Source organism: Benincasa hispida, chromosome 1 (genome assembly GCF_027475165.1).
Source record: "Benincasa hispida cultivar pf3 chromosome 1, pf3_genome.v1.1, whole genome shotgun sequence".
Taxonomy (NCBI): domain Eukaryota; kingdom Viridiplantae; phylum Streptophyta; class Magnoliopsida; order Cucurbitales; family Cucurbitaceae; genus Benincasa; species Benincasa hispida.
The window spans coordinates 32,968,240-33,040,328 of record NC_143478.1 but is presented as its reverse complement, the minus strand read 5'-3'; the positions used below and the strand labels follow the sequence as shown (position 1 = coordinate 33,040,328).

The following is a 72,089-nucleotide window of genomic DNA, read 5'->3' as shown; positions in this document are numbered from 1 at the left end:
ACGCTTTTTGGTATTGCAAAAAACTCTTCCCTTTGAAGGTTACTGAACCCTCTTCTCGACGCTTCTTGTTAATGTCATTGGCAGAGTCTCCCAACGATGACTTTTTTCATTGGAAGAACCTTTGTCAATAATTTTAACCTTTTCATACACTTTTTGGTATTGCAAAAAGTCCTAATTTCTTATAGTGAGTCTCTAATTTGTTTGAAAAAGATTATCACAAATTTTGATGTTATCATAAAGATTGGATCACTCGGTGCTGAGTTTCTCAGTTGTACTCGAACGTAGTGCAGCAACTTACCCTTTGTAAGGTTTGTTTCCAACAATCATGGATTTTGACACCCCAAAAAAAAAAAAACCAATTTTGCTTACTTTTTCCTGCCATTAATGTTACGCCTCAAATAATTCATAAGAAATATGCTACCAAAATAATCTGCAATACTCAAGAACTATGCTCAAAGTACATACGAATGAAGTGTTTTTCATAAATAAAGACTTCAAGAATGAAGAAAAGATAACACCATTGAAACGGCATGCAGAGAGCCAGTTACTACGACAAGACCTTGCCGCCCTTCCGTTCTCTGCTTGAGAATCTCAGCAGCGACTTTTATGGCATGTAATAACGAGGTCTCGGTAGTTAATACTGGTCTGTTTTCGAGTTTGCTTGTGAAGGAAACCGGTGCATCTTTAGTTTCTAAAGAAATAGGGATCCCCAATTCATTGGATGCTTGGATCCAGCAGTCTCTTAGAAAAACAGCTGAAGTTGTCCTTGATTTGCCTCCACCAATATGGGCTTCAGTTAAGACAATGGACTCCAATTTTCCACCTGAAAATTCAGTTAACAGCTGACTGTCAGCATTTCATATTGTCACATCTCACAACATCAGAGAAGACAGATGAACAACAAGATTACATGACATTGCATAACATATGTAAAGTTATACAGAATCTCTACAAAAAGTAATCATTTCGATAAATTGCAATCATTTCTGAAATTTTATTAGAGCGTGATCAAATGACTTTCGAGAATAAGTGAACAGTGTAGCCTAAAGCGATTTGATATTTCCAAATTAAAAGCTTATCTATGATATGCTTTTCGTTCATTGATTTCGCTTCTCAGGATATCTGTATTGGGGTGCTTACTAGGCTCACTTTATTTATATGTTTTCTCTTTGCTTTTTTGACTCCCTTTGGAAGTTAATTTGTTTCTTTTCATTCCTTCAATTGAAGGTCTCATTTTTGTTTTCTTTCTTTTTTTTTTTTTTTTTAAAAAAAAAAAAAAAAAAAAAAAAAAGAGCAAAGGTAGAATGGGAGGCATGTAATTTAATGGAGTCCATACCTCACACTTTAGGCCTCCTATTTGATAAATAAAGATCATTTTGTTTCCGTTTTCATTTGTTTAGCTTCTTTTAACTAAAATTTGGAACTTAAACTAATATTTAAGAACTAAAATGAAATTTTTAGAATCTATCATAAATTCACTAGACAAAACTGTCGTTAACAGTTTTAGTTTATCCACACTATTTAAACATATTTTTTCTTACCAACTTTTGTTAACACACTTTCTTCCAGTCGTTTATTTTGATCTATACACACTTTAGCTAATCTATCTCTGTACACATTCTCATATGATTCAAAATAAACATTCTCATATGATCCAAAAGAAACATGGTTATTCGAACCAGATGAGGCCTAATCCAAAAGCTTCACGAGTATCAAAGAATTTATAATCAAGAAAAAACTTCTGTGGTGAAGAAAATACGAGACCAACTCTTTGCAGGGGAAGGTTATACCTTGAAGGAACTCTCTGGCAAAACCAATGTGATCCTTATCACTGGCCATTGCAACCACAAGAGCCAATCGAGCTTCAGGAAAAGCCATTTGAATGGTATCCACTAATGCTTTAGCAGAGTCTTTGGTGTGGGCTGAGAAAACATTCAAGAACCAATTAGAAAGGCCGTCTAAAAGAATGCAAGATGACACCAACATCGAGAACAACGAAACTCCAATATATATCAGTTGATGCGGGTTGAAATTTTAACATCAAGTGGATCTACAATATTCTGCAAAACTTTAAGCGGTCAGCAGACCAACTATAAACATTTACCACTAACAGCTAAAAGAGTGCCCATGTCCTGAACATCAAATTACCAAAAGTCTTTAAGTACAATACGATAGACAAGATGCAGCACAAGCACAATGATCAGGTCCCAACAGACCAAACTTGACATTAGTAGACAGAAATGTGAATGCACCTCCGTCAAGCAATATTGTTGCTCCAGGCAGTCCAAGAACCCCAGCTTCCTTGGCTGGTAAGAAATGACTTCTACCGACCAGGAATGTTTGCTCTAGTCCACTCCTGACAGATGCATCCGAAATTCTCCAACCTGAGTTATTTATCACGATAGGAGAAGATTAAAAGAAAGTATTCAGTGAAATAAACTACAATCTATCATCTAAAAGCAAGAAATTATAAGTATCTTTTCCCTACGACTTTAGCAGAATTGTCTCTAAAGTATCCTATCTGCACAGGTCTCACATGCAAAGGGCACAAACTATTCAGAAACTTCAAAAAGAAAAGTGTAGATGCAACAGACTCCAGCTATTATCTTCAGTAAACGTGTCAGGGAAATCATTACACATCACATGTTTATTCTCTACATGAAGGTATGGATATCAAATCAAATATACAAAATGATATTATACCTAAATTGCGGAGAGCAAGAATAACACAAGTTGCAGTTGCTGCATTCTGAAGTTGATGATGTCCAAGCATGCGGAGGTTGACATCCAATAACTCGATGAACTGCATGATAGAAACCAAATCGTTAAGAAGAATTTTATTGATAAGTTGTTGAGTTACACGATCATCTATGCGATCCGCTAAACGATTTAATACACGACTATTTGACAATGAGATTGAGAAACTCTTGCTTGAAATTCAAGGAGTGAAATTTGTATTTGTTTAAGAATACATGAGCCATACTTCATCGTCTATTTGAATTACTACGTCACAGCATTGGCAAATTCCTCCATTGAGCAGGCTTACACCTTTTATGGTACTTCTATTTCCAGGACCTGAGGCTGAAATTACTGGCGAAGACATGGACAATGCTTTATCACGAAGAATGCGCTCAATACTTGGAAGGAATGGGCCACCCAGAATGGCCTGACATCAAATTAAGGAGTCCATTAGGAATAAATTTCAGAAGAGAAGAGAGATAGAATGAAACAGGATAAATTATCACAATTGGAGTTGGAGAATAAGCTTCTCTCTCACACACAGACACAGACAAACAAATACATAGACTTACATCAACTTCAGTTTACAGCAACAGACTAATTTGATACCTTCCTATATGGCAATAATTTGAAAGATGGGCAGGAATTCAGTTTTCTTGTGTTGTGCTTAAAGTTCATTGTGACAAAAACCTTCAGTTTAGTCTTTCAACCAAATTATTATTTCAAACAATAAGTATGGCTTATTAGAGAGCACTTTCATGATCTCCATAGTCTTATGTAAGTTCAGGCTGACTTTAAGTCCCCTCTTCACTTCTAGTAGGTCATGTCAACTCATTAGAAAAGGAAAAACTAATAATGCGTGGATAATGAATATCAAAGGCTGAACAAAATCAAACAGCATCAAAATTACATCAAGAAAACAACCTAACTGGACAACCACGTTTAATTATTCCAGCCTTTGCTGTTGCAATGCTTTCCAAGGAGCCACCCAGGGCAGCCATGTGTTCCTCTCCAATTGAAGTTATGACTGCAGCAGCAAGTCCAGAGCTACAAATTATGTTTGTTGCATCTCGTGCACCACCAAGTCCAGCCTGTTTCAGTTAAAATAAGAACATGTTGTCAATGGCCTTATAAGCTTCTTTTGGAGAAATAAAAGATACTTGACAGAAAAGATTAGTCTAAAAGAAAGTGAACCTCAATGACTGCAAGATCAACATTCTCTTGAGCAAAGAGCAAGAATGCCATAGCAGTAAGGACCTGGGAGAATTTCATCAGCTTGTCTAAAAGATTGAAGAAACATTAATGACTGCATAGGCCAATGAACTTTTAGGGGTTCAAAGGTTTATCATTGACACGAACAATTTATATCTTACTAGATGAAACCAAGCCCAAAATGATGCAGGATACAGAACATCATTTTGCTTAATTAAATCATGTAGAAGAATCAGAAGCAGCAAATAAGCCATTTGGATTCTTAGAGAATTTTCAATCACAACAACAGACAGCATGAATTAGTACCTCAAAGTGACTTATGCGTCCATTTTCAAGCTCTACTGACTGGTCAAAAAACTCTTTGTTCCTTTTGAAAAGAGAGTTTAGAGCCTTCCCAGAGACCATCTCTCCAGATCTTCCGAGCGAAATACGTTCCCTTATAGTTTCAATATGAGGACTACACATGAAAAAGTTCACAAGCAGAAAGTTATACCTTCTCAAATCACTCCCAAGTATGAGTATACAGAAAATTTGATCACAGTTGGCAATTAGGCTGTACCTAGTATAACAACCAAAGGAGTATCCCTCTGCTCGTAAAATGTTAGAAAGGAAAGCCGCAGTCGACCCTTTTCCTTTCGTTCCCGCAATGTGAATTGCCTACAATTGTCCTACAATTAGTCACTATGAGCTTAAACTTTTCATGTGCCATTTTCAAACGATGGTAATGTCATTTACCATCACAAGTGAGGAGAGTATAAATATGAATAAAAGATTAAATCTGCAAGCTTTAAGGCTTAACAGTGATCGAATAAATACTTTTAAGTCTAATTTAACTCAGTTGAGTTGCAGAAAATATGGGTCAGTCCAGGATTGCAAAAAATAGTTAGACTAAGAAAAGTAAGAGGCAACCTTAAACTTCGACTGTGGATTACCCAGGCGCTCCATCAGCCTTCTCATCCTTCCGAGATCGAACCCATCATCAGAATCAGTGCCAGCGCCTTTGGGCACACCCAATTTCTCGTAGTTCTTCAGGGAATCTAAATATTCCATGAATTCGGTCATGTGTTGATCTTCTGGGTGAGTGCTAAAGCATTGTTTGGACCCTATGCGGACACTGATAGAAGGGCATTCACCACGGAAATGATTTAGAAGAAGGGTTCCGAGAATCTGAGGTCGACAATGGTGATGATATTTGAAGATCTTCATTCTGAAATGGGCATTGTTTCTTTTGGGAAAAAGGATTGAAGGAGATGCGACTTGTGATCTTGAAGAATGGCTGATAGAGCAAGTGTTCGAAACTCTTGGATTGGAAGGTTTAGGAGTTGAATTTAAGAAAACTGTGTTTAAAGTGTAAGGTTTGGAAATTTGGATTTGGTGTGCAGATTTAAGTAGCTTGAGGATAAAGTGTAGATTTATAAATACTTAATTTATGAAATATTTTTTTGTATTTAATCACTTATTAGATTTTAAATTAGTTTAAATTTGTTATATTAATTATTTTAATATAATTAAGTTTAAAATAAATTTAAAAAAATTATAAGAATATTTTTTTAAAAAAAATGAAATAGAGGTTTTGACTAAAATTATAATTTTATTTAATCTATTGTTTTAATAAATTTATATTTTAACCTTACTAGATTTTAAAATAAAATTTCATAGACTTTGATCACTTTAGCTAATTTGAAAATGATCAATTTTTTTACCATAATACGTTAACTTAAAATTGAAATAAACTAATATTTTAATATTAAATTCAATTATTGAAAACTATACTTTTTTTTTTTTATCAAATTACATTTGAAGAATAAAAAAATTATAAATTTTGAGTTTTAGTTTTTATTTGGTCACTAAATTGTTTTAAACATTTTAAATCGTTATGTTTAGAAAATGATTCTAAATCAAATCAAAATGCTATTAAATTAAATTAAGCTTTCAAACATATATAGTTCTACACATATAACCTAAATAAATATAACTACACAATTGCAGTCTATGGCGTGCTTGGAATGACTTAGAAAAAAAATATCTTTCAAAAATGCATTTTTAATTAAACACTTTTGATAAAAACTCATTAAAATAATAATAAAAAAATGTACATATATTGCAAATCTTTCGTAAAAGTGTTTTTATATACAAATTTGTCTAGTTTGTTATATACTAAGAGTATTTTTATTAATATTTTTCAAGGTTAGTTGGTGGTCGTCGGCGGTGGTAGCAGAGTTGGTGGCCAGAATTTTGCCAGCATAGGGGAAGGGTTACCAGAGATTGGTTGATGGTGGTCAGAGTTGGCCAATGGCAACTAGTGATTGGCCGACGACAGTCACCAAGGTGGTGGCTAGAGTTGGCTGGTGGCAGTCGTAAGAGGTGGCGATCAAAGTTGGTCGGTGGCAGTCGTAGGAGGTGACGATCGAAGTTGGTCGTGGCGTCCGTCGGAGGTGGTTACCAGAGTTGGCCGATGACATTCGCCGAAGTTGGCCGAATGTGGATGCCGAAGTTGGCCGTCGGCGGTTGCCAGAAGGTGGCGGTTGGAGTTGATCGACGACGGTCGGGCGACTAGAGTTGGTCGGCGACGGAGGGAGGCGACCAGGGTTGGCTGCGATGATTGCCAAAGGTGATGTCTGGAGGTTGGCCGACGTACTTCCTATATTAAATTAGAAAAAAAAAAAAAAAAAAGTCACCCATAGATTTGAATAGTTTGAATAGTAGACACTATTCAAACCCATGGGAAAATGATGGGATTCCTAAATCCATGCCTTAAACAAGGGTTAGGCTTAGGATGCCTAACCTATCCAATCCTAGCTTAGGATGCCTAACCTATCCAATCCTAACCCTTGAAATAAACATCCCCTAAGAATCTCCATGGTTCTCCATAGGAGAAGCCCTCGTCCACTTGGAACAACAAATAAACATCTCAAATCGAATATTAAGTCTAAGCACCGAATATCCAAACTCGCGACAATACTACTCGACTAACAATTACATAGAGATTTTGTTTTTGTAAGCTATATATAGCGCAAAAAATATCTTGTCCGGCAATTTTTTTTTCTTTACAATAGTTGTTTGAGATCAACTTCCAATCACTTGAGAGGAAGGTCATGTTAATTGAAGTAAAATATTCTGGTTGTCCGTGCATACTTATTCCAGTTGAATTAAACTCATTTTGGCAATTGTGCTAATCAATTAATAGCCAAGTGAGCACAATTCTACTGACATAAAAGAGATCTTAACAATTAAGAGATCAATGATTCAAATCTTATAAAATTAAACCCTTAGTTTCTTTTGTCCATGGTGGCCTATCTAGGATTTAATATCCCACAGATTTCTTTGACACTCAAATGTTGTAGGGTTAGACAAGTTGTCCCATGAAATTAGGTGAGGTGCGCGTAAGCTGATCCAGACATTCACAGATATAAAAGAAAAAAAATCCTTAATTTCTTTTGTGCCAAGATCCTTAATTTCTTTTGTGCCTCCTCAAATACTTGATTAATGTTGTCTCACACACACGGGACAGTTGCATCAATGGAAAAAAGGAAAATGGAAATTACAAGCATGTCTCCAAGATTTTTCCTTTTGCAATTCTAGCAACATAATGCCACCTGAAAAATTAAAAAGCTAAAAGTATAAAATACCCTTAGACTATTAATATACTTCATATTAAGTTAAGATTAAGTAATCATCTTAATGATATGCTATCAATATGTTAATAATATATTTGAGATTTTATTTTTAACGAGTAATCATATATTTGAATATTGATTGATGTTAAATATAATATCGATATACTTATATCTATCTTCAAATAATGATTTTATATTAGATATACTAGTAATGCACTTGGATATCTGCTTATAAAACGAAACACACATATTTTATTTTAAAAAAAATTATTAATTGAATGTTGATAGTAGTTAGATATACTGTCGATGCACTCATGTCTTACTTCAAGTTCTGATTGATGTTTGATACACTTATATCTTATATCTGATATATTGTTGATACACTTGAAATATCAAGCTTATAAAACGAAACACATATTTTACTTCAAAATAAGTTACCGATTGAGTTTCTTCTTCAGCAAGATTTGTTTTTGGTACCAAAGATGAAGAACACTTCTCCAAACCAAAATCCAGAAAAATCCACTTTGCATGTCCCTTTCTCAGTTATTTCCATTTCCTTTTTATTCAATTCCATTAGGCAAAGGAATTTTACGTGGAAATGACACCAAGAAGTCAAAATGGAAGTGGAATAATGGGTGTTTAAAGTGGGATAATCCCACTAAATGAAAATTTGATTTAAAATCAATTTTCTTCAAAAAATAAATTTTTTAATTTTAATTTTAATTTTCAAAACTTAAATTAAAACAAAAAATAATTTTTAATTATTTGAATTTTCTCAAAATTAAAATATTCAATTTTAAATAAATAAACTTGATTCGAACTATTAATTTTTAAATAAATTTAATTAAATGACTTAATTTAATATCAAATATTAGATTAATTAAACACCCATTCCCAACATAAATCTCTATTCATGTAATTAATATTCAAATCATATTTAAATATTATCTAATTCTCTAATTTCATTTAATTCGATAATTAAATGTGTAATTATATCGTAGATAATTACTGATTCTCTTAATTCAAATTTGAAAGTTTCAAATTCTCTCATCACGCTAGTCTAAGGTATAATCTGTTTGTGAGCTAATAGGGGATCTAATGGACCTACATATCATGGGCTCCAACGATTCGAGATTAATCGGCTAAACTCTTTAACCCAAATTAACCAACATTTATTAATTATCGAGTCACTCCATTAAAGCCTAATAGTTGCACTCATCTCACTGTAAATATATTTCTCTCCACTTGATTTAACTGTGATCAGTAATTAAGTCGACCCTTCACAGATTGTTCATAATAATGGTTGAGTCAAATATTGTTTTACCCCCAAAATTACATCTTACTCCTTAAGTCTCACCGATCCTCTAATGAACAATTGGTTTGTGATCAATCACCAAATCAAGTCCTTCTCAGGCCAATGAGATGGTGGGCCCCTTGTTCAAGACCTGAAATCAGTATTTAAGAGAACAACCTCTCTACTATCCCTAAAAGTGGGTAGGAGTGAATTCTATCTTGCATCCTATATCCCTAGCTATCTACCCAGTCTTACCCTTGAAATAGGAGGCTTATTGACTCGATGCTGTTAAGCCAACTCTCACCTATGCAAATCTAAGGGTAATCTCGAATAAACAGGAGTTCATAGTTAGCTCAGGATTTAAGTCGAGTTACCTAGGTCATTGCTTTGAAATAGCCAGTCTTTAAACAATAAATAGCATTATAAAGCAAGTGTGACTTATTTCTTGGTCTGGTCTTATACAAACTCTTTGCATAAGACGCCCCCACTCGCATGTCTACACATGAACGACTTAAGATCACATCATTTGTACTAAATACAAAGTGGGTCACATCCGATAGTGTTACCAAAATAAGGTACCCAACCTTAATCGTATATTATAGACTATTTTGACTATTTACTTAAACTTTCATTCTTATGTCTCCACATAAAGTCCAAGTATTCATGTAATAGCCATGAAACTTAGTTTATTGGATTTAGGCTTTTACAAGTGCAATTTACATATTTAATAACATACTTATTGAATAAACTTCAATAAAATTTTTTATATCAAATAGAATATGTTTAGATTTACAAACTGCGAGTTTTATGACATAGGACCTAACAATTTGTGATGGGGTTGATGCCTTAAATCTCATGGATTTTGTTGTTATAATTGTATTATACAAACAATTTATTTATCTAATAAAATAAAGAGGTATTTTATTTATCATTTAGTTGCATTTATCTACAAAAGCCAATAAACTAAGATCTAGTGTTATTTTTTGAAACTTAAACATGTATATAGAGACATACAAGTTGATCATGTTTAAGTGGTAACCTAAACAATCTATAGTAGATGGATAAGACTGGGTACCTTATTCTTGTGACACTATGAATATGGTCTACTTTGTAGTTGTTACAATTGTTAAAGTGCTACAAATAATCTGATCCTGTTCATTCATGTGTAGACATGTGATTAGGGGTGTTCTATGTAAAGAGTTTGTATAAGACCAAACCACGAAATATATAGTCTCTTTATATAATACTGTTGATAGATGAGACTTGTATTTCATCAAGATGATCATAAGTGACTTGACTTGAATCCTGAGTGAGTTGTGAACTTCTTCCTATGAAGGCGGTCCTTTGATTTGTATAGGAAAGTGGCCAGTTTTGCTAACTCAATTTTGGGGATTCGTCTCATTAGAGAGCTGGGAACACAGCTACACAAGAAGAAATTCACTTCTTCTCTATAGTTAAAGACTGTAGATAAATTACTCCCTTAAGAGTTGATTCCGGGGTTTGAACAATGTGGCGTTACACCCTCTCTTGGCCCGAGAGGGGTTTGGTCATAATTGAACTATAACTTATTGTTAATTAGAGAGATCAGTGGTACTTAAGGAGTTAGATGTAACTACAGAGGCAAAACGGTAATTTTGGCCTAGCTATATTTACGAGCAATTTGTGGAGAGTCAACACATCGTTAATTGGTTATATCCAATAGACACATAAATATATTTGTAGTGCGAAGAATGCATCTATCAATCTTTAGTGGAGTGACTGATAATTAATGAAAGTTGATTAATTTAATCAAATAGTTTGATTAATTAATCGAGTACCATTTGAGCATCAAACTATAGGTCCATAAGGTCCCCTCGTTAGCTCAGTTGGGATAAAATGAAAATTGAATTAATTCGGATTAATTTGAATTGTTCAAATTAATAAAAGGATTATTTATATAAACTTGTATGAGATATCATTTGAGGGAAAAAAAAGAGCAACCTTAATATGAATTTGATTTATATTAAATATTTGAGAGAATTTGTTTTTATATATTTATACATAATATTAAATTAAAGTATATATATAAATTAAATAAAAATTAGTTTTATTTAATTACATGTATGTTTTTTAATTATATAAAATAAGTTGTTGATTAAAGTACATATTAATAAATGAAAATTAGTTTTATTTAATTATATGTATAAACCTTTCATTTTCTTCCATAAGTTCTCTCATTATTATTTGGAAGATGAAAAAGAAAGATTCTTTTGTCTTCCACTTACTATTATAAATACACCAAAATGTGTTGGAGTTATAAGGTGTTGAAAATATTGAAGTTATTGAAGGTTTTGTAAAAGTATTTTTCTCTTGAAACAAAATCATTCCCTCTCCAAATTATTTAAAGAAGCCCACAAACTCTCTATAGTTTTCTATCCCGAGAATAGCGAGGTCTCCACGTGGTAGTGTCTGTTGTTTTTGAACACTTGTTGCTGTGTTTTTTTATTATTCGTGTTTGAAGTTTTTGGAGAGGAAAACGTGAAGAGACTAATTTTAAAGGGTATGTTTTTCAATCTTTTCTTCTTCTTAATTGGTATGCATGTATGTATGTATGTATGCATGCTTAATTGATCATGTGTATTCTTTTTCCATCACATATAATCCTTGCGCGTTATGTAAAATTAAAATTAGGACGCGAACTTTTTCGACATTTTATGGACCAACCTGAAAGTTCGGGTTGTCTTTAAATGAACCCTATAGGTTCATTTTTTAAGGGTCAAACCAACCCAATATTTCTGGGTTGGGTCGGATTGGGTAACTATTTTTTTTAAGAATTGTTTTCCTTCCTTCATTTTGACATTTTCCATTCCATTGAAGAATTTGATTTTTGCACATAAATAATTAAAAATTTCATAATCAAACAACATGCATTCTGTGCAAAAGTTTTAGCATTTACCTAAAATACAATCACCATAAGTTCAATATAAACTTCAAAAGAAACTAATTCAAATAATTCAAAATGTTTAAGTTCAAAGTTCACATTCAAATATTCAAAGTCTACATTCAAAATAGAAATAGAAAAGTCCAACTTCAATAATAACTATTAGCCTATTACATAAAAGTTCAAGTTCAATAATAACTATTAGTATATTACAAAAAAAAAAAAAAAAAAAAAAAAAAAGAAGAAAGAAAGAAAGAAAAAAACCAAGAAGCATCACGACGAATGAGTGAATTTTTTTCTTCATTTTTGGTTGTCCATTTCTTAATGCTTGAAAAAAAATAAATACATTAAACCAAAAGGATCATTTATAACATAAGTAACAATATATTATGTTGTGGTAGTAAAACTTAAATTTAAAACCATCAATATGCTCCAAATCAAATTCATTATTTCAAAACAACAGAGGATGATAGGTTCCGAGTCCCTACAAAATAAATCAGATAAAATTAAATATATTAATTATTTGAGCATAATACACGTTAGAAATCTACAATAAAAAAGTTAATTAATTACCTGACTTAATATTTTCACAAATCTCTAACTCTTCAAGTTGTGGAGGGAGATCTAGTAACATTAAGCCGCCACGAATCCAATTTTGTATACATATCAAGACATCCACTATTTTAGGAGTTAAAGAATTTCGAAATGAATCAAGAATCTTCCCTCTGGTAATAAATACAGATTCAGAAGCCTTCCTCTAGTAATAAATACAAATTCAGAAGCCACTATAGATCGAAACTGCCAAAACATCTCAAACTGTTTTTTTATAAAATGAAATATTTATAGCCATTCATTTCCACCAGTACAAAATATCAAAATCATATCAAAATCATCTTTATCTTCTATATCATTGTTAGACAAATAAGAACTCAAATCATTCTCCACTTCCAACAAACTTTCTTCTTCTCTTAATCTCTTAAAAGTTATCCACGGATCATCTATTTCATCGTCCATACCAACCATGATCATTCATTTATGTGACTTTGTTTGATTTTTTAGAATCACTGCTATTATGACTACCTCGAGTGTAAGTGTTATGTGATTTGTAAAATTCATATACGATACAAATATACCTTCATACTCTCAACCATATCTTTAACAACATCATTCTCATAAAACATCAATTTATTCATCTTTTCAAGTGAACCCCAATGCTTATCAAATTTTATCTTCATCTTCATAGCCATCATATTGAATTTTATTAATTTTCTTATAACTAACATTAGAAATCACATATGAAGATCCACCTATTTTTGTCGTAGTTTCATAAAACCTTTTAAAAAACTTAATAAACAAACCTATGGTCAACCAATCAGATACACTTGGGGGCCCAATCTTTTATTTCCACGGTCATCTTCCTCAAAGTAATCAACAAAATCTAAGTTTTTTTCTCTTCCTGTAACATTCTAAAAGCTTTCTCAAATTTTATTACATGCTCAAGCATTAAATAAGTAGAATTCTACCTAGTTGCCACATCTAAACAAACAAGAGCCGTACACTGAATTTTTTCTTGTTCACACAAGCTATAAAATTTTCCATTCTCTTAGGTGATCGAACAAATCTCACAGCATTACGAACACTAGCAATAGAATCATGCATATCTTTCAGGCCATCATTTACAATAAGATTAATAATGTGGGCAGAACACTTCATGTGTAATAGTTCCATCTAAAACAACATATTTCCAACTTTTGAGTCTTCCATTAATATACTAAATAACTATATTGTTGGAAGTTGCATTATCAATAGTGATGGAAAATTTTTTGTCAATCCCTCATTCCAACAAACAACTCTCAATCACCTTCCCAATAATCTCCCTCTTATGATTAGCAACTTGACAAAAATTCAAAATCTTTTTATGCAAAACCCACTCAGAATCAATAAAATATGTTGTGATGACCATGTAGTTCACATTTTGTAGCGAAGTCCAAGTGTCGATAGTAAGACAAACTCTTTGAGAGCTTTTAACCAGAAATGGTTTCAACTTTTTTTTTCTCTTCAAGATAAAGTTGATATACATCTCTAGCAATGGTTACTCTAGATGGGACATCAAACTTAGGACATGAAACACTACAAAAGTGTCTAGAACCCCCTGTTTCAACAAATTTGAATGACAACTCATTCATAATTGTCATCTTAACACTTGCTAGTCCACATGCTTGTTTATAACAATGCAGTCACAAAATTACTAGCATTGACTCATTTTCCATCATTTTAAGGTACTTTTTAAATTTATTTCTTAAGTTCTTCCATAAAGTACTAGTTCTACAAGTATTACTGTCACATGTGTAATCTTTACCATAATAGTTATATTTGCACCTAGCTCCATTATTAGTACTCGCTTCCATTTTTGTGAAATGATCTCACACAAAAAAAGTTGATTTATTAGGTCTCTTTCGGTTGGACTTGGGAGGTAAGGGTGATATATCTTTAGAAGTTTGGCTAACATTAGGAGGGGGAGGAGGAGGAGGCGATATTTCATTATTACCGATTCCACTTGCATTACCACTATTGTCGTCTATCTATAAAATAAATGAAACTAGTAAACAACAACTAATTTATACCTAACTATAAAATAAAAAAAATTAAACAACAACTACTCAAGATCAACCACACGCAAACAACCCATGTATACAATAAAAATTAAATTATTTAACTCACAAAAGTTAGAAAATGGTGATTCTGCTGTATCTGATTCCGAATCCGTCGTGACGACTTTGGAAAATCTAACTATTCTTGAGACACTGTGAGGTTGAAAAAAATTAATTCAATTTAAACAAAAAAAATTAAACACAAAGTCCCAACGTAGTTTAAATAAACACGAGTATGTGATTTGAATTATCATTAGGCAAACATGTTATATTCATTTAAGTAAAGTAATTTAGTGAGCAAGCCAAAATGGCATTCACAATACAAAATACCAATATATTGCTCTGAATATCAGTCCTCTTTTAAGTCAGTGGCATGTGAGTGTTCAATTCTTCAAACCACATTCATATAAGAAATGAAAGAAACAGGTATAACTAATAAATCCTAACACTGTTTTCTGAAGATATTTATCTCAAACCACATTCATATGAAAAGTAAAAGAAGAATAATAATATCATAAAATAAAAACCAAGCACAAGCAGCATCTCCAACCAAAATTGCAAACTTAAGGAAAAACAGATTAAGAAGACCTAAGGGCTGAGAGATTGAGTGAGACTAAGACTGAGAGATTGTGATTTGGAGTGGGACAAGATTGACGGAGGACGGAAGCCGAAAGGAGGCTGATTTCAACGACAGACGGAAGTTGAACGGACGATCAGAGGATGGACGGAGGAGCGATGTCGGATGATTGGGGATGAAGCAACGTCAGACGATTGAGGACTGAAGCCAAATGGATGGATGGAGGAACAATGAGGAGGATGGACGGAGGCGTGCAAGGAACGACGCCGGAGGTCGAAGGGGGCATGCGAGGATGTGCAACTACATAGGGTTTGAGATTGGAGGTGACGAGGTGTGCGACTTTCGGGGAGCTAGGGCACGAACGCAACAAGTCTAATGATTGATGAAATCTGAATATATATATATATATATATTTGGGTCGGGTCGAGTTGACCTGACCAATAAATTGGGTAACCCGAGACCTGAACCAGAAATCTATTTTTAAAAACTTTTCAACCCAACGCAACCCAAACTAAAATCTAACCTAACCCAACCCTTACGGTTTCGGTTGGGTAGTCTGGATTGAATCGGGTTACCAGGTTTTTCGAACATCCCTACACTCGTATCCTTTCAATTGGTATCAGGGCGTGCGTTTCTATCCTAATTTTAATTTTCAAATGTATATAGAATAATGGTGGGATTATTATTTTTGCATAATTGTATGTTGAATGAGGTTTGCTCATTTGGATGTTTTTGGGATTGGTTTTAAATTTTTACTATTTGTTAAAGATCCCATTGTTTTGGATAATTTTTTTTTATAAGTTATTGAGTCTGTATTTAATGTCTGTGTCGATGGTGATCAAGTTTCGACTTTGATTTGGTGGAAAATGAAGCAGGGATGGAGTATTACGGATGAATGGGCAAAGAAGCTGTGTGGAGCTTCGCAACGCTGCGAACAACATTGCAACGCTACACGGTTTGACAGTTCGACTTTTAATGGTTTGGATTCCGGCTGTTTTTTTTTTCATTATTAATTGTAATAATTTAGTTTTAATTATTTTAGTTTAATTTAATTAATATTTTTATATTAATTTAATTAAAAGTTTAGGAAACCAATCCTGGTCTAAATTCGAGCTTTTATTTTATGCATTTCATGTATGATATTTTTTGTTGTATGTCATAATATATGTCGTATAGGATAATCCCACCATAGGATATACATATGTTTATACATATTTTTTTAATGTAAATGGTATATCATAAAATTGCATGATAAATTAATCATGTTCATGCATCATTTATATTATAATTGTACACACACACATTCATAAAACGCTTTCCTAATAAAACCTCGTTTAATTCGATTAGAAATAGTTTAATATTTTATTTTGGTTTAATAGGATTAAATTGCAAAAGATTAAATGTATAACAATTGTATCTATTTGAGATCTTTGTCTAAGGATAGTTATGTAACAGAACACTCTACCTGGGAACTGACCTAGAAGGTGAATAGATAGATCTGTTACATGTATACAATGAGTGACACACACACACACATATTCATTACTTTAAATATATAAGTGTTATGTATGTAATGGAAAAGGAATTGCATGCTTTCCTAATAAAACCTACGTTTAATTCGATTAGAAATAGTTTAATATTTTATTTTGGTTTAATAGGATTAAATTGCAAAAGATTAAATATGTAACAAATGTATCTATTTGAGATCTTTGTCTAAGGATAGTTATGTCTAGGCTAGGGTATTTAAGCCGACGAAAACAGAACACTCTACCTGGGAACTGATCTAGAAGGTGAATAGATAGATCTGTTACATGTATACAATGAGTGATTCATATTTATTAAAGTGTTTAATAAACATAAATTAGTGCACGAACTTTCTGGTGGGCGAAAATTTGAAAACGGACCCAGGGGTTCAGAACGATGAGAAAAGTCGTGCGCACAGACGATTTTGGGAACGGAACTCGTTTGGTGCCCCAAACGGTTATCAAGCTCAGCGAGGTGCCCCGAGGCTCAATTTTAGTGCGCGAACTTTCCGGCGGGCGAAAATTTGAAAACGAACCCAGGAGTTCAGAACGATGAGAAAAAACTGTGCGCGCAGACGTTTTTAGGAACGGAGCTCGTTTGGTGCCCCAAACGGCTATCGGGCCCGGCGGGGGTGCCCTCCATAAATAAATAAGATTGCTTTAGTTTTTACCCCAATCAGTTATTTTCTACGGTTGACTCATTAGGGTGGAACTCTATAATTTAAAATGAAGGGTTACACTTAAGAAAATGTTAAGCAAGTTAATATTTTTTGGACCAAACAATGATGATTAATAATTATAGGGACAAGAGTTGTTCTGGTGTAATTATTGGTTGAGATTTTCTCAATTTAGTGGAGGGGTATCTGATCACCCTACAATGGTTTTTACCGTGCTCCACTGAAGCCGCATTGCAAAATAGATGTCACATAGGATCCATTAGATTTTTGCTAAATTGATTGGTTGATTAATTGGGTAAAGTATTTAATAAATAATATAAATAAATTGTATGGTTTCAGCAATTCCATAATGATGAACGCTACTCTAAGCATGTTTTTCGTTGATAAGTTAAATGGTGATAACTATATAAGCTGAAAAAATACTATTAATACAGTTCTAATTATCGATGGCCTACGATTCGTCCTAGTTGAGGATCGTCCTCAAGCCCCAGTCGTTAATGCATCCTGTATTGGATTGTATGTCTTAAAACCCGCAGTTTGTAAATTTAAACTTATTCTATTTGAAGTAAATATGTTATTGAGGTTTATTTAATGCATATGTTATTGAATATGTAAATTTCACTTGTAAAAGTCTAAATCCAATAAACTCAGATCCATGGCTATTACATGAATACTTGGACTTTATGTGGAAACATAAGAATGAATCAAGTTCAAGTAAATAGCCAAAACGGTCTATAGTATACTAATAAGGTTGGGTACTTTATTCTTGTTACACTATCGGATGCGGTCCACTACAAGCAATGTGATCTTGCATCATTCATGGGGAGACATGCGAGGGGGGAAGTCCTATGCAATGAGTTTGTGTAAAGACTAGACCAAGAAACAAGTAACTTTTACTTTATAAACGTTGTTTACTATTTAAGACTGACTATTTCAAAGCGATGACCTAGGTAACTTGACCTTAATCCTGAGCTAACTATGAACTCCTGTTTATTCGGGATTATTCTTAGATTTGCATGGGTGAGGGTTGGCTCAATAACGTTGGCTTAATAAGCCTCCCATTTCAGGGGTAAGATCGAGTAGATAGTTGGGGACGTAGGGTGCAAGATGAAATTCACTCCTACCCACTTTTAGGGATAGTAGAGAGGTTATTCACTTAAGTGTTGACTTCAAGTCTTGAACAAGGGGCCCTACCCTTTCATTGACTCGAGAGGGATTCAGTTTGGTGATTGGATTATAAACCAATTGTTCATTAGAGGATTAGTGGGACTTAAGAAGCAATATGTAATCTCGAGGGTAAAACAACCTTTGACCCAATCATTATTACAAACAACTGGTGAATGGTTGACTTACTAATTACAATTAAATCAAGTGGACAGAAATATATCTATAGTGAGAGGAGTGTAACTATTGGACTCTAGTGGAGTGATCCAGTAGTTAACGAATGTTGATTAATTCGGTTTAAAGAGTTTAGCCAATTAATCTCGAATCGTTGGAACCCTTGATCTATAGGTCCATTAGGTTCCCTACTAGCTCACAAACAAATTAAATCTCATAATAGAGTGATGAGTAAATTTAAAGTGTTCAAATTCGAATTAAAGGAATTAGTTATTATATATGATATAATTATATGTTTAATTATTGAATTAAATGAAATTGAAAAATTGGATAATATTTAAATTTGATCTAAATATTAGTTACATGAATATGGATTCGTATATTAGGAATGGTGGTTGAATAATCTTTGATATCAAATTTCAAATTAATTAAATAGTTTAATTAAAATTAATTTTATTCAAAATTAATTATTAGAATTAATTTTGGTTAAAATTAATGATTTAAATTGAATCAATTAAATTTTAGAATTTAAAATTTAATTTCAAATCAAATTGGTATTTAATTATTATTCAATTTAATTAAAAAATGGGAGAAAGTGGGATTTCTCCATTATTGCATTCCATCTTCTTCTTGCTTCCAATTTGTGCAATTTGAGGTGTCAAATTCAGAAGCAAAAGAGATGCATGCTGAATCTGATCAAAACCAACTAGATTGAGCTGAGAGAGAGGCCATGCAATTAAATCTATAGCTGAGATTTGCTGGTTTGGAGAATAAAGGTTCTTCACCTAATACCTAAAAAACAATCTTCTCCTTTTACAAAATTTCCTCTATTCAAGCTCATTTTGGATCTCACAGTCCAATATAAGGTCCAAGAGAATACTAGGAAAGATCAAGTGATGGTCTACAAGTGGTTGTTGAGAAGATTCAAGCTGATTTCGTGAATTGAAGAAGTTCTTCAAAGGTAACTTCTGAAACTCTCTTTTTATCTTATGAGCATGCTGTCTTTTTTGCTAAAATTATTGAATTATAGTGCTTAATGATCCTAATTTCTTCCACTAATTGTATGCTAACTCCATCATCCCGAAATTTTCAGGAGGTATATGAACAATGGGTAAAGGCGAATGAAAAGGCCCGAGCATATATCTTGGCTAGCTTGTCTGAAGTTTTAGCCAAGAAGCATGAGTCCATGCTCATTGCTCATTAGATCATGGAGTCCCCGAGGGGAATGTTTGGACAACTGTCCTCACAGCTTAAACATGACGCTCTCAAGTATATCTTTAATGCCTGGATGAAAGAAGGAACATTTATTCGTGAACATGTTCTAAACTTGATGGTCCACTTTAACGTGGCGGAGATGAAAGGGTTTTCTGTTGATGAGTTCATTCAGGTTAGCTTCATCCTGAAAACTTTACCTGGAAGTTTCCTACAGTTCTGTAGTAACGCTATTATGAACAAGCTTAACTACAATCTGTCCACCCTGCTCGATGAGCTGTAGACATATTAGTCCTTGATTATCAAGGAACAGAAGGGTGAAGTAAATGTTGTCTCGTCCTCTAAAAAGTTTCATAGAGGTTTGACCTCTGGAACAAAGTCTGCACAAGGACACCACTACTCCTCATGTCCAACATGAACGAATTAGGATCACTTCATTTGTAGCACTTTATAACTCCTTGTAACACCTACAGAGTAGGCCGTATCCAATAGTGTTACCAGAATAAGGTACTCAACCTTATCCATGTACTATAGATCATTTTGACTATTTACTCGAACCTGATCCACCTTTATGTCTCTACATAAAGTTCAAGTACTCATCCAATAGTCAAGGGACTTTTAGGTTTATTGGATTTCTATTCAAGCAATAGATCTATTCAATAACACATTTATTGAATTTTCAGAATAAGCTCCATTGTTTACATACCACGAGTTTTAGGACATAAAACTCAACAAACTATCACTTGGACTAAAACTCCAGTGGTAACTTATACATCCTATATATAAGACTGAGTTTCTGAGTTTTATAGAGAAATACAATAAACTAAGGCATCCCATACCCATCTTTTACCACTTCCAGTGTAACTTATACTCTATATATAAGACTGAGTTTCTGAGTTTTATAGAGAAATACAATAAACTAAGATATACCCATCTTTTACCATTCGGTATCTCATACCCGATATGCCCTAGGTTATCTGGTATTCGTAATCCTACTAGGTAATTCTCAAATACTTTAGTCGAGAGAATTATGGTAAACATTTTAGTATACAATAGGCTTTAGATAAAACTATAAGGTGATTCCATCTTAATCTCAATAATGGCCAGGAAGCACACTTTCCTCCCACTACATTGAGGTACCCTCAACTCTTTGAGCAAGTTGCATCTGACCTGACTCAACAACTCTTTGTTAACAGTCAGATCTAGAAATCTTTAAACTTTCTATACTTTGATCTAGCCATTTAGATATCTGAATATCTACAAATGGCTTTTAACAATTTGATTCTCAACAAAGGTTACTAGAACAAACATAATTTTTGAAAATGAACATTTCATTTATCACAAAAATATATACAATTTGTTCTATACAAGTTTTAACAATTAAAACCAAGTAGCAACTTCTCCCACTGGATGAGCTGAGCAAATGGTCCCAGGGTCAAGTTAACCTAGTTACCTTTTCTCTGCTCTCTTCTCGACAAGAAATTGAGGGTAGTGTCTCCTTCAGTGCCCTTCATCGTTGCAATGGAAACATTTCTCTTTGCAACACTATCCTTGCCTTTCAATCCAGTAAGGTTTTTTCTTCCCTTTCCCTTTGCCTTTCTTCATAAGAATATTCTTACTCTTTGAAGAGGAAGCAACTTCAGGCTTGAAGGACATTCTTCACTTCTCAGTAGTAGTACCATTTACTTCTGACACTAGACCCTTTGTTCTCAACATTGTCTAGTAAGCCCGTAGCTCATTGAGTAGAGTAGTCAAATTTTATTCATTAATACATTCAAAATTGCAGAAAACTCTTCAGAAGAGATTCTAGAATAAAACCAACTTGACTTCTCTCGTTCATGACAGCACCATTTACTTCTGCCATATTAAAGTGGACTATCATGTCTAGGACATGTTCACAAACATAGGTCCCCACTTTGATGCGACTGTTGTAAGCGTTCTTAATGGCATCCCTCACAGAGATTCCATAATCTCTTTGGCAGTACTCATATCCTCATGCTTCTTTTGTCAACACATCAGATAAGCTAGCGAGAATCTAAGCACAAGCTATATCATTAGCCTTGACCTATCTGTCATATACATCCCAAACATTTTAGTTTGTGTTAGAGCTAGGAATGGGAGAACAGTCCTCAGTTAAGACAAGCCGTAAATTGTCTATCACAAGTATCGTGTTCAAATTTGATTTCTAATTCACATAATTATCCCTAATAAATTTATTTGTTGCCAACACTTGTATTAATGAACTTTTCATTCTGAAATTAAGTATCCAATCAAGTTTGAGTAATTTTAATAATTTACCCAAAATTATTTTTTTGCAACAATACTACATCAAAACATTCTTAACTAAATACTACCTCCGAATAACTCATATTCCGATAGTCATTTAGGTACCACTTTTGGTCAGACATTATTAACAATTAATAATTCTGTAAGTGTAGACCCGCCATTTTCGGATCTTATAGAACAGATGAGTATCGCTCTGAAAATAGAAAACAATACCCAAGACATAACTATAAAACCTTATTCATGTTACTGAAGCCTGGATTGTTCAGAATCCTATGTTACAACCCTCCGTGGGGATAGCCGTCGTTAAATGACTAGCAAAGGGCCGCTTAAAGCTAACCAGCAGACGCAATATAAGAATCTCACGGTTCAGACTAATGGAGGAGAATATAGGATATGTTGACACATTTCCTTCACCTACTTACTATGAACTACTTCCTCCGTCCACCTTGGTATTAACGCATACATCTGCTCTCCGTAGGGAGGTCACTTCCAGGGTGACACGAAGTGTCATATGAATCTCACGGTGTGAACTATGTGGAGATTTGGCAGTTGAAATCATACACTTGATTTCTGTTTGAATAACTTCCTCTTATTCACCAAAGTCTAAATTTAAGCTAAAAATACTCTCCGTAGGGAGGTCACTTCCAGGGTGACACGAAGTACCGCTTAAATCCAGACTGTGAACTCTTAGGGACGCGAGAGCTAGGAATAACATACCGTATAGGTTATTAATCTCCCGCTGAAGTTTTCTAATAACTTTATCATATATAAGTTATTCACTACCACTGAAGTGTTCTATTGTTTGGGTAACTACATACTTAGGTTCTTTTCCGGCTAAATAAAAATAACCCTAAGTCTATGTGGTTTATCTATGTATAACTCTTATAAATGGACTTAAACCTATGATGTCTAGGTGATAAACCCTTTTATTACCTCACATCGCTCATGGATACTCATAAAACTGGTTACCAACACTCAATTATTCAGCTATACTCCCCAGGTAGGAGGTGTTCCATAGACCGTCAACTTAAATACCCCCAACCTTCGACATGATTATATACCAGTTATGTTTGTAACCCTAGTTTTACAAGTTTAACGACATATTTAACTAATTAAAACAAGTAGTTAACCTACGTAAGCATGCAACTGTTCTTCGTTATGGATTTTAAATGTCTAACCTAATTTTATAACAATTTATAAAACTTTAGACATGCTAAACATCCACAACACACAAGCATTCAATATCTAATATAACACTTATATTAAATACAAGAAACCCTAACATGCATACTATATATTATAACAAATTATAACATACTTTCAATGCATGTTGCATACTTCCTATGGTGGGATTTTAAATCTAAATGGCATACTATATGCACATACAAGATTTATTTAATTATAACATACATCCAATGCATAAATAATTAAACACGTAATGATATGGTTTTAGTTTTGGCAAAAACAAGCAAGCAAAAGCCTAACTATTATAAAAAGAGCTTCAACACTGCTCGAACCGCTCCAAAACGCTTGAACAGGACCGGAACCGTTTAAATCGGACTAGCAGAAACTGAACTGGACCAACCACAAACCATTTGAAGTTGACCTGGACCAAAAGTCAAGAGAACCGGTCGAACCGGCTTCTCTTGCTCTCGCTCAAAATCTCGTTAAGTCAGATCGTTTAGCATTGACGACCATCGTCATGCAATTGGCTTGATTGTTTAGTGTTTGTTTGATCGTTTAGCAACCAACGCCTATCATTTAACAAAGCTACACAATTGTATAGTGTTTGCCTTCTATCGTATAGTGTCATCGTCTAGCGCCGGAGGATGCTACACGATCACTTAGTGTCAAACACTATCGTATAACTCCATCATTTAGTACCACGTCTTGATCATTTAGCGCGCACCCGAGGTAAGCGATTGCCTAGTGCTATCACATAGCAATCGACGCATCGCTCAACTACTGCTCATAGGTAAACAATCGTGTAAGCGATCGCTCAGCGCTATCACATAGCTCTTCGTCACATTGCTTAGCTTCAGATCAAAGGTAACCGATTGTGTAAGCGATCGCTCAGCACCATCACATAGCTCTTCGCCTTATCGCTTAGCTCCCACCCGAAGCTACATGATCATGTAGTGCCATCGCATAGCAAAACAATGCATCACTTAGCTCCAGAGGTAGACGATCGTCTAGCACACAACACCTAAATGATTAACGCCTAAAGCTAGACGATCGTTTAGCTTTTCCTTCATATCGTCTAACGTATGAAGCTAAACGATCGTTTAGCTACTGAAGCTCAACGTCGATATAAACAGAGGCTAATCGTCTAGAATCTGCAACTCGGCCCCTTTGCTTGTTTCTTCGAATTACAGCTTAATTTCAACTTTAATGACTCCAAATAAATTACAGAGTCTTGGGAAGACATTAAAGCTCATCAAACAAGAGCCAATTACAAATTTAAACAGAAAATCAAAGAGAAATTAAAGGCCAAATCTCAAAAAATCATATCATTACAACAGTTTCATATTTTCATACAAAACACCCACCAAACTAGAATTAATCCGAACTGAATGCTTATAAGATGCTCTGATACCAATTGTTGGATCTACACTAGCTCGCAACAGAAGAAATCAGGATCCATAAGCATTCTAATTCATTAATTTTGGTTGAAAAGAAACATGCTAAAAATAGAGTATAATGGGTTTCATGAACATATCTTGGCTAAACCAACGAATTCTCCATTTCTAGTTGCAAAATCCTTCGAATCCTTGTGTAGACCGCCACAAGATGTTCCCTACTATCCTCTTGGTGCTCTAGATTGAGTTGTGGGACTCAAAATAAGTTGGAATCAAAGGGAATATGGAGAAAACTCACTGAACAGAACCCATTTGAAGAACACCTTCTTCATTCGAATTTTTCAGCAAAAATTCAGTCGGTTCTACTGCCTTTCTTCACTCCAATCTCTTCAATATATTGCAGACTATCATGCAAAGAGATGTGTTACATGGGATGCAGCTCATGCTTGGAGTAAAGCAAAGGAAAAAGTGGGTTCCAAGTAAGCCAGTTGAAGATGAAAACCCATTTTTTCAAAATTGTGTAATTTTTCCATTTTTCAAAAATCCAAAATTGATTTTAAAATAATATTTTATTTCTAAAATCAACATTTATTAATTTTACAAATTAATTTCAAAAATTATAATAAAATTAATAAATAATTATTTAACAATTTAAATAACTCTAATTAATTTAATATCTAATATTAAATTAATTTTTACACAAATTCATCTTTATATATATTTAAATCATATTTAAATATATTTTCTCCAATTCCATTTGATTCTAATTTGAACGTTTCAAATTAACTTATCACGCTACTTTAGAGCTATCCATTTCCGAGCTAGTAGGGGAACCTCATAGATCTACAGATCATGGACTCCAACGATCCGAGATTAATCGGCTAAACTCATTAGACCAATCTAACCCCCATTCGTTAACTAATGAGTCACTCCACTAAAGCCCATAGTTGAACTCCCTTCACTAGATATATTATGTTCACTTGATATAACCATGATTAGTAAGTTAACCCTTCACAAGTTGTTCGTAATAACGGGTGGGTCAAATCTCTGTTTTATCCCCGAAATTACCTCTTGTTCCTTAAGTCCCACTGATCCCCTAATGAATAATTGTTTTGTGATCCAATCATAAAACCGAGTCCCTCTCATGCCAAATGGGAGGGCGAGATCCCTTGTTCAAGCCCCATAATCAGCACTTAAGGGAACAACATCTCTACTATCCCTAAAGCGGGTAGGAGTGAATTCCCTCTTGCACCCTATGTCTCCAGTTATCTATCAAGTCTTACCCCTGAAATGGCAGTCATATTGGGCCGGTGCTGTTGAGCCAACCCTCACCTATGCAAATCTAAGGGCAATCCCGAATAAACAAGAGTTCATAGTTAGCTCAGGATTAAGGTCAAGTTACCTAGGTCATCGCTTTGAAATAGTCAGTCTTAAACAGTAAACAACGTTATAAAGTAAGAGTGACTCATTTCATGGTTCGATCTTGTCAAACTCTTTTGCACAAGGACACACACATTCCTCATGTCCAACATGAACGAATTAGGATCACTTCGTTTGTAGCACTTTACAACTCCTTGTAACAACTACATAGCAGGTCGTATCCAATAGTGTTACCAGAATAAGGTATCCAATCTTATCCATGTACTATAGATCATTTTGACTATTTACTCGAACTTGATCCACCTCTATGTCTTCACATAAAGTTCAAGTACTCATCCAATAGTCAAGGGACTTTTAGGTTTATTGAATTTCTATTCAAGCAATAGATTTATTCAATAACACCTTTATTGAATTTTCAGAATAAGCTCCATTGTTTACATACCACGAGTTTTAGGACATAAAACACAACACTGGTCACTCTGACCCATACAAATTAAAGGACCACCCTCATAGGTAGACGTCACAACTCACTCAGGATTCAAGTCATGTTACCTATGGTCATCCTGGTGAAATGTAAGTCTCTATTATAAATAGTGTTATATAATGAGACTAAACATTTCGTGGTCCGGTTTTATACAAACTTCTTTATATAGAATATCCCCGCTCACATGTTTATACATGAATGATCAAGATCAGATAATTTTTAGCACTTTACAACAATTGTAACACCTAAAAAACAGGCCATACTCGTAGTGTTACCAGGATAAGGTACCCAACCTTATCCATATACTACAAACCATTTAGATTATCACTTAAACGTGATCCACCCGTATGTCTCTATATATATGTTTAAATTACAAAGTAACCTTGGATGTTAATTTATTGGTTTATGGTTAATACAACTAAAATATAAATAAAATATCATATACTTTATTAAATAGACAATGAGTTTGAATAAAATATCAAATATTTTATTAAATAAACAATAAGTTTGTTCAAATCTTATGAAAAATGTAATGTGTACATAGTTTTTGTGGTGGGATGGGGTTAGCAAGCCAGAAAAGGAAGGAAGAAAAGAAGATAAGGTTGGTTCTATCATTGACAGAAATTTAAAATAGAATTTAAAAAAAATGACATATATGCAAAATATAAAAAGTGTAGTAACATGTTTATAATATTATATTTCTAAATTGCCACCCAATTTTCTTAAATTTATATATTTTTAATTAAAAGTAAAAAATAAGTTATAACCCAACAATCTAACCCTTAAAATTCAGGTTAGGTTGGATTGGGTTAAAGACTTTATTTGGGTCTTTTAGGTTGCCGACCTAACCATCCCGAATTTTCGGGTTTGTCCAAAAAATACCCTCAATCCAACCCAAACCTAACTCATGTACACTCCTAAAAAAATTAAAACTTGGTCACCAACATAGTGACTATATTTTTGTGGGAAGAAATTATATATAAGATATAAATACACTAACAAACTAATTGCAGTTCAACTAGATATCATAATTATAGTACATACTGTATACAATAATAATGTTCAAAAGTTAGCAAAGACTATAAGCTGAAATAACCCCAAACTTATAACCCCTCCCCCCCCCCCCCCCCCCCCCCCCCCCCATATGTTGTGGAAAGATTAACAGGTAGCTAGTCAAGCACGCTTCTTATTAGTGTTGTCCTGAAAACAATTGTTAGCTATGTAGGGGCTGTAAGCAGATACAATAATTGTCTCATCATAATACAACGAATAATTTTTGTAGAACTGCAACTTTGAACTACTCGAATCTAGTAAAGTTCTTGGACACTTGCTCTTTAACTCAACTCAAGATCAAATGGAAAGAAAGAAAGAAGATAACTCTTAAAATTGGAATAAGATCATACAAATGAATAAACAAGTTACTATTTATAGACTAACAACTGAGTAACTCTCCAAATTTTTTTTTAAAATCAAATAAATACACAATTAAAATATTTGTCAAATTTGACTTAATTGAGTTGTTATTTGACAAAAATCAAACATAACTCATTCAAATTAAATAAACTACATATTTAACTTTTTTATATGTTACATTTGACATTGAAACATATCTGATTTGATGGTTTCAATTTAATTTAAAGTTTTTAACTATGAATTTAATCTTTATAATTTAATCTATTTTTTTTTAATGTTTCAATAATAAAAATATGTTTCACTTTCTTTCATCACACTTTAAATATCCAAATTATTTGTAACTTATATGGCTTGTTTTGATTTGTGCTCATCCTATAACAATTTGTGAGTAAATTTTGTATGGATGCCCGTTATAGAGGAAAAAGAATGAAAAATAGTCCTTTACTTACATCAACATCAACCAATGTGAAAGTACTTATTTGATCCAAAAAGGTACATGAGGGCTTGACACTCCCATGATGTCTTGTTTCTTCTTCTTTGCTCTTCATTCCTTTTTATCGCTTATTCCTTTTATTCCTTATTAGACAACAATAATTCTTTTTTGGCGATTTTTTCTTTCATTTAGATTCTCGCTTTCGCTCCTTTGTCTCACTCTCACTTTTTCCTCTCGCTTCTTGGTCTGGAGAAGAAGAATAAGTGAACATAAATTGAAATATAAAAATAATTGAAATGATCATTTACTTTGTTCACATAACTAAAAGGTGTTCGGCCCCTAAATTCAAGTGGGTGGAGTAGCCCTCTCCATATCACGGGCTTCAGTTATTATCTAATTATTATAACATACAATTAACTATACTATTACTATTTCAAATCTCTCTTTATTATAGTGTTGCATCCAAAACACAAAATATTATAATCTAGATAAAAATAATATGTAACTCGACAAAAGATGTTATATATTATAATAATCAACTCAACCTTCTATCCACCCTAGAGATATCCAAAAAACCCATGGGGCTGGGGCCCTACGGGAAATCCTCGAATACACAAGGAATTGGGGAGGGAGTAGGGATTTTTTTTTTTTTTTTTTTTCCGTTTGCAAGTTGGGGCTGAGGACGGGGAATATATTCCTCGACCTTGACCCCGCCCCCACCCCCACCCCCGCCCCCGCTTCATGCCCCTGTCCTGCCTCGACTTTTGTATATAAATTATAAATTTATAGTATATATATATATATAGATATATTATATTATATTATAGACTTTGTTAAGATAATTATGGAGGTTTTAATTATTTAAGATTAAGACTTTATTACTTTAATTCCTTAGATGTTGTAATATTTAAGATAGGATGTTGTAATTGTTGAGTTTTAATTTATAAAAATTATGAGAATTTAACATTTTAATTATATCTTTTTAAATTGAATATTTATTACCAAAATTTGGATATGTTTAAGAAATTGTTAAATATATATATATATATATATATATATATATATATATATATATATATATTTAATTGAGGAATATGGGGCGGGGAGCTCTGTGGATATCTCTTCCACCCTATGAAGCACAGATACTTCATGTGAGAGAAAGAATCCGTATTAGACACGTATCGGATACCGATACTTTCGATACTTCTCAGATGTGTATTTGACACGCGATTTAACGTATTTATTTCTACACGTACCTTTTTTTTAAAGAAAAAAGATAAGCAACTCATTTAATCTTTTTCAATCTAAAACTAGACAACCTATTTAAAAGGCTCACTACTCTAGTCTAAAACTAAAAGGAAAAAAATAAATAAAAGACCAAACCCTAGAATCATCTAATCTTCATTTTCATATTTGAGTCCACAAAAATATAAACCATTTGGATATCTTCAACAATTAAATGAAGAAATTATTCATTTATCTTCACACTTCTCGCTCTAATCTTCTTTTTTTTTTTTTTTTTGTAATATGAGTCACTTTTCTATTGCATTTTATTAGCTATTGTACTTCAACATCTTAGATATTGTATCGTATTTCAGTGTTTGTATTATATTTTGTGTTATTGTTATTAACCTGTATGCTAAATTGATCTATATCTTAGATTTTTTCAAAAAAAAAAAAATATATATATCTTCGATGTATCAGTATCTTTGTTTTTTTAGAAATATATATATTAAAAAAATATTAAAAAAATGACGTATCCTTAGACGTATCTGTATCTTAATTTTTTAGAAATTGACGAATCGTCGTATCCGATCGTATCCATATTATGTAACCTGTGTGCTTCGTAGCTTCCACCCTATAAATTACATCAATTTACTATTTATTTACCATTAATTTACCAAACCCTCTTTTGAGTTTTACTTTCTCAACTTAGGTTTATAAAAACACAATTATCAACCATTATTCGCGATTATGTATGTATAAATAATTTTTAACCGTTTGAATAATTTGTCATATATTTGCTTCCTTCTCCTCGAAGCATGGCGACATCAGTCTGTTCCTGATCGCACTTGGAGCAGTTTCATTTCACCCTTTTCAAAACCCTCACAAAATCCCAATCCCAATTTCTATCCTCATTTGATTTGTACGTATACGCTTCTCTGTCTTTGCGCGTAATTTCGTTCTATTCTAACCCGTTTGGCTCCCGAGTAAACTAGGGAACGAGAAGACGAACAGAAAACCAAGGTAAATAGTCTTTTTACTAACTGGGTAGTTCGTAATATTAAATTAATTTTGGATGTGGGGTTGTTTGGTTCTCTGAAACTTTTGCTTGTTGCCCAGGAAACAGAAAAAATGCGGAAAAAAGATGACCCCTTTTTTGTTTTCCTTCTTCTGTTTCTTCTGTATTAGACCATACTACTATCAGCTTATAACCTCTTGTATTTCATTATGGTTTTGATCCATTTTAATATTCAGGTATGCCATTGGAGATGGTTCTGGTGATTTAAAATACTTGGGGGTATTCTTTATTTCAGAGTTGATTCGGCTTTTTTTTGTAATTATGTTGGATGTGAAGATGGATGTGGAGGAAATTAGAAATAAAGTAGAACTAAATGATGTATGTAAGTGCAATGAACTGAAATTGAGGTGTGAAAAAGCTGAAGAAAAGTGTGAAGAGTTAGAATTGAAGATTCAGATAAAGAAGATCGAGTATGAATTACTTCAGGCCCAAATGAAGAAGTTGGAGTCAGAAAAGTCCGTCATTGAATCAGAGCTAAAAATTTGGATTGAGAATGGAAAGAAAGAAGATGTGAATTTAGTTGATAAGAATGAAATGGACGATGAGGTTGTTCAACTTCTGATTGAGAATAATGTTTTGGCTGTTGAGAAGAAGAAGGCTGAAAGTGAGGCTGAGCTGTGGAAAGATAAGTTCAAACAATTGGAAATTCAGATCTCAAAGATGGATGAAAGGAAAGGTGATAACGAGCCAGTGCTTTCTGGGAAGTTTGAAGGGGGAATTGGATTATCATTGAGTCCTGAAGCTCGTGCTTCGGATGGTGTGGCCTTTAACCATTATGATCTTAGTAAAGAAATTAGTAACTTGGAAGCAGGTATTCTTTTTCTTTAATTTTGTTATTGTTTTCCCTCTTAATACCATAATCGCTCAATATGACAGTGATGTAGGATTTGATTGTAGAATATTTAATATCTTTGATGTGTAGTCATGAAGGTTTTTACCAGCGCATGTGCTAAATAGATCACACTAAATAAATTTCATATTACTTTTAATCTGATTCATCCTAATTGATTGAATTCTAAACATTTTTTCCCTATGTTTGGTGGATATACTCTAATGATAGGAACACCTCCAAATGGCTCAACACCCAATCCTACTGTTTCCTTTGGGCGAGGAAAGAAAATTTATACTGTAGAATCTTATTTCAAGCATGGAAATCGAGTTAGAAAAAAGTTGAGTTTCGAAGAAGAGAGCCCCTGCAAAAAGATGGCACCATTAACTCCAGGTGTTTCTAGACCTTTACATGGTGTCATTAACATTGATGATAGTGATGATGAAGTAAGTATTGCCAAATTGCCCTCTCAGATTCGAAAAAAGAGTGAGGCTTGTGTTTCAGCCGCTCAAGATTTAAGTGGATGTGGATCTATTTGTTCTGATGAGAAAATTGGCGATATAAACAAATTGAGCGAGTCTGATTGCTGTACAAAAAATGTGGAAAATGTGGAAACTTTTAGTGATGAATTTATCTTTAGTTCAACACCTAAAAGGATACGTGCTTCTAATATTATAACCAGCGACACTGAAACTGATGATGACGATAATATTCCAATCTGCAAACTGAAAAAATTGCCTCTTCAGAAAACAAACTGTACACAAGTAGGTTCAGAATCGTATGATGACCCTACTTCTGCGTGTGACAAAGTTGTGGTTAGTGAAACCCCTGCAAGGAGGCGTTTAGTGCCGTTAAGAAATAACTATGAGAAAGGAAGTGGAAAGGAAAACTCCTCAAGTCAGATTGCTGAAATCAAGAATGGCATGAAGGATGTTGAAGATGAACTGGAAGATGTTGGGTCAGAGCTAGAGACTGAGAGTGATAGCTTGGAAGGATTTATTGTTCGCGACTCTGAAGTTTCGGACGTTGGAAGCACTTCTCAGTCAGAAGATTTATCAAATGGAAGTGAAGGGTATGATGAGATAATATCTAAGCTAGGAAGGAGAAAAAAAGAATTGAAATGGGAGTATGAGGCTGATATGCTTGCAGCTTTTGGCAAGGATCCTGAATTGTGTATGAAGGCTGTGTGTGCCCTATATAGACAGCAAACTTCTGAGGAGAAAGTAAGTAAAGCAACGTTGTTTTCTAACAAGAAAGGATTCAGCAAGTTCGATGCTATCAGGTATATGATGTCCAGCTCAATGAACATGATTGATTTCTTTCTGTTAAGTAACCCAATGCACCTTAAAAGTGTTTACTACCTTTTTCCTCTTTGTCATTTTGATTTTGGGCCACTAGTACAGTCTTCTTGCACTTTTTCTCCAACACACATTTTCTCAAATACAAGCTGGGGACAATATACACAGAAGATCTATAACCTAAAAGGATAATTGCAATGGTATCACTTTTTAGGCGGAGAATTAAGTATATAGCAACATTTTTAAAGAATTGTAAATATCGCAAAATCTATCGATGATAGCCTCTATTGTTGATAGACTTCTATTAGTGCTATGGTCCATGGACTCTTAGAGCTAGATTTATATTTTGTTATATTTACAAATTCTTTTGCATTGCGCTATATCTGCTAATATTTTAGACCTGATTGTTATATTTGCAACTACCCCTATTTAAAAAGTTGGACATTGCAAAAAATTGGTGTTGTCGCATTTGTTGTTATAAAGTTTGTACATGAAGAGAAATGAGTCAACACTGCAGTAAGTTTGTTGTTGAAGTTTGCTCATTCACTGTAATTTCTCTAACAGGGGCACCAGTTTAGCTGAGTTTCTCACCGATGGCAATCCACAAGGTAATCTCAACAAATCTGTTAAAGAGGTGGAGGAGTATGACCCGAATGCCATTGACCTCTGCAGAAAGTTAGCCACACATTACTCCAAGCAGTTGTTCGAGATATTTGGAAATAAAGAAGATCCTTTCTTTTTACCTGCATGACATTATGTCATTGATTCCACTGCCAAACAAATTCATAGTCAATGTAAGACTCAACACCCTCTGCTTGAAGAAACTCCCAAATAGTCTTTTGTTGGAAAGTAGCATAAAGCACAGAATGTAAATCATAGAGCATGGTTTTGTTGGACACTTGTTAGGGGGAAAGCTATATCGATAGAGTTAGTTGACATGTAACCTGTGGATCTCGTTGTAAATTTTGTGCATATAGGGGTAATTATTTATCCCATCGTCTATCTTGGTCTATGTTACATACTTGGTTACGTCTTCGGTACCCTTTATGGTAATTTGTTTTAGAGAAAAATGAGGCCTGTTCTAAGCTGATCTTACATAGTTCTGTATTTTTTAAATTTTATTTCATGAAGATATGTTTTATATAGTCGGTATTTAAATTGTTCATTTTCTTGACTTTTAGATGTGGGGGTTGACTTGCTTTTCACACCAAATAAATCTTTTCTTTCCAGAATCACTATACAATTACATTAACCTTTACGTAGGTATTTGATTATAATTCTCAAGGATAATTTTGAAATAAAAAATACCAGATTCTTTTTCTAATAGTTTTCTGAACGAGCCCTCCATTTTCATGTTTCAATGCAAATATTTTGGTTCATTTCTTATAGGTTCAATTGTTAAAATGACCCATTATAAACTTAGACGTTTCTAGTTTACTGCTTTCTCACGGTGTAGATGTTCACATACTTCTAATCTTTACGGTTGCTCATCTTGCAATTCGGTGGAGAATTTATTTGTTAAAACCATCGTTTGGTAGGGTGGTAAAGGTCTTACAAATTTTGCTTAAGTTAATTCAGATAATAATCAATAGGAAAAAGGAAAAAAAAGAAAATCTTTGTTGAATAACAATGATTGCGGTTGGTAGTTAGCCCATGTGATGACAGAATGGTCTTAACAAACAGTTTCTTGATAAATTTGATATAACATTGAACTGCAGGTAGGGAATTATGCATAAAGCTCTGCTTATCAATCAACCACAATTTAAAGTTCTAATGAACTGGCAATAAACACAATGTAAAGTTCCAATGAACTGGCAACAAGCATTTATTCTACAAGATGAACGGATCAACAGACTGTATTGTAGGACCCAAGTTGAAAGTGAAATTGCTTGATTTCTAAGTGGATGTTTAACTCTAGCGTCATTAAGGTCTGGTTAGGAACTTTGATTTTGTTCAATACATGTTTGGATTGGACAAAGAACTGTATAGTCTATACTTAGTCTGTAGATAAAGATCGTATAGAATGGAGTTTAGGTTTAGCCCAAGTTTGTAAGCTCAATCTTTTCTGTAGTTGTGGAATAAACAAATGTATAGTTTGGTTAAGAAAGTCAAATAACATTCTCTTGTCAGTTTTGAACCTTAGAATTCCAAATTGTAGCAGACAAATAGAAGGAAGAATGGACCATGTTTGTTTAAATACAATGATAGGCAGCCACAAGATTGCTGTAAAGGGCTCCAGCAGAAAAAAGAACCAAAAATAGGGAAACACTGGAGAAACGTTGCCAGCAAAGGGTTGGCTTCCCAGATAAGCAGAGACTAAGAAATAAGCTAAGAATCAACTTACAGTCTGTCTTTTGGTAAAGTTAAGTACATCGAAGATCCAGCAGAGCAAAAGCATAAAAAAGAAGGAATCTGTAGAGAGAGAGAGAGAGAGAAGAATCACATGGGTTTGCTTGGATTCCCAAAGCTTGCGGTTGAAACACAAACAGTATTAAACCTCAATCCCTCCATTTCCATCTTTCTCATTCACGACCTTCAAATTTCTTCTTCTTGTTCCTCTGTCTTTCTCTAGGTTCCTCTGAGGGAGAAGTGGCAATTGGATTGAATAAACGCCAAGGACAGAGAGAGAGACAGAGATGGCTGTTTTGAAGGCTTGTTTTGGAATCTATGCTGCTGTGATTATTGCTGTCTTTTATGTTGTAACTTTGCCTGTATCTGCAGCTGAATTTTCCTCTTCTCCAGCTCCAGCTCCCACTAGTGATGGTTAGTTCTTTTTTCTTCCTGGTTTTCTCTTTGTTCTGTTTGTTTCTTGAGAAATTTTCTGGGCTTACAGTAAAATAAAAATTGGCTTTGAAATTCAATTGGGTGGGGAATTTGGCTCCTTATTTGAATAGAAACAAAAGGCTGCCATTTTTAGACATTTTTCTGATAGTTTTTTGAGAAATTTGCTGGGGGAACGACAGGGAATATGAGAATGGCTTTGAAATCAACTCGCATCTTCAAATACAAAGTTGAATCTCCTTAAATTGAAAATGGGTTTCTGGTATTTGAAAAGAAGAGTTGATTATTTGAAAAAAAGAGTTGATTTCAAAAGGATAAAAATCTTTCGAAAGTTGACTCCTTGTTTGAATAGAAAACAATATCTACTCTTTTTTCTTCCTTAAGAAGAAGAAGAAGAAACTACCATTTTAGGACATTTTCTTAAAGAAACTTTGCTTAGCTATTAATGGTGCAGAGCTCCAAAAATAACATTTGGGATTTCATATGTTGCAGGAACCACAATAGACCAAGGAATAGCATATGTTCTAATGCTGGTGGCTTTAGTGCTTACTTATATCATCCATTGATGCAACTTTTGAAAGCACCAAAAAACAGGAGAAGAATTAACAGCATTCATTCCAATTAAAATTGCATTATTTTCAAGTGTATGAGATTAAATGAAGATGGTGTGGCTGTTTCATTCAAATGGGTTATTCTATTGCCATTTTTTCTTCTTTTTCTGAAGATTGGGAGAGATTTCATTTGTAGAAAGCCTATTGCACTTGTATTATAAATATAATTTATATATTTATCATTCTTTTTCTTGAATGATCATTATATTCCTTTGTGTATTGCTATTGTCCAAAAATACCCCCACCAAAAGCAAAATTTGCCCCTCCATTTATTTTTCTATAAAACTATATATAAACATATTTGACAATATGAGAGCAGCACTTTAAACATTTATGAGGAGATAATAAAAAATCCAAAGGAACTTTAGATTTCTTAAAAGGAGAAATTCTAAAAGAAACAAAAAGGGTCACCTAATACATCTTTTGTTTAATTATATATAAAAAAAAAAAAAAGCAAAGAAGAAGAAAAAGTAGAAACTAGATAGAAGCCATACATATCCTTATTTATTTATAAACAGCTAGTTTAAAAAGCTTTAGATTTATTAAATATAAATGTATGTAACCGCATGAGAATAGTAAATCTATACTTGTATGCTTAAACATAAACTTACTTGGAATCAAAATGAAGTTAGGGAGTGATTGTCACATGCAAATTAGAAGATGCATGAATAAGAAGGTAAGCTTCTAGCAAAGTCATTTTAACCATGGACTCATCAATGATGATATGCTTCAAGGTAATAAACAAAATGTTTTGTGCACGTATATAATTATTATGGTTTCAAATAGCAACTTGAGATCATAGATTAAAGTGAGCTCAACTCAGCGATAATTGACATGACTTACTTCCTTAGGTTCGATACTCCATCCCCATAGTTGTTGTACTAAAAAAAAAAGACAATAAATTTATACATCTTCATGTGAAGAAACAAACTTCCAAACAAGGGAATAAAGAACACAAATGACCCATTTTAATCATTTTTGAGTTGGTGCGTTGTCTCCATCTCTTAAATTTAGACATATCATTTAGATCTCAAACTCAAAAAGTAAAAAGTTAAATAAATAAATAAATAAGTCCTCTTTATAGGCTCATTATTTATCCCCCCAGATAAAAGGTTTAAAGCAACACAATAAAAAATAGCGTTATTACAGGTGAAATGTGTATCCTTTTCTTAACCATTTGTTGTGTAAAAGAAGGCATCGTTTAAGTTACAAATGGTGCCCCATATAGAAAAGTTTGTACTGTTCCAAGCCTAACATTTAGAATCCTGAGCCCTAGGCATTACAAAGGGCATTAGATTGGTAGAACCTCTCTTAGAATGTGGTTTGGGGACGAATTAGACAGAAGTTGCTCGAGTAGAGGTTGATATATGAATGATCCAAAACTATATTTGAAGGAGAAAAGTCATGAGGATATACCAAAATGCTTAATTAAGAGTTACTACTTACAAATAAAGCTTTTGGCTCAATCACAAAAATTTTGAAATGGTAGACATAGTGATAGAAGTACAATAAAGAGAAAAAAAATGTTAGTAAGCATTAGATTTTCATGGAAGCCAATTCCAAGACATTTTGCAAATCATAAAGATAACTATATTTAAATGAATAAATAAATATTCGGTAATGCCAAATGCTAAAAAAAGATGGAAAAATGAAAAAGAAAAAATATAATGTGGTATTAAAGTAAGAATACTTATTTTATGATTATGCGCATCAATCTTTTCGTATCGTTTTAATTTAGCTTGCGAAAATGAGCATAACTCATCATTGACGTAATATTTATACTATCAATCTCGAAGTCAGAAGTTCGATTCTCCCATCCCACATGTTGTAAAAAAATTATTTAATCAAAGCATTGTTTAAATGTCAAAATGAACGTATCTCAACAAACGTAAAAATTGAATTATCAATTTTGAAGTTAAAAGTTTGATTTTCCTACGAATGGCAAAAATTCCTGTGGGGATGAGGGTTAAACTGGGAAACTTTTTAGGGTCCTCGATTGGGAACGGGAAGGGTATCCCCGCCCTGATCCCTTCCCCGATTAATTTTTTATCATCATCATCATCATTATTATATATAAATTATTTTATCCATAAATAATTGTTTTTTGAGATTTCTACATAAAAGACCTAAAGAATAGGTACATATTACATTAATGTCTTGAACATTTTTTTCTATACAAAAACGACCTATTGACACCCATTTTCATTAATATTAGTGATTATTTACAATTTAGCCCTCACCTACGTTATATTTATTTCTCTTTCTTCCATGCATACTCTATCTCCTCCATGCATATATTCACTCTCCCCAATAATATATTTCATATATTCTCTCCCCCATAATTCACACCCATTTCTTCCTCCTCCCTCTCTTTTCTCTTTCCCACTCCCTCTCTTTTCTCCTTCCGATGGTGTGAGTTGCAGGCAGTAGTCGACGGCGTGGGGAGAGAGAATCTCCGACGCAGGCACAAGCAGTTCTATGGGCGAGCTCTAGCAGACGACAGCGTGGTTGCAGACGGACAACATGAGATCGCATGGTGCGAGGCAAAGCTTTTGACACCAGGCGCGAGCAAATTCGATGTGGACTTGGGCAGATCCAGTCGACGACGGCACGGGCTTGAGCAAACGGATGATGTGAGACGATGTGGCGAAGCTTCCGGCATCGGGCTGAGCAGATCCGCACGCGGACTCGGGCAAATCCAGTCGACGGAGCTAGACAAGAAGATTCGGTCGATGGTGAGGGTTTAATATAAACGATGATGATATATATATTATGATATATATAATCATTTATTTTATATAAACGATGATGATTTTTTGTATTTAGATTTCTTGTTTTGTGATATATACACGTATATATATGTTCTATGTTGAAGATCAAGTCCATATGTGATTTATATACTATGTTAAATATTTTTTTTGTTGATTTTTGACTATATTGAATTTATGATATATGATATATACACACTTTCATATATGTTCTAAAATTTACGTTCTAAGGTATATTTAAAAATAACCATGAATATTTTAGTAGATATCATATGTTCTAAGGTATATTTAAAAATAACCATGAATATTTGAGTAGATATCAAATATATTTATCAATATATTTCATATATATTTTTAGAATGTTTCCAAATAAATAACGGAATATATTACATATACAAGTGAACAAACAATGTAACATTTCACATAATAAAAAAAATCAACATGAAAAATAAAATGAAAAATAAAATCATATTGAATGTCATTTTCTCTCTCTAAATGAAAATGAAAAAACATATATCAAATGCATTTATCTCTACAATCGAAAAACTGAAAAAATGATAATAAATGCATTTTCTCTCTCTATAATAAACGTATTATATGGTGATTTATGTCAAACATTAAACTTATATACTGTGACATATTTCATATATTGGTTAAAATATTTTCAAATACCTAACAAAATGTTCTGAGGTATATTTTAAATAACCATGAATCGACAAAAAAAAAAAAAAGTGAAACCAACAAAAATAGAAAAATTTTCATTAAATGCACTCTAATTAAATTAAATAAAGGAAAAAATCTCAACAAATAAATGCATTTTTTCAATATGAAAAAAAAATCATATTAAATAAATCTTCTCTCTCCATAATAAATATAGTTTCTTTCTCTATCATTAAGAAATTTTTGAAAATAAGAAAATATATATAAAAATCGGGAATAAAAATAATAAAAAATGGTAAATTTATCTAAAAATAGTACTAAAAGTCTTTTTTGAAAAATTCGAATTTAAAGATATTTTTGAAATATAGAGGGTCTAAAGAGGGTTTTTTTTTTTAATGTAAAAATCCCTTGTTTTATTTAATTAAGAAATTAGAGTAAAATGGAAGCCCAACCAACCATTCAAGTCCAAAATCCCAAACCTAAACCTAATCTAATGATATTTCTTCAATCTCAAATTCTCCTCATCTCTTTCACACCCAAGTGCAACTCCCATGGCCCACTCATTCTCCTCATCCCTTTCACTCGTTTATTTTTCTTACTCCATTCAACGGCCACCCGCCACCCACCCACGAGCTGCCGTTGCTACCGCTACTGTCAAGCACGGGTTCCACCGCCGTCATTAGTGTTTCTTCTCAAATCTCCATTGTTTTTTTCCTTCTTCATATCTATTTGCAGTCATTTTTCACTTCATTTTGTTTTGAACTTTTGAGAACTAATTTTTGCACTTATACATATGGTCCACTTTTTCCTTTTTTTGTCAAACTCAAAACTCTTCATGTTATGTTTTGCATAAAGTTTATAGAGAGAAAAAGGGGATATAGAGGGAGAAAGGGAGGCATTGGAGTCACTGATAAAAATAGAGGAAGGGGGAATCAGAGATGACTTCCTACAAGGACCTGTTTCCCTAATGGGGAATCCCCATCCTTGCGTAGGGGACAGGGATGGGGTAAATAGCCCCACGGAGACGAGGATGAGAAATTCCTCTCTGCCTCAATCCTCTTGCTAACCCTAGATTCTCCCACCTCACATATTATCAAAAGAGAATAAAAAATTTAAATTGTTAAGAGATATGTCCTCAATTGCCATAAACTTGTTCTTAGTCAAATTTAAATAGTTTTAGATCCAATTGAATAATGATTTGATTTTTAATTTTTTGCTTTTTAAATACGTACTTGTTTGCTCACACCTTTTTTTAACTATGGTTTCCACATCTCTTAAATAAAAATTTACTTAGGCAAATTTAAAAATAAAAACAAAATATTAAGGTCCATTTAGTGACAATTTGATTTTTTGTTTTTGTTTTTTTTTTTTTTTTTTTAAATTATACTTGTTTTCTCCTAATTTCTTACTCATAGTTTTCATATTACTAGCAAATATTTGAATTCTTAACCAATTTTTTTTTAAAACAAGTTTTTAAATGAGTTATTTTCAAATATAAGAAAATTAACCAAAATATTTACAAATATAGTAAAATTTCGCTGTATATCTGCAATAGACTATTATATGTGTTTATTTGACAATAGACATATATAGTAGTTTATCGCGGTCTAGATAAAGTGTGATATTTTATTATTATTTATAAATATTTTCAGTAGTTTTGTTATTTAAAATAATCTCCCTTTTTAAAAATTGCTTTTTTAGTTTAAAAAAATTTACTTCGATTTTGAAAACATAGAAACCAATGAATGGGAGTGGTATTTACATACTTAATTTTCAAAAACAAAAAACTCAAAATGAAATAGTTATCAAATGAGGATAAAAAAACTATTCCTTTTATTTTTCTAAACTTAGTTTAAATTTTAAAAACATTTGTAAAAATTTGATATTAAAAAAAGAAAAAGATAAATTACTTGGTCTCTAGTAACATTATAAGTTTAATGTTTTTTTTTTTTAAAAAAAACATACTCAATTATATCCCACACTGCATCCATCTTTGTTCAACCCACATAGTTATCCAACCACTTTGTTTGTCACGTGATAAATTTTTATATTTTAATTTCTTTTTTCAAATATGATTAGAGAGAGTTGCACAAAAATAAGTGTAATGAACTCAAATATTGCACAGAATTGTTATAACTTAAAACAGATTTGTGCAATTTTTGGTTTATAACAAACCCCCCTCGTTCCTTCATCGCTGAGCCCATCCGAAACAAAAATAAAAATGAAAAAATAATTAAAAAGAAAAAACTAGTACAAATTTGGAATCCATAGAAGAATTTCATGAATAACAAACAATCAAACTAAGGGAAAAAGACAACAATATAATCTTCATGTTTGAGTTGTATTTAATGGCCGTTAAATCCGTTAAATTTAATTTAGACATATAACCAAAACCTGAAAGAAAACATTAATTTCAGCTACAACATATACATATATTTACACAATCATCACAAGTCTTCTTGGATAATCATTTCATCATTAAATTTTGTCAAATTAACCATATATTTCCAGAGAGAGGTTTTTGAAGTTACAAAAAAACAAACTCATAATGTAATAGTATGACACAAAGGTTTTATTTCCCCACTTTGTTGTTGTTTTGGTAAAATGAAACAACTAAACAACTGCCCACATAGAAAAGCACACATTTTTTTTTTTTAAAAAAACACAACAACTATTTTTGTGTCCTAATTAATTGATAATTCCTTAATCTTTCCTTATAAGCTTTCTCTTTTGGTGTAGGCTGTGTGTGTTTGGTCTTGTTCTTGAGATGAATCGAAACTCAATGACGACAATGAATTCAACAACGACAACGTTAAATCATACGACAGAAATTTGTTTACATGTTCCATTTCTTATAAACTCAAAAGGTTTATGGGAAAATTACAATTATCCTGAATTTTGGCTCCATAATTCTTTGCCCCGCTTGGAGTTACAATTAGTTTTGTTCTGTTTATCAATGGCAATTCTTCGTTTTCTTCTCAAGGGTTTTGGGGTATCCAAGATTTCCACTCAAATTATTGTAAGTACTCATTTCTTAATTATTAATTTATATTTTGTTTGGAATATATTTTTAAATGTTTAATTTAAAAAAAAGTGATTTTGGAATAAATTGAATGTTTGATAACCACTCAAAATCGTTTTTCAAATATATTTTAATTAATTTTTACCAAAAATGTTTAATTAAAAATGAGTTTTTTTAAAATCATTTTTTTCTCACGTCAATCCAAACGAGCATTTAATTTAATTTAATTTCTTTGCCTTTTCTTATTTTATATATTCATTTTTTCAGAAATTAAAGGGGTCTTTAAATTTTGTTTTTTTTTTTTTTTTTCTTTTTTTTTTAGTTTTGATTGTTTTGTTCAAGTCAATGAAGTATATATTTAATACATGAATGCGCTTTTTTTTTTTTCCTAAACTTCAATAGTTTTGGAGTTTAAGGTTTGAAGCCATTAATATTTGAAGAATGATAATTGAAGTCCTATCTATTAAGCTATAGTTATTGACAAATAAGAACTTCACATAATTAAACTTAAAGTTTGCATATAATTTGTCTATGGTTAAATCAATTATAAATTTGGTCCAATCGTGACTTATTTAACCCTTTTACTTAAAAAAAAATCTCAATAATATGAAAACTTAAGTTTCTTTAGTCTCAATTGTAATAATTATTTCAAAGAAAAGAAATTATAATGATTAATTTCTTGAACTTTTTCTAAAATCTTGTGTCTAAATACTTTTCTTAATTTATAAAAAAAATGTGTCTAATAGGTTTCTATCGTTAAATTATTTTTTTTAGTACACCACAAAATGATTGAATCTATCATTAAAAAGAATTATAGACAGTAAACAAGCACAACACAACTGGGAACAAACTTATTTCTAACAACATTTATCACCCAAAATTTGAACACCATAACCATGGAGCAAAATCCCAAAATTTGACATACTTGATCATATAGTTTCAATGGCATACATATAAACTATGCAAAATTCCGACTAGCCATATTGTTGTGGCCTCTTGAAAATAATTTCTCCACTGAGATTACAATAATTGTTATAATTTGTTTCCTCAACTGAACAAAATGGATCATATTCTATTGGAATGCTTTGAATTTGTTATTTGGACTTTCGAATGACCTAAGTTTGACCTTAGGACTTAGAAGTGCATCGTACATAAATTCTCTAATCCTAGAGGTGTCTCTATAATTTAAAATATGATATTTTTCTCTATTAATAAAATTGTTCCTCCTCCTTCCATGCACATAGCTAACTATTAGAATTAGTTTTTGTATATTCTCATTAGTTAGCGATTTTTTTATGTACCATTATTTTTTCCTTTAATCAATAAATTATTGAACACATAAATCTTTTATCGATTTCACTATTGTTTATGTTCTCCCTTTTTCTTGTTTGTCGATTTCATATTCTATTACATAATATATGCGCTAATATAGTGAAACAATGAAAAATGCAGGCTGGGTTGATATTTGGTTGTTCATGGAAGCAATGGGATGAAGAAAGATACAAACTTTTCACACTAGATAGCCAAGCCACACTTTCAGTGTTAACATATTTTGGGTACATGCTATATCTATTCGTATTAGCATTAAAAATGGACGTGAGAATGATAGGAAGAACCAAAAGAAAATCCCTTCTAATTGCTCTCCCAACTCTGTTTGGGCCATTGATTTTGGGGGGTTTTGTAGCTACTCTTTTACTCAAAGACTTAGATTTAACAGAGCAGCCCAAAGTAGCTTTAATGATCAGTTTACACAGCATGGTCTCACTGCCCGTCATTGAAAATGTTCTAAGTGAATTGAAAATTCTGAATTCAGAGATTGGTCATTTGGGGCTTTCAGCAGCATTAATTGGTGACATCTTAAGCCAGTTGGGTATCATAATTAGTAACATTATAAGAGTTTATCAAGTTAGTCCTAAAAGGGGATTTATCTCTTTAGTTGGATTCTCTATTGAGGCCTTTTTGGTTTGTTTTGTGTTTAAACCAGCAGTTGTTTGGATAATCAAAAGAACCCCAAAAGGGAAGCCAGTGAGTAGTACAGATATTCAGGCTGTTATTTGTTTAGTTTTGTTGAGTTCTGTTGTGTCTGTTTTATTAGCTCAACCAGCAATTTCTGGTCCTTATTTATTGGGTTTAATCATTCCTAATGGCTCTCCATTGATCATCTCTATGGTTGATAAGCTCGATTTCTTCCTTACCGAGTTGTTTATTCCAATTTTTATCGCTATGTCGGCTTTACAAGCAGATTTGTCGAAGATTTTCATCGCGTTTGGGTCGAGTTTCACACAATTCAATATAGTTGTTGGGTTTGTAACATTTTCAGTCAAGGTGATCTCTAGCTTTGTTGGTTCATTGTATTGCAACTTGCCTGTTCAAGACTCTTTGGCATTGGCTTTCTTGATGAGCAATAAAGGCATCGTGGAATTGGTCTTCATCACAATACTCAGAGGATATAATGTATGTATAATTGAACTCTCACTTCTTTTATGTATATATTCAACTCTCATTTCTTCCCATTATTGATACCTATTAAATCACCAATTCATCTAAAAACTTAAGTTAGTGGGTAAAAACAAATTTAATATCATATTAAATTGTAGAGGTTTGAACACAAAACCTCTCTGAACCACCTACTCCGATACCATGTTAAATCATCTATTAACCCAAAAGTTTAAGTTAATGGATGAAGGTAAATTTAATATTATATTAGTTACCTTCACTTTTTAACTAGGCATTGTGATACAGAGCAGATGGGTTCAAGAGGTGGTTAATATCAAATTTAACAAACGCCTCAAATTTAAGGAAATTTGCTTTCACCTATCAATTCTATTAGCATAAGTTTTTGAGTCAATCGATAATTTATTATGATATCAAAACAACTGGTTCAAGAGGTTATGTGTTAAAATCTCTGCAATGTTATTTCCTTCTCAATTAATATTGATTTCCACTTGGTGGATTTTCTTCATATTTCAAGCTCACAAGTGAGAGGACATTAGCTTAAGTTTTTGGATCTATCGGTGATTTACGATAAGATTGAACTCTCATTTCTTCTCATCATCGATATCTTTTTTCCCCCCCTTTTTGCAGATTATATCTGATGGGCTTCTGATATGGCTGACAGTAATGATACTAATCGTTGCAACTCTTTCTCCATTTCCAGTGAAATACCTATACGACCCTTCAATAAAATATGGTGCATCTCAAAACAGGAACATCATGAACTTACCTAAAAACTCAGAGCTTAGAATTCTAGTTTGTGTTCATCAAAACAAAGACGCTCATGGCTTGATTCATTTACTCAATCTCTCATGTCCCACAAAGCAGCATCCACTAGCCATTTATGTTCTCCATCTAGTTGAACTAGTTGGTAGAATCACACCCATTTTCATTTCTCACAAACAAGAAAGCTACAACTATCCCTTAAGTTATCAACAAGAATCCTTGTCTGGAGACATAGTCCACTGTTTTGACAACTTTGAGAGAGAAAAAAATGGGACAGTTAATGTTGAATGTTTCACCACAATCACACGTCAAAAGTTCATGTTAAGTGAGATTTGCAAATTGGGGCTTGAAAAAACCACATCTCTCATAATATTACCATTTCACCAAACATGGACAGCTGATGGCCATATAGACCAAGATGACCAAACAATAAGGACTTTGAATTGGGGTGTAATTGAAAAAGGACCTTGTTCAGTGGGGATATTTGCAAATAGAGGAAATTTGGGGAGTACGATGAGTAATTGTGACAGTTATGCGGTTTGTGTTATATTTTTAGGAGGAAATGATGACAGAGAAGCAATTTCATATGCAAAGCGTTTGGCAAAGGATTCAAGAGTGGAGCTTACAGTGTTGAGATTATTTGTGAGTTCAACAATGGAAGATCAAGATGGGTCATGTAATGAACATAACTGGGAAAAAATGCTTGATTCTGAAGCTTTAAGGGACTTTAAAATGAACTGTTTTGGAGATGGGAGAGTGAAATATATAGAAGGAGTTAGTGAAGATGGAACTCATACAGCAATGAGAGTTAGAAAAATGGTGAATGAATTTGATCTTATGATTGTAGGAAGAAGAAAAGGACTAGAACAATCATCACCTCAAACTTGGGGTCTTAGTGAATGGAATGATTTTCCAGAGCTTGGAATTCTTGGGGATTTGATTGTATCACTTGATATTAACATTAGAGCTTCTGTATTGGTAATACAACAAACAGCTGCTCATGTATAGTTTATTCAATATACTGCTTTTAGGACTTCCAAATTCATGCTAAATTCTTCTCATATTTCATTGTCATAGATAAAATAAATGATACGAACGGAAATATTAATCTTCTGTATGGTTGTAAATAATATCACGCATCCTTTCTAATATTTGACATCTTTTATTTTGATGAATTATTTTAGGAACAAGGGAACAAATTTCAGATTTGAAGAGTAAAAGATAAAACTTTTTAAATTGTAAAAGCATGATTAAAACCTATCCTCGATGCTTATATAAACTCTATAGGATAAACTTCATCTTCTCTTATTTCTTTAATTTGCACATTTATCGAGAAAGTTTGAACTTTGTATCCCAAACACTAATTTTTCAACTCTAACACCAGACTTTATAATTCAACTCAGTGTCACAAACATTCCTGGTGTTATTTGTCAACTATGATGTCTCTTTCCATTGCTCTTAGCACATAAATGACAAGTTTTTATGTAACTCCCTCTTAGGTATGTTTCTCGCATACGCACTCATCACCACTTTGTAAGATAAGAAGCCAGTATGATAGCTAATTTTTGAAGCAGATAGAATAGAAGAACAAAATGAAAAGAGAGAAGAGAGAGGGGTTATCTTGTATTCAACATACATGGATTCTTCAACCTCTTCCCTAGCTATTTTCAGAGTGGATGTAGGCAAGAAAGGCCGAACCTTGCTGTTGATTCGGTTCTTCTCACCTTGACTATCATATTCTTCTTCTCCATTTCATATGTGTAAGCTGTTCTTGAACGATCCCCTAAAGCTTTCTTTGAAATCGTTTTCACTCTCTCGGAAAATGCATGCAAGAAGAGGAAAGTAAAGTAAGGGAGAGAAAGCGATACTTCATGCATGATTCAGATAGACCACCATGTGGTAAAAGCCTCTGAAATACAACACTCATCACCACTTTGTAATATCAAGTGGTATCAGAGCCTGTAAAGGAGATTCAAGAAAAGAGCCTGCGAAGAAGATTGCAATCAACATTTGAAGAAAGGAATGGCCTCAATGAAATATGAAATTGAGAAATTCAGTGGCGTAGGAACTTCACTCTTTGCTCTAAAAAGATCAGAACTATTCTTACTGCTCAGAAGGCACTGAAGGCATTAGAGGATCCGAAGTCCTTACCTGACTCAATTACTACTGAGGAGAAGCAATTCATGGACGAAACAACCACTACAACACTGGTTCTTAACATCTAAGATAATGTTTTCAGACAGGTAATCGATGAACCCTCAGCCTTCGATATATGGCAGAAGCTACTATCTCTGTATGACAAAAAGGATTTACCAAATAAGCTTTACATTAGAGAGAGATTATTTTCATTTAAGATGAACCCGTGAGACCACTAGAAGAAAATTTAGATGACTTCAAGAAACTTACAAATAGCTTTAATCAGTCTAGAGAATAATACAAATAGCTTTAATCAGTCTAGAGAATAATTAGGAACTGAAAGGAAGCTGCCATATTGATCAATTCGATCCATGACTCCTACAAAGAAGTAAAATTTGGAATGAAGTATGGTAGGGAGAATGTTATAGTAGATACGGTAATAAACATACTTAGTGAAAGGTTCAGGTCCCACAACGAAAATGATGTGAACGCCTTGTATCCCACAAATTGATTTTTTACATAAACAAAAACAAAAAACTAAAACAGAATATACGTAAAACAAACATGTAAATAACATGCTATAGGAAAAGCATAAAACCATTCTTACCTTTGTAGATTTTCAAAGCTTCTAAATGATCCTCTCGATGTTCCAATGAACGACTCCTCCAACGATCTTGAATACGAACGTTTCCTCGAACAATCTTGAACACGATCACGAGAGTACCTTGTTATTCTCAAAGATTTCAATAGAAGGATAGGTGATATCCAACTATTGAAAGAGGGCGAGGAGGAAAACTTTTTGGGAGAGTAGAGAGAATTTCTTTTGTGGCTTAGGACAATTGCACAATGAATGCTTTCAATTCTATCGTGTTCTATTTGTATTCTTTTTGTGTTCCCAAAAGGGCCATTAGGAAGATTTTATATAGAGAAGGGCCAACTTTTTATCCTAATCTTTTTCTAATTTTTCCTTGTGCACAATTAATTAAATAATATTTATTTAATTAATTAGCACAATTAATTAAATAACACCTATTTAATCAATTAACACATTAATTAAATAACTATCTATTTATTAAATCTAATTTAACGTATAAATATAAATATATATATATATATATATTTAATTATCATAAACATCATATGTATATGTGTAACACCTCTTAATTAATTAATTAATTATTTGTGAATCTAATTCAATTGAATTAATTATTGGAATCTCATTCAAATGTTTCTTTCCAACTTAATTTGAATAGATAACATCCATAATCAATTACATATTAATCATATTAATATACAATTTCCTCAAATTGATTTGAACAATTCAAATCATCTCTCTTCAATATCCTTTAGTGAGCTAGCAAGGGGACATGATGGACTTGTAGATCAAAAGCTTCCAACGATATGAGATTAATGGGCTAAACTCTACTAAAGACCCACAACTGCATTCTTCTCGCTACAGCTATATTTCTGTGTCCAAGGATATAGACCAATAACAGTAAGTTAGTCCTTCACGAGTATTCGTAACTCCAATTGGGTTAAATTACCGTTTTACCCTTGAGTTACCTCTGACTCCTTAAGTACCATTGCTTCTTTAATTAACAACCTATTTATGGTCCAACCAATAAACAGAAACCCCTCTCGGGCTAATGAGAGGGTAGGACCCTTTGTTCAAGTTCCAGAGACACCACTTAAGTGGACACTCATCTACTTACCCTGAAGGCGGGAAGGTGTGAATTTCATCTTGTATTATTATGTTCCCAGCTTCCCACTCGGTATTATCCCTAAAATGGTAGACATATTGAGTCGGAGAATTGACCACTCTCATCCATACAATTATAGGACAATCCCTCATGAATAGGAGTTCATAATATACTCAAGATTAAGACTAAGTAGCCTAGGTCATCCTATTGAAATAGGAACATAATTAGTTAACGGTGTTATATCTAATGGTTACTATTTTGTGGTTTGGTTTTATGCAAACTCATTACAGAGAATATCCCTACTCGCGTATCACCTACACAAGCGCATTGGATCATTGTGTTTGTATTAAATACAAAGTGGACCGTATCCATGATGTCACTAGGATAAGGTACCCAACCTTATCCCTATATTATAGATCCTTTAGACTGTATTTTGAACATTGATCTCTGTATGTCTCCACAAACATTTTAAGACTCATAAGGCAACCTTGGATATTATTTTATTGAATTTAGGATTATTAAGATAAAATAGAAAATAACACGATAACATTTATTTACTATCTATGAGTTTTAGGGCATACAACCCAATACTTAGGTGCAAAGAATTAGAGCTGAAAAATGAGCAAAAAGGTTATGGAAATGGAGAATCACTCTATTCTAAGACAAGAACGCATCTAAAAGAAATAAATTTTTAGAGGACAAAGAAAAACAGGGAAAGAAATGTTCTAAAATGCTTCATTTGCCATAAGGAAAGGCATTTCAATAAAAATTGTCCAAAAAAGGGGAAGCCTTATAACATAGACCAAAGAAGATATAGAGATTAGAACAAAGAACGTAGCAAGACAAAAGAGAAGTGATCCATACAGGTGTTAGACATGTTCCTAAGTTAAGAAGGAATTTGATTTCTCTAAGGATGCTAGCTGATCAGGGGTGTGTGTTCGTTGGAAATGAAAGCAATGTTTAATCAATAAATAAGGAAGAACCATTATGACAGGTGATAGAGCAAATGGCTTATACTTCTTAGAAAATATTGTGTTGGGGTTGATACCCTAAATCTCGTAAGGTTCTGTAGTTTGTAATCTATTGTATAAATATTTTATTTATTTAATAAAATATGAGATGTTTTATTAACATTTAGTAGCATTAAACCCACAAACCAATAAATTAACATCCAAGATTATGTTCTGTAGCTTAAACATGTATGTAGAGACATACAGATGTATCATGTTTAAGTGATAACCTAAATGGTCTGTAGTAAATGGATAAGGCTAGATACCTTATCCTGGTGACATTACGAGTACGACCCACTTTGTAGATGTTACAACTGTTATAGTGCTACAAATAATCTGATCCTGATTATTCATGTGGAGACATGTGAGTGGAGGTATTCTATACAAAGGAGTTTGTATAAGACCGAACCACAAAATGATTAGTCTCATTATATAGTGTCATTCATAATATGGACTTACATTTCACTAGAATGATCATAGGTGACATGACCTAAATCCTGAGTGAGTTGTGAACTCCTACCTATGAAGGCGATCCTTTGATTTGTATGGGTGAGAGTGTCCAGATTGCCGACTCAATAAGCCTACTATTTTGGAGATTCGTCTAATTGGGGAGCTAGGAACACAGCTACATAAGATAAAATTCACTTTTTCCCCAACGTCGGGGAAAGTAGATACATTGCTACCTTAAGAACTGATTTCGAGGCTTGAACAATGTGGCACTACATCCTCTCTTGGCTCGAGAGGGGTTTAGTCATAATTAGACTATGATTTATTATTCATTAGAAGGATCAGTGGTACTTAAGAAGTTACATGTAACTACAAGGGCAAAATGGTAATTTTGGCCTAACTGTACTTACGAGCAATTTGTGAAGGGTCATCACATTGTTGACTGGTTATATACAATGAACACAGAAATATATCTTTAGTGTGAAGAGTGCAGCTGTCAGTCTTTAGCGGATTGCCCAACAGTTAATGGATGTTTAATATAATTAAATGAGTTTAATTAATTATTCAAGTACCATTGGAGCTTCAAGTTATAGGTCTATGAAGTACCCTCTGTAACTCAATAGGGATTAAATGAGAATCAATTTTAGATTAATTTGAATTGTTCAAATTAATTGAGGGAATTAATTATATGTGATATAATTAATTCAATTTAATTATATATGATATAATTACTATAATGTATTTGATACATTACAATATAAAGTTTATTTGAGAGGAAATAAATATATGAATATGATTTGAATATTAATTATGTGAATTGGATTCATAAAATTAAATTTAATATAAATGAGATTTATATTAAATATCGTTGTTGAGAGAATTAAAACTATAGGTTATATTGTATGTGATACAATATTAAACCATAGGTTATATAGATTCCTTACAGATTGAGAGGTTAAAATTGAAAATCAAATTAACAAAAGAATAAAATGTTTGAGAACTAATAATGGACTTGAATTCCTTTCAAGTTCCTTTAATTCTTTTTGTGATGTGTAAGGAACAATCAGACATAGGACAATCACCTACACTCCACAACAAAATGGAGTAGTTGAGAGGATGAACAGAACCCTAATGGAGAGATTCAGATGTATGCTATTTGAGGCAAGACTAAAGGAAATAGTCTGGGCAGAGGCTCTTGCTACAACAACCAACACAGTGAACAGAAGTCTATGCACACCTATTGATTTGAAAACTCCTAAAGAACTATGGACTGGATCTTCATCAGATCTATATAATCTAAAAATCTTTGGTTGTTCTGCCTTCATGCATGTTAGACAAAGTAAGACTAGCCTTAGAGCCTTGAAATATATGTTCATTAGATATCCTGAAGGAACCAAAGGGTATAAGCTTTGGGACTTCAACTTAAATTGAAGTATAGTCGCCAGAAATGTTATTTTCAGAGAAGATAAGATGTTCAAAGACTCTGAAAAAGTGGAGAAACCAATTAATTTAGAAAAAGGTTCTATTCCCGCTAGTTCTCAAGTGAGATCCAAGTTAAACCTAAAAGTTGTTCTAATAATGAAAGAGAAGGAACAATATTAGAAAATGTTGAAGAAGTAAATGAGGCAAAAGAACCTATTTAAGACGTACAATTAGAGAACCTATCAGATTACTCTCTGATTAGAGATAGGCAAAAAAGACAAATCAGACCTCCAACTAGATTTTCTCAATTAAATTGTACCTCACAGTCAGTAAATGTCATGGAGAATCTGTTTGAAGATGATTCACAAACTTATGAAAAAGCCTTTTCAAACAAAGAAAGTTCTCAATGGTTGAAAGTAATGGAAAGTGAAATGGATTCTTTGAGGAAGAACCACACTTGGGATCTAGTTGCACTACCTCTAAATAAAAAGGTTATCCCCTATAAATGGATCTACAAAAAGAAACTAATTGAAAGAAGTCATGAAAGATTAAAGTTCAAGGCAAGGCTAATGGCCAAAGGCTTCAATCAAGAAGAGGGACTTTACTACAATGAGATATTCTCACCTATTGTAAAAACATACCTCCATCAGATTGCTTCTAGCAATTGTTGCTTGTGAAGATATGGAGCTAGAATAGATGGATGTGACCACAACATTCTTACATGGGACACTAGAGAAGGAAATCTATATGGAACAACCAAGAGGTTTTGAATCTAAAAATAAAGACCTTGTCAGCAAACTTAGAAGTTCTCTATATGGGCAGAAGCAATCCTCAAGGTGCTGGTATAAGCGATTTGACATTTTTATGAATAGTATCAAATTTAAAAAGAGCCTCTATGATACGTATGTTTACTACAAAGAATCAAAAGATGGACTGTATACATATCTTCTACTCTATGTAGATGATATGCTTATAGAAGGAAGAAACAAAGAAGATTTGAAGAACATTAAAGAGCAACACAACTCTAAATTTGAAATGAAGAACTTAGGTCCAACAAGTAGAATCTTGGGCATTGAAATCACAAGAAGGAGGTGTGAAAATGAACTTTTTCTAACCCAAGAAGCTTACACTTAGAGAATCCTAGCAAAGTTTAATATGAATAATGCAGTCTATAAGTACACCACTTGTTCAACACTTCAGACTCTCCTCTAAAGACTCACCTAAAGATAATGCTAAGAAACAAATGATGGTAAAGTTCCCTACTCAAATGCTACTAACAGTATTATGTATCTAATGATCTGTACTCGTCCTAACTTAGCACATTGCTCCAGCTTGGTAAGTAGATATATGGGGAACCCAGAAAAATCTCATTGGGAAGCTACAAAGTGGATATTTAGATATCTTATTGGTAGCTCCAATCGAGGACTCCTATACAAACTACCTAAACAACTAAGACCTATGCTAAAGGGTTTTGTTGACTCAGACTTCGCTGGAGATCTAGACAAAAGAAGGTCTTTAACCGACTATACCTCATATTTGGAGGAAACGTAAGTTTTTGGAAATCAAACCTACAGACAGTTGTTGCTCTTTCAACAACTAAAGCCGAATTCATAGTCACTGCAGAAGCAGTAAAAGAAGCCCTATGATTACAAGGAATAACTAGTAAGCTCGGATATCCACAAGACAATGTTAAATTAATGTGTGACAATTAGAGTATCATCTATCTTACAAAAAACCAGCAGTTTCATGAGAGATCTAAACACATAGATGTGAAGCTACACTTTGTACATGACATAGATGAAAAAAGGCAATGTAATTGTACAAAAGGTCAAATCAGAAGACAATGATATAAACTTCCTAACAAAAGCAGTGACAAAACATCTAACTTCTTAAGTACTACTGAATCCTCTAACTTCTTAAGGTAGTTACATCTAACTTCTTAAGTACCACTAAATCCTCTAATGAACAATACACCATAGTCCTACTATGAATGAACACTTCTCAGGCCATGTAGTTACATCTAACTCCTTATGTTTCAAGATCGAGATGCCTGTTTCAGTCTATAAATGGATCGATTCAGCTTGCAAACCTTTTGCTCTTGACCTTAGGCTATGAATCCCCCGGGTTGCACCATATAAATGGTCTCCTCAAGATTACCATTCAGAAAGGTGATAACGGGCAAAAATGCACGTTATCATAGTGCTAAGTTCTTAAACAATGTTGAATTGCGTTGATGAAATATGTTAACTTGCGTCCATTAAGCATCGTTTTCATGATATTGCAGTCGCATGTGTTCAGCGCATTAGAACAGTTGATTTTTGTATTTTTGTGCAGAATATGCGTTAATGCAATGCAAAGATTGTGATCATTAGAATTCATTGGTCGAGCGCAACTTCACCGCAAGGCTTTGCGTTGATCATGCTCACAAACATTCGCCCAAGAAGAATCACCGCAACTTGGTCAACCCAACATGGTAGGTGCATTTGGGTGAAAGGCCAATTAAGAGCGATGGAACAGAAAGCTGATGACAGTCAAATCCAAATTAAGTTGACAACCGATAATGGTCACAAAGTACATTCAACTTTATTAGTGATAATTATTCGGTGCATCAATTAGGAATTAAAGTTGTCTCATCTGTACAACTAGGAGAGAGAAGCCGTTTTTCACCATAGATGCTTTATAAATACCAAGGGTATTCTTCAGAGAAGGGGTTGACCAATTCACGAGTTTAGTAGTTAGAAATTTCATACTTCAGTTCGCACGTCTTTAGTTTTCTTTCATTTTAAGGCGAACGCGAGGGAAGAAGTTGTGCCGACAGATCGTTCCGGTAAGCTTGGGAGAGCACTGGAAGCTTCAAGGACAGAGAGAGGGCTGATGCCTACAGAAGCGTGAACATCTTTAGATCCGAATAGAGATTCCAGTGTAAAAAGCCTCGATTAGTAAGGAATTGCTACCAGGCTCTCTACCTTTACTTTCCATTGTCATTTTGTACTCAACTCATCTATAAAAATGGAATTCCCTTCTCTATATTTGTTCACTCTCTGTTATTCACGCATGAGTAGCTAAATCAGTTGAATGGGTGGAAAAGCGTTTAACTAGCATAACTAGGGAATCTTCATTCTTTGCGATTATCTTGTTTATGTATACTTCATTCGTCCATTAAAGATACTCGGGAGGGTAGTCTAAGGACAGGATCTAGACTTGGGAAGGTCAGGTTAGAATCTAGACTCGGAAGAGCTAGATTAGAATGCATAAACAAGAGATAAGCACTTAGGAATGAGCAATATTTGTTATCAACGCATCGCATGCATCTTAGAGATAGGATATGATTGTATGCGGTCACCTTGCTTTTATGCATTTTGCATCATCGCATAGGACAAGAGTAGAGACTTAGGGATGAGCTCTATGGACATTTTGCATTAAACACATACGTCTTAGATTTAGGAGCATCGCATTTACATTGAAAAATGGCTTGCTGTGCATGGTTCTTACATGATCGCATAGTCTGATGCATTCCCAAGTAACACTAGCTAAAGATTTTCTCAACCCGTTCATCGCATACTCATTGCATCTATCAATGCAATTTTCTTTTCTCAACTCTGCCACATTTTTTTATTTCTTTTTCATCAATGCAAACAATAAACCCAACACCTTATTTATTTATCCGATTACCACAAAGTTCTTCATAAAAATTACCAACATAACTGTTTTCACAAGTCCCTGTGTTTGACCCTGGATTTACCAGGAAATTCAGAGGAATTTACACTTGGATTCCGCTGGGGAAACTTGAGTGTATAACGCAATTCCATCAACGCATAGCATCTATATTTCCACTTCATAAATACAAGCATCAAGTTTTTGGCGCCGTTGCTAGGGACTTCGGCAAAATAGAGTGCTAACGATAATTTTTCTGATTTCTTTATAGACTCTCAATCTCTAGTGAATTATGACCCAGAGATTGAGAGGACATTTAGAAGAAGACTGAGAAGTCGCCAATAGTAACCACAATCTGATAAAGAAAAGATGGCGGAACAGCCTGGAAATGGAGCACCAAATGATAATAATGTCATGGAAAATTCAATTCTGTTGGAAAACGATCGCAATAGGCCCATTAGGGATTATGCATAGCCAAACCTCTATGATTTCTCTCTAGGAATCATGAGGCTTGCCCTCGACGGAAGCAGATTCGAAATGAAACCATTGATGTTGCATCCAGACTGCATGTTAATTCGAAGGAAGGCATGGCAAGGACCCGCACGCCCACCTCCAGAGTTTTATTGAAATCTGCAATACTTTTGTGTTCCCAAACATCTCTGCTGAAGAAGTTCGACTAATGTTGTTCCCATTTTCTCTCTATAATTAGGCTAGGAAATAGCCATATTCTTTCGAGTCGGGAGAGATCACTTCTTGGAAACAGGTAGTGGAGAAATTTATGAAGAAGTATTTTCTACTTACCGAGAACGCCAGACGAAGGAAACTTATTACAAATTTGAACAAGACATGAACGAATCGCTCAGCGATGCTTGGGCGAGGTTTTAGAAGTTGGTCTAAGATTGTCTACATAATGGGTTACCAAACTGCCTTCAAATGGAGATTTTCTATCATGGTTTGAATCCCACTTCGCAGACCGCTGCCAACGCGATAGCCGCTGGTTGTCTGCTTGATAAAACTTATGATGAGTCGAAGAATATCCTATATCACATCTCTAAGAATCATGAAGATTGGAGAGAGAGTGACCAGAGATTGAGACTCAAGGACTTTGATGCAAACAACGGTGCTATTGCTTCATTACAGAACCAAATGACCGCAATGATGAATTTAATCCAAGGAATTGCGATCAGCAGTTCAACACCGCAAACTGGGCAAATCAACGCAATCAGTCAAAACACCGCAAGGTGTGCAACTTGCGGTGATGGGCATGTGATGGAAGATTGCCCGCAAAATCCACAATCTGTATACTTTGTAAAGAATAATCCCTTTTCAAACACCTACAACCCTGGATGGAGAAACCATCCCAATTTTTCTTGGAAGAATCAACAACAAAATTTTCAACCTGTGGCCCAAAAAGAAGGGCCACAAGAATTCTTCCCACGCAACAATGGTCAACCGAGCAATCAAGCAAGTAACTCAAAACAACCACCACAATCCTCTTCTTTGGAGAGCCTATTGAAGAAATACATAGAGAAAAATGAGACCGTGCTTCAAAGTCAGGCGACGTTCATCTGCAATCTTGAATCACAGATGGGCCAGATTACAAGCGTGCTGAAAAGTAGACCGCAAGGGGCGTTGCCAAGTTCAACCGAACTTCCACGCAACCCGTGGGGATCAGGTAAGGAGCAATGTCAGGTTGTGATATTATGCAGTGGGAAGACTGTGGAGGGAGAAAAGAAGGAGCTTAGTAGAACAACTTCCATTGCGGCTGAACCTGAGATTGCGGTGACGTGAGAAGAGGAAAGAGAAAAAGAAGCAATAGAACTGGAGGTTGCGTCGACCTCGAAGCCAACTAAAACGGGAACTGTGAAAGTTCAATTACACCTTTCCCCGCAGAGACTAAGGAAGAAGAAAAACGAAGAGGTACAGTATCAACGCTTCTTATCTATGTTAAAGAAATTACATGTTAATATTCCTTTCAGTGAAGCAATTGAGGAAATGCCTGCATATGCCAAGTTTTTGAAGGATATGGTAACTAAGAAGAGGGACACTGGAAAATTTGCCACGGTGACGTTAATGCAAAGTTCCAAATCAATAATCCCACTGAAGATGAGCGATCTTGGGAGCTTTAATATACCATGCTCCATAGAAGGACTGTACATCGGGCAAGCCCTGTGTGACTTGGGAGCCAACATAAATTTGATGCATTTGTCAATCTTTAGACAATTAAATGTGGGGCAACTTGTGCCCACATCAGCGACTTTCCAACTGGCCAACAAATCTCTGGTTCATCCAGAAGGTAAGGTGAAGGATGTGCTGATAACAATTGACAAATTTATCCTGCCATATGACTTCATCATTTTAGACTATGAGGTCGATAAAGATGCGCCCATCATTCTGGGGTGACATTTTTTGTCAATGGGTCGTGCCCAAATTGATGTGCATAAAGGAGAAATCACACTCAACGAACAGGAGCTCAAATTCAATATATTCTGTGCCATGCAGTTTCCGGATGAAGAAGACCTACAAGATTCTGATGATGACCTGAATTTAATTGAAGAAGAAAAATCCGATGAAGAGTATGAAGAAGAGGATGCCAGCGCATCCGTTGCTGCCTGCAATGCGATCACAACAAAAACAAACAAGGAAGAAGAAATGATCGCAAGGCAAGAAGTAGAGCCAACAGAAGAATGAAAATAACGCAACCTTCCCTAGTGGAGCCACTAACACTTGAATTAAAGACCCTACCAACCCATTTGAAGTACGTATTTTTGGAGCAGAATGAGAAGCTGCCAGTGATCATTTCCTTTGCGCTCAACAAATTCAGGAGAATGCGCTAATGAGAATTCTTAAGAAACATGTGCGAGTAATTGGCTATACGCTCGCTGACATTAGAGGAATTAGCCTTACATATTGCATGCACCGCATTCATCTTGAAGACGACCACAAAGCAACAATTGAACATCGACGCAGACTTAACCCTGCGATGAAGGAGGCCATCAAGAAAGAGATTATCAAATGGCTAGATGCAAGCATTATCTATCCCATTGTAGATAGCACGTGGGTCAGCCCTGTGCAATGTGTGCCAAAGAAGGGTGAAATGACGGTAGTCCCAAATGAGAACAACGAATTAATACTGCAAAGGACCATCACTGAATGGCGCATATGCATGGACTACCGCAAGTTTAATTCGGCCACAAAGAAATATCATTTCCCTCTGCCATTCATCGATCAAATGCTAGACACACTAGTAGGGAATGATTTTTACTGCTTCCTGGATGGGTATGCCGGATACAATTAAATCATGATAGCTCCTAAAGATCAAGACAAGACCACATTCTCCTGCCTATATGGGACGTTTGCTTTTCGCCGTATGCCGTTTGGCCTCTGCAATGCACCAAGCACGTTCCAAAGGTGCATGATGGCGATCTTTTCAGATTATCTCGAGGACTCTGTGGAAATATTTATGGATGACTTCTCCGTTTATGGGAACACTTATGAAGTCTGCTTAGCCAACTTGGAGAAGATTCTGAAAAGATGTGAAGAGACGAATCTGGTGCTCAATTGGGAAAAATGTCATTTTATGGTTAAAGAGGGCATAGTGTTGGGACATAAGGTCTCTCGGGATGGATTGAAGGTGGACAAAGCAAAGATTGAAGCATTTGAAAAACTTCCACCTCCAACCAGCGTGAAGGCTGTGCGAAGCTTCTTGGGGCACGCTGGATTTTACAGACGATTCGTTAAGGACTTTTCTAAGATAGCACGACCACTGAGTGTGTTGTTAGAGGCGGATAGAAAATTCGAGTTTGACAACAACTACCTCAACGCATTCAGAGTTTTGAAAGATGCGCTGATTGCCGCACCCGTGTTGATTGCGCCGGACTGGACACTGCCATTTAAAATCATGTGTGACGTAAGCGGGTATGCGATGGGAGCAGCTTTAGTGCAAAAGAGAAAAACAATTTTGCATCCCATCGTATATGCGAGTAAAACTTTAAACCCTGCTCAAACAAATTATACCACCATCGAGAAAGAACTCCTGGCTGTGATTTTTGCATGGGAAAAATTCTGGGCATATCTGTTGGGAACCAAGGTACTCATCCACACCGATCACTCGACGATCAAATTTTTAATGACAAAGAAGGACGCAAAGCCGAGGTTTATTAGATAGGTTCTCATCCTTCAAGAATTTGATATCGAAATAATTGATCGAAAGGGGACAGAGAATCAAGTTACGAATTACTTGTCGAGACTGGAAAATTCTAAAGTTGACCGCAATGAGACTGAGCTGAGTGCCGTATTCCCAGATGAGCAGCTGTTCCACATAGAAGAATTGTCTTGGTATGCGGACATCATCAATTATTTGGTCTGTGAGCAATGCCCCGAAGATTATACCTACCACCAATAGAAGAAGCTCAAGTTTGAATGTAGACATTATTATTGGGATGAGCCAAATCTGTATAAGAGAGATGCAGACCAGATTATTTGATTATGCGTACCGAATGCTGCTCAACAACGCATATTGTCACAATGCCACGACTCATCTTATGGTGGGCACTTTGGAGGGTAGCGCACCGCAACAAATGTTTTGCAAAGTGGATTCTTTTGGCCTACATTATTCAAGGATGCAGCTGACTACACAATGAAATGTGATCAGTGCCAACGCACAGGTAACATTTCATGGAAGAACGCAATGCCAATGAACACTATCTTGGAGTTGTCATTATTAGACGTATGGGAGATTGATTTCATGGGACCATTCCCTCATTCGCATGTCAAGCATTACATTTTATTAGCCGTCGATTATGTCTCCAAGTGGGTAGAGGAAATAGCATACGTCGCAAGTGATGCGGCGATAGTCTCCCAGTTCCTGAAGAAAAATATTTTCACTCGATTTGGCACTTCTTGTGCCATCATAAGTGATGAAGGATCCCACTTTATCAATCACAGTATCAAGGAGCTGCTAGCAAGTACAACATCCTCCATAAAGTGGCCATCGCATACCATCCGTAAACGAATGGTCAGGCTGAAGTGTCCAATCGAGAAATTAAGCTAATACTTGAGAAGGTAATAAAGCCTTCATGGAAAGTTTGGGCAACGAAGCTTGACGATGCGTTGTGGGCATACCAGACCGCATTCAAAACACCAATAGGTATGTCCCCCTATGCGTTGGCATTTGGCAAGGCGTGTCATTTTTCGTTGGAGCTGGAGTATAAGGCACTGTGGGTGGTTAAGAACTGAATTTTGATTTAAAGAAAGCAGGGGAAGCGCGAAAAATGCAGCTGGTCGAGTTAGAAGAATGAAGGAACAACACATATGAAAATGCGAAGATTTATAAAGATCGCACCAAGCGCTGGCATGACTAACGCATATGCGGTAAGAACCTCTAAGTCGGTCAAAAGGTCTTGCTCTTCAACTCACGTCTACGACTCTTCTGGGGAAAATTAAAATCACGCTAATCCGGTCCCTTCATCATTAAAGAAATATTTCCACATGGTGCGGTGGAACTGATCACTGAGGATGGCAGACGTATATTTAAGGTTAATGGACAACGAGTTAAAGCATATTGCGAAGGTGAATTCTAGCCAGAAAAAGTCTCTATGAAGCTAAAAAACCCGGACTACTCCCACTTGATTCTTAAACTCTTATTCTACTTCTCTAAAAAAAAAAAAACACTTCTTGTTTTGTTTTAAATCACTTGACCCTCTTTTTGTTTGTTTACATCGATTAAGGGATAGGATTGTGGAGATGTTACTTGAAGCAGCAAATCATCTCACTCTATCACTGCAATCCAAAAAAGAGAGATCGCCGCAAAGATGGATGCGTCAATACATAATGTGGGCGACAACGCAAATTTGGGGGTGTACTCTTCCTTATCTTTATTTCAAATTTTGCACTATCACATTGCATTTTAGTTTTCAAGGTTTTATCATCGCATCCTCTTTGATTAATGCAATCATTTGACGTAGATAAATTTAGTAGTTTACTGCATTTTGTTTCTTTCCCAAGTATGATTTCAATGATGAAAAATATGCTTCTATTTCTTTCGTATATACTAAAGTCAACTTAATCTTAAGATAGTCCCCTCATGAAATAATTCTAGAAGTTAAGGGTTGCTAGCTTTCTTTCAAACTCTCTTTACAATGCATTCTAAGAACATTGCATGACTTATTTTAATATTTTGGCAATGAGGACATTGCCGCGGGGTGAGGTGTTTATTTTCGACCTTGCTATTTAAATCTATCTATATATATATATATATATATATCGAGAATAAAAACTCCAAAGTCAACGCAATGGGAAACCCGTGTTGATAAGCGTTAACTTGTGAAAGGCAGTTACCCGTAGTTGGATGTCCGTATGACACACGTTGGGGCAAGCCAAAAGGAAAGTAAGTTACTACGATCAACGCATAAATAAATGACCGCAACTCCACTGCCAAATAGATCTGAGTTTAATTTGAGGAAGAGTGCAAGATGTCCGCATGACACCCATGGGGGCAAGCCAAAACGAAGGTAAGGCACTTGATCAGTGCAAGGTCAGAAAAAAAATATTAATGAAGAAAATTTTGTGCAAGGATAAAATCATTTGACATCCCGGTAGAAAATTTTATTTTTTAAATAAATCATGCGATGTTCCGAAATTTAGTAAAGTCCTTTTGAAAGTTAAGCTTGCAGTCCCTAAGTCTTAGAAATATTGAAGAGACTTGAATAAGACTTAAGGAAATTCTGGTATATAGGATTTGAACGAAGTATTTTTGAGAAATCTAGGAAAAGAACAGTGCGGTTGACTCGCTAAAGGAATCTTTAACTTATGCTTGAGGACAAGCATTGTTTAAATTTGGGGGTGTGATAACGGGCATAATTGCACATTATCATAGTGCTAAGTTCTTAAACAATGTTGGATTGCATTGATGAAATATGTGAACTTGCATCCTTTAAGCATCGTTTTCACGATATTGCGGTCACATGCGTTCAGCGCATTAGAACAGTTGATTTTTGTATTTTTGTGCAGAATATGCACTAATGCAATGCAAAGATTGCAATCATAGGAATTTATTGGTCGAGTGCAACTTCACCGAAAGGCTTGGCGTTGATCGTGCTCGCAAACATTCGCCCAAGAAGGATCACCGCAACTTGGTCAGCCCAACATGGTGGGCCCATCTGGGTGAAAGGCCAATTAAGAGCGATGAGACAGAAAGCTGATGACAGTCGAATCTAAATTAAGTTGACAACCGATAACGGTCACAAAGTACATTCAACTTTATCAATGATAATTATTCGACGCATCAATCGAGAATTAAAGTTGTCCCATCTGTACAACCAGGAGAGAGAAGCCACCTTTCACCATGGATGTTCTACAAATATCAAGGGCATTCTTCAGAGAAGGGGTTGACCAGTTCACAATTTTAGCAGTTAGAAATTTCATACTTTAGTTCGCACGTCTTTAGTTTTCTTCCATTTTAAGGCAGACACGAGGGAAAAAAGTTGTGCCGGAAGATCGTTCTGGTAAGCTTGAGAGAGCATCGGAAGCTTCAAGGAAAGAGAGAGGGCCGACGCCTGCGGAAGGGGAACATCTTTAGATCAGAATAGAGATTCCAATGTAAAAAGCCTCGGTCAGCAAGGAATTGCTACCAGGCTCTCTACCTTTACTTTCCATTGTCATTTTGTACTCAACTCGTCTATAAAAATGGAATTCCCTTCTCTATATTTGTTCACTCTCTGTTATTCACGCATGAGTAGCTAAATCAGTTGAATGGGTGGAAAAGCGTTTAACTAGCATAACTAGGGAATCTTCATTCTTTGCGATTATCTTGTTTATATATACTTCATTCGTCCATTAAAGATACTCGGGAGGGTAGTCTAAGGACAGGATCTAGACTTGGGAAGGTCAGGTTAGAATCTAGACTCGGAAGAGCCAGATTAGAACGCATAAACAAGAGATAAGCACTTAGAAATGAGCACTATTTGTTATCAACGCATCGCATGCATCTTAGAGATAGGATATGATTGTATGCGGTCACCTTGCTTTTATGCATTTTGCATCATCGCATAGGACAAGAGTAGAGACTTAGGGATGAGCTCTATGGACATTTTGCATTAAACACATACATCTTAGATTTAGGAGCATCGCATTCACATTGAAAAATGACTTGCTGTGCATGGTTATTACATGATCACATAGTCTGATGCATTCCCAAGTAACGCTAGCTAAAGATCTTCTCAACCCATTCATTGCATACTCATTGCATTTATCAACGCAACTATCTTTTCTTAACTCTACCGCATTTGTTTATTTCTTTTTCATCAATGCAAACAACAAACCCAACACCTTATTTATTTATCCGGTTACCGCAAAGTTCTTCATAAAAATTACCAACGCAACTGTTTTCACAAGTCCCTGTGTTCGACCCTAGATTTACCAGGAAACTCAGAGGAATTTACACTTGGATTCCGCTGGGAAAACTTGAGTGCACAACGCAATTCCATCAACGCATAGCATCCATATTTCCACTTCATAAATACAAGCATCAAAAGGCAATATTGACATCCATTTGTCATATCTCATAGTCATAATATGAGGCAATGAATAGGAGGATGCGGATAGACTTAAGCATGGCAACAGGCAAGAAAGTCTCCTCATAGTCAACTCCCTCCACCTGGGTATAACCCTTCGCCATAAGTCTAGCCTTGAAGGTTCTCACCTTCGTATCAGCACCCTATTTCCTCTTGTAGATCCATTTACAACCTATAGGTTTAACCCCATCAGGTTGATCTACAAGTTCCCAAATTGAATTGAAGTACATAGACTCCATCTTGGGATCCATGGCTTTGACCCATTAATCTCGGTCAACATTCTCCACTGCCTTTTTGTAATACAACAGATCCTCAACCTTGCCATCGGCTACCATAGCCAGGATTTCAATGAAACCCATATAGCGAATAAGTGGGTTCGCAACCCTCCCACTACGTCGAGGTTCCCTCAACTCTTGAGGTGGATTTGATCGACTAGATGAACTTCCATCAATAACTCTTGTTGAAGTTTTAGTAGTTTCATTGGAAAGTTCATGCAACACAATTTTACTACGTGGATTGTGCTCCCTTATATGATCCTCCTCAAGGAAGGTAACATTTGTCGACACAAACACTTTCTTTTCCTTAGGATCATAAAAATAACCTCCTCGTGTCCCTTTGGGGTAACCTACAAATAGGCACAACCTTAAACGTGGTTCCAGTTTTCTTAAGATTAGCCTCAAGCACATGTGCTAGGCAACCCCAGATGTGGAAGTGATGCAAACTAGCTTTACGCCCGTTCCACAACTCTAAAGGTGTTCTGGCAACACTCTTGGAGGGAACACAGTTAAGAATATAAGCTGTAGTCTCTACTGCAAAACCCCAAAACGAGTCAGGTAAGGAAGCGTAACTCATCATCAACCGAACCATGTCTAATAGGGTTCTATTTCTCCTCTCCGATACACCATTCTGCTGAGGTGTACCAGGTGCTGAGAGTTAGGAAACGATTCCATGTTTTATCATATGGTTCTGGAACTTAGAATCCAAAAACTCTCCCCCCCGATCAGATCGAAGTATCTTAATCTGTTTATTTAATGCGTTTTCAACTTCAACCTTGAAATTTTTGAACTTTTCAAAGGATTCTGACTTGTGTTACATCAAATAAAAATACCCATACATTGAATAATTATCAGTAAAAGTGATGAAATACTTGTAGTCTCCCCTGGCTCGCACATTCATCGGACCACAAAGGTTTGAATGCACTAACTTTAGAGGCTCTTTGGCTCGATAAACTTTTCCAGTAAAAGGTCTTTTAGTCATCTTGCCTTTAAGGCATGACTAGTGCACAGGTAAAGAATTTTCCTCTAACTCGCTTAGAAGTCCATTCTTTACCAACTGTTCAATCCTATTGAGATTGATGTGCTTTAATTAAAGGTGATAAAGTTGGGTGTTTTCCTTAGGAGAAACCTTAAGTCGTTTATTTTAAGTTACGACAGTTTTAAACATCTCTATGTTATGGAGGGAATTTTTTGCTAACGACCTTAGCACATACAAATTGTTTTCCAATTTTGCTGAACATATCTCAACACCATCTTTTAGAATAAACACTTTATTCATAGTTCCTCTTTAACTTGGGAATTACATATACATCATGTAAAATGATAAACCTATTCTGTAAAATCAATTGGAGTCCTCCCACTGCCACAACTAAGACGATGTGCTTGGTGCCTACTCACTTGTCATCTCACCAGGCTCAAGTTGCCACTAGGATCTAATCCCTTGAAAAGAAAAACAAACATGATTAGTGGCCCCAAAGTCTATAATCCAGGCAAAATCATCATTCTCCACTAAATAAGTTTCCAAAACCAGTAAATCACATTTACCTTGTTTGGCCATGGCCTTATCCTTTTTCTTCTCTTTTTACCAGCAAGGACAATTTCACTTCCAGTGCCCATCCTGGTTGCAATGGAAACATTCCTTTCTCAACCAGCGCTGTGAAGGAAATCAGACATGAGGATTTCCATGAGTAGCAGAAGGATCGCTCCAAATTTCATTTGTATATGAACAATACAATTAAGTTATGCATACAATCGAAATTATAGCATGCTTTACTACAGGTCAAGGGATAGAATTAACCATACCTTTGAAGACTCATTTTTCAGCACCCTTGATCACGAACGCTCGTTCACAGCAAGACGATAATCACGAACGCTCGAACATTACGAGCTCTACATTGCACGATCACAGTAAACTCAAACAGAATAATCTCCAAGATCACGAACACCTTAAACACCACGAATGGCCTCCACAGATCCTCGACTGTGTTGAGTTGAGTATGACACCACCAAAAAGGTTACATCGATATTTTCAGTATGAGAATCCAGAAGTGTTGGCTCTGTGTGGACTTGGTTAGAGGCAGAGACTGGAGGAGAACAATTGTGTAAATGATTGAGCAAGTGGGAGATGTCAAAGCCTGTCGTATAGAACAATGCTCAATCGTTGAACAAAAGCTATGCGATCGTTTAGCTCATCGGTCTCTCCAAGCTGTCGTTTAGTAAATCTTATTTACTTGACAACCTTTCGTGAGAACTTTCTGAGAGTGGAAATCTTAAATCAACATTAACTAAATTTAGAAAAACATTTTTCCTTTTTATCTCATAGTTACCATGAAAACCACCAATAACCTCCCACTCAATTGGTTATTAGAGAAAAAGAGATAATTATCAAAAAATTAATATTATTATATATATATATGATAACTATCTTACCTTTATTTATAACCTATAGTTTTAATATTTCATCTCATAAAACATATATACCATAGCTCTTTTTTCTATTTCATGGTCCTTAATGTAAATCTCATTTACATTAACCTTCCACACTATGTATCTCATACACCATACCGATCATATCATATATAATCAGATTACTCTGAAAATTTCAAATCAACACCAAGAACTGATCTTTAACTTGAATCCATTGAGCTACCAAGAAGACCTTATAGACCTGTAGCTTGAAGCTCCAACGGTACACGTATAACTGACTAAACTCTTTAGTCACAGGACTCACCATTCGTTAACTGCCAGGCACTCCATTAAAGACCGACAAGGGCATAACAGTTATTATGTGTCCATCTTAACCAATCAATAATGCGACAACCCTTCACAGATCGCTCGTAAGTACAGCTCGACCAATAGCCGTTATGCCCTTGTAGTTACATCTAACTTCTTAAGTACCACTGATCCCTCTAATGAACATAAATCATAGTCCTACTATGACTGAGTCCTCTCTTCCAAAGAGAAGCTGTGGCCACTATGTTCCAGCCCTGGAGTCAGCCCTTAAGGGAGCAATCTATATACTTACCCCTGCTTTGGGGAAGGAGTGAATTCCATCTTGTGTAACTGAATTCCCAACTCCCAAATCAGATAAGTCCCTAAAAAGGTAGGCATGTTGAGTTGGCAATCTAGCCACTCTCACCCATACTAATTAAAGGACTGTCCTCAAAGGTAGGAGTACCCAAAACACTCAAGATTAAGGTCATGTCATCTATGGTCATTTAGGTGAAATGTAAGTCTCCAGTATCAACGGCATTATATACAGAGACTAGTCATCTCGTGGTTCGGTCTTATACAAACTCTTTGTATAGGACACCCCCGCTCGCATGTCTTCACATGAATGGTCAGGATCTACCATCTATAGTATTTTACAACAGTTGCAAACCCCTACAAAGCAGGCTGTACCCAAAGTGTCACCAGGATCAGGTATTCCATCTTAATCCTTATACTGCAGACCTATTTAGATTATTACTTAAGGCATGATCCACTTGTATATGTCATATAGCTTAAGTTACATACAATAACCATGGAGCTTTGTTTATTGGATATGAGTAAATGCTAGAATGAAATAACACTTATTTTATTCATAAACAATGTGTATAATTACAGACAACGAGACTCTGGGAGAATTAGAACACCAATTCTAACAATCTCCCACTTGTCCTAATGCCTCGGGAGACTAATGTACAATACAAGAAAAAATACATGTACTATATACAATAAACTAGGGCATACACCAGTATCATCTCTCATTTGCCCTAGACAAGATGCCGCATGTCCCGTAGACCCAAACTCTCCAGGTGACCCTCAAACACTTTAGCCGTGAGAGCCTTTGTAAAGGGATCCGTAATGTTATGCTCTGACGCGATCTTCATGACTATCACATCACCCTGATGCACAATCTCCCTGATCAAGTGGTATTTCTACTCTATATGCTTGCTCCGATGATGACTTTGAGGCTCCTTCGAATTTACCACAGCCCTGTTGTTATCACAATAGAGAGTGATAGGCAAATCTATATTTGGAATAACTTCCAAATCTAAAAGGAATTTTCTCAGCCAAACAACTTACTTAGCTGCTTCATAAGTGGCTACGTATTTGGCTTTTATAGTGGAGTCTGCGATGCATCCTTGCTTGATGCTTCGCCACGCTATAACCCCTCCATTACGAATGAAAATTGACCTCGATGTCGATTTGCGAGAATCTTCATCGGTCTAAAAGTTAGCGTCTGCGTATCTTGTAAGGATCAGATCCTTATCTCCAAACACGAGCATGCAGTCCCTCGTTCTTCGAAGATACTTGAGGATCTTCTTGACCGTTGTCCAGTGATCAAATCCTGGATTGGACTGATACCGACTGACAATCCCTACTGCATAGAAAATGTTGGGTCTGGTACACAACATCGCCATTAAGCTTCCTACAGCTGAAGCATAGGGAATCCATCTCATCTCCTCAACTTCTTGAGGTGTCTTAGGACATTGATCCTTAAACAAAATGATTCCATGTCTGAAGGGTAACAAATCCCTCTTGTAATCCTACATCCTATACTTGATCAACATTTAATCAATGTACGATGCCTGAGACAAGGCTAACCTCTTGTTCTTACAATCTCGAATGATTTGGATCCCTAGAACTTATTGTGCCTCACCCAAATCTTTCATTTGGAACTGGGCAGCTAGCCATTTCTTAATGTCAGTTAGATACCCTACATCATTCCCAATGAGTAGGATATCATCTACATACCGAGCTGTTGATGATCTTCATATATACACAAGGCTCATCAACGTTCTGATTAAAGCCAAACGACTTGACTGCAGTGTCAAATCTAATGTTCTATGATTGAGACACATGTTTTAGCCCATAAATGGACCTATTAAGCTTGCAAACCCTTTGCTCTTAATCTGAAACTACGAACCCCTCTGGTTGAGTCATATAGATGGTCTTCTCAAGATTACCATTAAGAAAGGCAGTGTTGATGTCCATTTGCCATGTCTCATAATCATAAAATGTGGCTATGGACAGGATATCCTGATAGGCTTGAGCATGACAACAAATGAGAAAGTTTCCTTATAATCAACTCCCTCGACCTGGGTATAACCTTTTACCACGAGTCGAGCCTTAAAGGTTTGTACTTTTCCATCTACACCTCTCTTTCACTTATAGATCCACTTACACCCAATAGTTCTTACCCCATTAGGCGGATCCACAAGCTCTCAGATGTTATTGAAGTACATAGACTCAATTTCTTGGTTCATGGCTTTAATCCATTCATTCTTGTCAACATCCTCCATTGCTTTCTTAAAAGACAACGGATCCTCGATCCCATCATTAGAAATGACGTTCTGGGCTTCAGTCAAACCCATGTAGCGATCCAGTGGATTCATAACCCTTCCACTACGTCGAGGTAGTCTCAACTCTTGAGCTGATTGACTAGATGCACCGACCTCAACAACTCTTGTTGATCTGCCAGTCTGTTCAACAACTCTTGTTGAATCCTTAATAGTCTCAGTCTCACTAGAAATCTTACGTAAAATGAGCTTATTTCGTGGCTTATGATCCTAGATATGGTATTCTTCTAAAAAGATAGCATTTGTAGAAACAAACACTTGGTTCTCACTTGGATCATAGAAGTATCCACCCCTTGTTTCCTTGGGGTAGCCTACAAAGAGGCAAACTTTCGAACGTGATTCTAACTTTTTTTGGTTAGTCACAAGCACATGTTCCGGACACCCCCTAAATCTTGAAGTGGCGTAAACTATCTTTACGGCCTTTCCACAGTTCAAAAGGTGTTTCAGAAACACTTTTTGAGGGAATGTTGTTCAGAATATAGCATGCGGTCTCCACTGCAAAACCTCAAAACGAGTCTGGAAGATGAGCATAACTCATCATAGACCGAACCATGTCTAACAAGGTTATGTTTCTCCTTTCTAATACACCATTTTGCTGAGGTATACCTAGGAACGAGAGTTGGGAAGCAATCCCATGTTCTATCATATAGTTCTGGAATTGGAGGTCCATATACTCTCCACCATGATCAGATCGTAATGTTTTTAGCTTCTTACCCAACAAGTTTTCAACTTCAGCCTTATACTCCTTGAACTTGTCAAGGGCTTCAGACTTACATTGCATTAGGTAGAGATACTCGTACCTTGAATAATGATCTATGTAAGAGATGAAATATTCATACCCACCCCGAGCTCTAACATTCATTGGACCACAGAGGTCTGAATGTACAAGCTCCAAGGCTTCCTTGGCTCTGTAACCTTTTCTAGTAAAAGGTCGTTTGGTCATCTTGCCTTTGAGGCATGATTCACACACCGACAAGGAGTTTTCTTCTAAACTCTTTAGAAGTCCACTTTTCATCAACTGCTCAATCCTATTAAGGTTGATGTGACCTAACCTTAGATGTTAAAGATGGGTGTTTTCCATAGGAGAAACCTTTGGTCTTTTAGCTGTTGTTGTCGTACTGAACATTTTAGTGTTAAACAAGGCTTTTATGATTAATAACCTTAGTATATATAAGTTACTTTCCATTAAACCAAAACCAATCTTCTTTCCATCCTTGAAAGTAAACACTTTATTCTCCGAAAATAAGACGGTATACCCTTGTTCATTAAGACAAGAAACCGAGATTAAGTTCCTCTTAATATGAGGAACTACGAAAACATTATCCAGTAACAAATAACATTTCTTGTCCGAAAATAACTTCAGTCTGCCTACAACAACAGCTGAAATAACTTCACCAGTGCCGTCTCGAAGAATTATCTCTCCCTGTGGCAACGTTTGCCAGGAATTGAATCCTTGGTAAGAGGAGCTGACATGGTTGGTAGCACTCGAATCTAGGATCCAGGCAGAATCATCATTCTCTACCAAACACGTTTCCAAGAATAATAAATCACATTTATTGTCTTTCCTTCTCTTTTGGAGAGTAGTGAGATCTGTATCATAACTTGAATAAGCTTTAAGTTGCATGTCAGAGAACATTTCTCTTCCATGAACCTCAATAGAGTCAGTAACTATTGCTTCCTCTTCATAGAGTTTAACTTTGGA

General features: G+C 34.7%; 4 protein-coding genes across 4 annotated transcripts; 3 read left to right on the top strand and 1 right to left on the bottom strand.

Moving 5' to 3' along the window:
* Positions 1-415: 415 nt before the first annotated feature.
* Positions 416-5,309, bottom strand: GLA1 (Folylpolyglutamate synthetase family protein). Its single transcript, XM_039049645.2, has 10 exons — positions 4,861-5,309; positions 4,511-4,608; positions 4,258-4,408; positions 3,934-3,996; positions 3,669-3,830; positions 2,984-3,166; positions 2,704-2,803; positions 2,253-2,384; positions 1,791-1,922; positions 416-823 (listed from the first exon to the last, which is right to left on the bottom strand). The coding sequence occupies exons 1-10, from the start codon at positions 5,155-5,157 to the stop codon at positions 495-497; spliced, it is 1,647 nt and encodes a 548-aa protein (XP_038905573.1). The 5' UTR covers positions 5,158-5,309; the 3' UTR covers positions 416-494.
* Positions 5,310-30,305: 24,996 nt separating this feature from the next.
* Positions 30,306-33,834, top strand: LOC120085872 (uncharacterized). The gene is made up of 4 exons (XM_039042118.2): positions 30,306-30,582; positions 30,814-31,448; positions 31,698-32,748; positions 33,329-33,834. The coding sequence occupies exons 2-4, from the start codon at positions 30,899-30,901 to the stop codon at positions 33,513-33,515; spliced, it is 1,788 nt and encodes a 595-aa protein (XP_038898046.1). The 5' UTR covers positions 30,306-30,582; positions 30,814-30,898; the 3' UTR covers positions 33,516-33,834.
* Positions 33,835-35,261: 1,427 nt separating this feature from the next.
* LOC120085879 (arabinogalactan protein 41-like) lies at positions 35,262-36,338 on the top strand. Its single transcript, XM_039042132.2, has 2 exons — positions 35,262-35,527; positions 36,038-36,338. Exons 1-2 carry the CDS (start codon positions 35,401-35,403, stop codon positions 36,109-36,111), a joined length of 201 nt encoding a protein of 66 aa, XP_038898060.1. The 5' UTR covers positions 35,262-35,400; the 3' UTR covers positions 36,112-36,338.
* A 522-nt stretch (positions 36,339-36,860) lies between these two features.
* Positions 36,861-48,216, top strand: LOC120076765 (cation/H(+) antiporter 4-like). Its single transcript, XM_039030670.2, has 5 exons — positions 36,861-36,890; positions 38,580-38,891; positions 40,447-40,590; positions 44,059-45,060; positions 45,691-48,216. Exons 1-5 carry the CDS (start codon positions 36,861-36,863, stop codon positions 46,831-46,833), a joined length of 2,631 nt encoding a protein of 876 aa, XP_038886598.2. The 3' UTR covers positions 46,834-48,216.
* The last annotated feature ends 23,873 nt before the right edge of the window (positions 48,217-72,089 follow it).

Bases quoted from the DNA above. Each gene is read 5' to 3' on its own strand.
- LOC120076765 (XM_039030670.2), top strand. From the start codon at position 36,861: ATGGACTCATCAATGATGATATGCTTCAAG. The intron at 38,892-40,446 runs GTGAGGGTTTAA...TAAAGTTTATAG, and splicing joins ACAAGAAGATTCGGTCGATG to AGAGAAAAAGGGGATATAGA. The intron at 45,061-45,690 runs GTATGTATAATT...CCCTTTTTGCAG, and splicing joins CAATACTCAGAGGATATAAT to ATTATATCTGATGGGCTTCT.
- LOC120085879 (XM_039042132.2), top strand. From the start codon at position 35,401: ATGGCTGTTTTGAAGGCTTGTTTTGGAATCTATGCTGCTGTGATTATT. The intron at 35,528-36,037 runs GTTAGTTCTTTT...CATATGTTGCAG, and splicing joins TCCAGCTCCCACTAGTGATG to GAACCACAATAGACCAAGGA.
- GLA1 (XM_039049645.2), bottom strand. From the start codon at position 5,157: ATGAAGATCTTCAAATATCATCACCATTGTCGACCTCAGATTCTCGGA. The intron at 3,997-4,257 runs GTACTAATTCAT...AAATTCTCCCAG, and splicing joins GACGCATAAGTCACTTTGAG to GTCCTTACTGCTATGGCATT. The intron at 1,923-2,252 runs GTGCATTCACAT...ATGTTTTCTCAG, and splicing joins AACAATATTGCTTGACGGAG to CCCACACCAAAGACTCTGCT.
- LOC120085872 (XM_039042118.2), top strand. From the start codon at position 30,899: ATGTTGGATGTGAAGATGGATGTGGAGGAAATTAGAAATAAAGTAGAA. The intron at 31,449-31,697 runs GTATTCTTTTTC...CTCTAATGATAG, and splicing joins AATTAGTAACTTGGAAGCAG to GAACACCTCCAAATGGCTCA. The intron at 32,749-33,328 runs GTATATGATGTC...TTTCTCTAACAG, and splicing joins AGCAAGTTCGATGCTATCAG to GGGCACCAGTTTAGCTGAGT.